The sequence below is a fragment of the Gossypium hirsutum genome, chromosome D13, assembly GCF_007990345.1.
Source record: "Gossypium hirsutum isolate 1008001.06 chromosome D13, Gossypium_hirsutum_v2.1, whole genome shotgun sequence".
In the NCBI taxonomy this organism is placed as follows: domain Eukaryota; kingdom Viridiplantae; phylum Streptophyta; class Magnoliopsida; order Malvales; family Malvaceae; genus Gossypium; species Gossypium hirsutum.
The window spans coordinates 23144886-23216974 of record NC_053449.1 but is presented as its reverse complement, the minus strand read 5'-3'; the positions used below and the strand labels follow the sequence as shown (position 1 = coordinate 23216974).

Sequence of the window (72089 nt, the reverse complement as noted above, 5' to 3'; positions counted from 1 at the left end):
GGATGCAATTCATTGGCATTAGAATTGTACCCGCATTGAATGTATCTAATGTTAATGTATTTTGATCAATTTTGTTATATGGTATTCTATAGCATAAACAGATATGCGTAGGGCGTTGGATCTTTCGAGAAATGAAGCAGCGTGTACAGAGCCAAAAAGCTTGACTTTTCCCCCACCACATAATGGCACTATGCCGCCAAGCAGAAGTGCCAATAAGCAACAATAAGCAATTCATGAAACCTACGAGGAGGATCATTAGAGATACATTATATACACAATATGTTAAACTTCAGCGGAAGTAAATTATTAAATGGAATTAAAGGAGGAAGAAGAAAATGGACATACTAGCATCAGTTAAATAGAAAGATTCAACAAAGGTTAAAAAGGGAACTAGTGGAACCATTGAAGCATAACTTGATGGGACGATCCGGTAGATGCAGGAAACAGGTCCGGTACTTCAAGAATTCGCAAGGACGAATGGGTTACTTTCACCATGTTATCCCCCAGATATGTTAAGGCTGACTCCCACTCATCAGGATGAGGGGGATAATCATGAGGAGGAAGGTGCTGCTCAAGAGTACCCTGGAACGGAGGATGAGTATGTAGCGGTATTTTAGCTGTAATATTTTACACCAAAAGGGCCTATCATGCAAAACCCAATTCACCAGATGCCTCCAATAGGTGGGACCTTTCACCAAATATATGTTAAGAGAAAGGGCAAAACCCCTATGTAGAAGAGATGCTATCATCCCCTCGATGATTCAAAGGAAGACTAAATGATTTTTTTACTTTAAAAAAAGACTTGTATTAATTTTTAGATAATTTTAATTTATATATTGTAGGAGTAGGATTAATAAGTAGATTTTAGTATGTTGCATTCTGTTAAAATTTTCAATGTAGGAACCCAACACAAAAGAGACACAAACATATTCAAACTTTACATGATCAAATGAGGAAGCACCCATCAGTAGTAGTTAAAACAATCACGATAAATTAGGTAACTTCTTTCATTATCATTTGATGGGGTACATATTGAGGACAATATGTCAACTAAAGTGTGGGGGGTAACATAGGTTGTTTTTAAATTTTAAATTTTTTTATATTTTGGTGTGCTTAAGCTTCTAGAAATACAAGTGATTGGTTAGGAGCATGTACATAGGTTGCTTGTGTTTATGAATAAATTTGGCATGATGATAAGTGACTTTAAATTTTTTATTATTAGATTATTTACACTGTAAATAGGTAAAAAAAATACAAGGAAATGAGCATGCTAGTATGAATGATAAATGATTGAATTTGTGTTTGTTTGGTTGATTAAATTTGTGCATGTTGAGATATTTAGGGATGACCTAAGGCATTGTTTGGAACACATCCAGAGCCAAAAAGCTGCCCGATTTATACTTCACCTTTAGTACCAATTTTGAGCCTTTTGACACTTCTTAATAAACTGCATTACAAACCTTGAGCTTGAAAATGTTAATTTTTATCTGCCCTTTTCTTTGTCTTGTACCACACGATTATAGACATCTAGATATACGTATTAAGGGTTAAGTAGATACATCACGGTAGTGTTTGTAAAATTAGAGTGAAGTAGGAAAGATTGGTGTGATATAGGAACTATAAGTTAGCCTAATGTGTAAAACAAAAAGAAAAATCCAAAAAGGGAACTAGTATGAGTAAAAGAAGTCTTAAACTAGCAAAAAAGCATTCATGAGTGAGATGTATTGAAATAGAGAAAAGTTGCAAAGTCACAAAAGAAACAAAAACTTGGTCATTAATGCACAAAAACTCGTAAGGCTAGCATAGTTACTATTCTATGCTAAGATTTCCTATATATATTGAGAGATAAGGAAGGTGAGAGAAGGAGAAATAAGGCGGTGAGCAGGTAAGGGTCACTAGGGTGGAAGAATAGGGATCAATATGATGTGCCAAACTATTTTAGTGTTTGTAACCCTTTTGATTCTTACTATTTTTGAATTTCATATCTACACTAAGCCTCAGAACATTACAAGACAAAAATTCCTTATGACCTAAATATCCTTATACATGAATGGACATCATACTAGGCAAACACATAAACAACTATTTGTATTTTTGCTCAAATAATCAAAGTGCTTGTATGATATGTTAATGGTTCCTATAGGTAAGAACCTTAATACTTGTATATTTTGTAACATACTGAACTTAGATGTTTGTGATTAAAAGGGGTAAATCAACAACTCATCATGTTGAAATTGTTAGTAAACATGAAAGGCCTAAGTCAAATGCTCCAAAATCAATACTTGTACCATACTTGCTCAAGGTTCATCATTTTTATTTGTCATCTTTGTTTATGATTGCTTGAGGAAAAGTTATGACTTAAGTGTAGGGGAGTTTGATTTGTCATAATTCGATGTAGCAGATTAAACTAGTTTTCACATTTAAGGAGCTTGAATACAAGCATCTTCGTTATGTTTTAAGTAAGTTTCTTTAGTTTTACTTACATCTAATAAAATGTGCACATTGAGTGTTTTATTAACTTTAAGGGCCGAATGAGCCTAAAGGAGAGCTAACGTACTTTCTGAGTGTACAGGAGACCATTACAAGGCATTTTAGACCAATACTGGATGCTATGTCACAACATGGGGGATCCGATGTCGAAACATAGAGAACATAATAGAAAAAGTAAGAAACTACCTTCAATGTCACAACGCAGGCTGAGGGTGTCACCACATACCCTTGAATATGGCTGCAAAGGAGCATACTGGTTGTTATGTCGCGACACGGGTCTCAGTGTGTCGCATCATCGACTCTGTGATGAGAATAAAACACGAAGTAGGGGCAGTTTGGTCTACATAATCAAATTTAAAGCTCTAGAACATTAGGTAACCTAGGGATCAAGATGATGGCTACCTGAAAGTTATAAATAGGCTCCTTTGGCACACATTATAGAGGATTCTGTTAGCTTAGATTCTCTCTTTAGGTTTAAGTTTTGTTTCCTTTCTTTTTTTAGGTTTTCATAGCTTTAGTTTATTTGTTCTTTATTTCTTTCAAGAGTTCTGATTTATAAAGGAGATCAACCATTGTGGATTCGTGCTTATGATCAATATTAATCAGACTTTTCTTAAACTCTATATTTCAATCCATTCCCTATGATTAATTTTTCCATCAATTCCATGTTGTTAATGAAAGCCATGAGAAACTAATCTTTCTATGGAGGATTAGCGAGTGGAAGGATAATCTCTTAACTATTTTGTAGAGTGACACAACAGATCAACTATTTGGGAAAGGAATATCATGAAACAAACCCTAGGCCTGACAACCCCGGGAAGTCATCAAAGTAGGAATTAACCCAAAATTGGTATTGCCCATTCTTGAACCCCTTTTACCCCAAGCCAGTATGGACTGTGAGGTCAAAAGATAAGTAGTCCTTGCTAATTCGTTATGTTAGTGGAAGATCAGAAGATCCTGCTAGGGTATTGACTAGTTGATTGACAAAAAACTCGAGACGATAGTTGATAGGGATTGTTGAAGTTAGCTAATCACCCATCTTCAATTTGATTCACGTTATCTTTATATCTCTTCTAATTCAATTCTTTTATGTTATTTTATTTTATTTAAGAAACCCTAAAAGTATCTCTTATTTTACTTTCATACTATAACTGATTTAAAAGTATTAATTAGATCTTTAAGTGTTTATGTTAAGATTGATTTAGTAATAGCCTCCCTTGGGTACGATCCTCAAAGTAATCACCTATTTGATTGTAAAATCTATAGTATAACTTAACCCGTATACTTGCGGACCGTCTCATAATTCTTTATTTTATTGTAGTATTTACACTCTGGACGTTGGTACGTCCGAAGGCGATCACCTTTCATTAAGCTATAATGTTTCCAGACGCTAAAATATGGATTCAATTTGTGTGCATGCGAATAGTACCTCCTTTAAATGTTTCTAATTTTAATACTTTTCGAGAAATTTTATTATATGCAATTTTATAGAAAAAGCAAGTGTGCATTGATAAATGGATCCACCAGAACATGAAGAGATGCATTAGTGGCCCGAATGTGGGAGTTTTCTTTCCCCATCTGGTGACGGCCTCATGCAAAATGGTAGGTGTACCTATGACATCCACTAAACAATTACTAAAATCGTCTCAAAGTATCATCAGGGACACCTTGTTCCAATAGTGCGTTGAGCTGCAAGCAAAACAAAGAAAAGATTGGAAGAAACGACAACAAGACGCGACAATTACACCAGCTTCATCGCAGAGGTTGACACAAGCTCAACAAGAAATTGGTGAACGTACTCATCCAATGTTAGATTGGATGATACAGGGAATGAAAGAATCGGGGCTGATTTTCTAAGAATTTGCTAGGAAATATAACATCTGAGTCCCCATTTATACGTCTGACATGTTCAGGCCAACAAATATGGAACAAAAAGAAGAGGTGCCTGAAAGCGAAGAGGAAAGAGAGGATGAGGAGGAGGATGGAAGTGAGGAGATAGACTTTGAGGAAGGAGATTGAACATTTTTATTTTTATTTATAAAAGACTTGTATTAATTTTTGAATTCAGACCTTGTAGGAGTAGGATTAATAGTAGATTTTTTATATTGCATTTTGTTTAAGTTTTTTATGTGGGAACCCAACATGAAGAAGACACAAATAATTCGATCTTTACTCGATCAAAGAAGGAAGCGCCTACCATTAGTAGTCGAGGTGACAACTATTAATCGAGTAACTTCTTTCCTTATCTTTTTATGGGTTGCACATTGAGGACAATGTGTCAACTAAAGTGTGGGGTAACATAGAAAATTTATTTTAGAATTTTTATGTTTTTCTTTGATTTTTCTTGTCTTTGGTGTGCTTGAGCTTGTAGGAATACAAATGATTGGTTTGGAGTATGTACATAGGTTGTTTATGTTACAAATAAATTTGGCATGATGATAAGTGAATTTAAATTTTGTATTATTAGACTACTGAGTTCTATATATTACACTGTAAATATGCATTAAGCAATCAACTATACCAAATTATATAGAAGACACAAGGAAATTAGCATGCTAGTATGAATGATAAATGGTTGAATTTTAGTTTGTTTGGTTTATTCAATTTGTGTATACTGAGATATTCAATGATGACCTAAGGCATTGTTTGGAACACATCCAGAGCAAAATACTGGGCATATTTGTATTTCACCTTTAGTACTGATTTTTGAGCCTAATGGCACTTCTTGATGAACCTCATTACAAACCCTGAGCCTAAAAATGTTAATTTGCATTTACCCTTTTTCATTGGCCCTGCATTGCACGACTATAGATGTCTAGCCAAACATATTTAGGGTTAAGTAAATACATCATGACAAATTTTGTAAAAATAAGAGTGAAATAAGAAAGATTGATGTGATATAGGAACTATAGGTTAGTATAATGTGCGAAACAAAGAGAAAAATCCAAAAAAAGTTTAGTAAGAGTAGAAAAAGTTTTGAAACAGAGAAATAGCATTCATAAGTAAGATGTATTGAAAAAGAGAAAATAAGAAAGTCAAAGTCATAAGAAAAACTCATTCATTAGTGCACAGAAACTCGTAGGTTAGTCGTAGTTACTATGTCATACTATGATTGTTGGAACGCTGGCACCTCTACGGTGCAGTGAAAAATTAAAACATTCGGCGATCCTAACCATGGATCCATGTGTGAGAAACGAATCAGGGTGAAATAAAGGTTTCAAAATTACCGAATCTTTATTCTGAGTAGACAGTAACACCTCAGCAACGAGTAGTCTGATCTACTATCGAACCAAGCCGCAACCTATCGTGACTTTGGCCTCTACGTAATCCACCCAGTTGACAATGAACGGAAGGAATCCCCAAAACTATTTTGGAAAAAAACCTTTGCTTTGATGGCTGCTAGACCCCAAGCAAAGAAAAAACGAGATTTTTATATCTATTTTTAAGGTTTCTAGAAATTAAATAAATATAACTATGTTTTAAACCGTCCATTTCAACTATAAGGTGTGACCCTGTAGGTTCTTGTAATGTTAGCAGTAAAACTAGAACGATTCCAATGTTACAAACAATGAGTGGCACCTAGGAATGCATCATTGCTATCTAAGTCACAATAAATCATGATTCAACATAACCTTTTTATGAATAACCTTTCATGCAATAATCCTTAAGTCTTTTATCTCTGGATTGGACACAAGTCATGGAATAGTCACACTTGCATAGTCCATTCCATGTTCCTTGATGTCTTAAGTAGACTATGATATACAAATAAGTATGACATCTCATATTAGCTTATTTGAGCATGGCCATGCATTTCTAGTCTCACTCAATCAAGTGGCCTAAGATATTACTCCCATTATGTAGGAGGGACTTATCCTATATCATCAACCATATCCCTCTACATAGATCGTGGTATATCCAACATCAGCCTTTATAGAATAACCAGTTACGGTGTACGTTTGACTGTATCAAAATATACTACTCACGATGTTGAGATTATGATGATCTCAAGTCTGAGGATAATATACATATTAATCACTATGAGTAATGTTGTGATAATTACATAATAATCCAAGAAACATACTCATAACGGGTCAGTCCAATATGTTGTTCTCTAACACACATATTTATGCATCAATTTTGACATTCCATATCAATGACAACTCTTTATCATCAATCAACTACATGTTAGTCTTAATGCATTATTGTTGCCCTATCCAACAATAATACTTGACTAAGGACCTTTTAAGAATAATCATATTACTCTCAGGACATTATTATAAAATAGTTTATTTATACACATAGAAAAGAAACTGAAATAATAATGGTAACGTCTTATATTAATAAACATGATAAATCAAGTATGTTATTACAACCATCTCATGATTGATCTTTGGGCATACTCTAACAATGATTTCCTATGTGAAGAGACAAGGATGGTGAAAGAAGAAGAAATAAGGCGGTGAGCGAGCAAAGGTCACTAAGGGAAGAATAGGGAACGATGCAATATGTCAAACTATTTACATTTTTGTAACCCTTTTGATGCTTTATGTTTTTGAATTTCATATCTTTCCTAAGCCTTAGAATGTTACAAGCCGAAAAGTCTTATGTGACCTAAATATCCTCATACATGAATGGGTATTATATTGAACAATCACATAAATGACTATTTGTATTCTTTTTGGATAATCAAAGTACTTGTATGATTTATTGATGAATCCCTATAGGTGAGACCCTTAATGTTTGTATGTTTTGTAATATACTGAACTTAGATGTTTGTAATCAAAAGTGATAAGTCAATTATTCATTTTGTTATTGAATATGAAATGCCTAAATCATGTGCTCTGAATTCAATACTTGTATTATATTTGCTCAAGGGTCGTTGTTTTTATTTTTTGTTTATGTTACTTAAGGACAAGCAATGACTTAAGTGTGGGGGGTTTTGATCTATCGTTATTTGGTGTAGCAAATTAAACTAATTCCACACTTTAGGAGCTTGAAAACAAGTATTTTCATTAGCATTAATTATGTTTTTGTAAGTTTCCATTAAGTTAATAAAATGTGCAAATGGAATCTTTTATTGACTTTAGGGGCGAATGAGGCCTAAGGGTAAGCTGATGAATTGTATAAGTGAACAGGAGACTACTAGAAGGAGTAATAGACATATATTGGTAGCTATATCGTAACACACAATGCTCGATGTCATAACATAGGAAGCAAAATGGAGAAATCATGAAACTATCTTTTATGTCATGCCAAAACCTATGGGAGTCATGACATCGACTTTGGAGGGATTTAAACACAAGATAAGGGCATTTTGGTACGCATAATCAAACTTTAAGCTCGAAAACATTAGCTAAACCTAGGGTTAAGGACGAGACCACTTGAGATTTATAAATAGGCTCATTTGTCACATGTAAAAGACACATTCACTTAGCCTAGAATTAGTCTTTTAATTTTAGCTCAGTTTTCTCTTTTCTTAGGTTAGATTTATTTTCATTTTTTTCTTGTTCTATTTTGAGAGATCTGTATTATGGAGACAATCAAACATTGTGGATTCATGATCAATCTTAATACAATCAGGCTTTTTCTTAAACTCTATATTGTCGATTTATTTAGCATGTTTTCTTTTTATATCTATTCTATATTGTCTATGGTAACAATGAGGAACTAATCCCTCTATGGGGGATTAGTGAGTGGAGGTATGATCACTTAACTATTTTGTAGGGATAATCAACGGATCAGCTATTTAGGAATGGAAGAATGTAAAACAAATCCTAAGCTTGACAACCCTGGGAAGTCATCAAGGTGGGAATTAACCAAAAATTTATATTGCCCATTCGTGAACACATTCACCCCAAATCGGTCTGGACTGTGAGGTTGGAAGATAAGTAGTTCTTGTCGACTCATTATTTGAGTGGAAGATTAGAAGATCTTGCTAGGATAGTCACTAGTTAATTGACAAGAAACCCGAAGTGACAGTTAAGGAGGATCACCGAAGCAAGCTAATCAGCTATAATCAGATTTGATTCTTTCTATTCTTTCAACCTCTCGAATTTTAGTTCTTTATGTTATTTTAGTTTTATTATTATAAAAACCCTAAAAACTCATTTTATTTAACTTTTGTACAATAGTTGAATTAGAGTACAATTAGACCTTTTAGTGTTTAGGTTATAACTATCTAGTACTCGCCTCCCTAGGGTACGATCCTCGGAGTACTCACCTACTCTGTTGTAACTATATTACAACTAAACCCGTATACTTGTGGATATCGCCTCATTTATATATCTTTTACTGTAGTATTCACACTTTGAACGTTAGTACCTCAGGGGGCAATCAGTCCCATGTCGCAACATCGAGGGCAGTATGCTCAGCTTCACAGTGTCCTCAAGGGTATGTCACGACACCCTCAAGTTGTGCCACGACATTGAAAGCAGTCTTGGGTTTCTTTAGCTCTGCTCCCTATGTTCTGACATGTAATGCACTGTGTTGCAACCTAGCAACCGATATTGAGTTATTATATCTTCTAATTGTCTCCTGCACACTCATAAAGTGTATTAGCTCACCCTTAGGCCTCTTTCAGCCCCTAAGGTCAATAAAAGACTCGAATAACACATTCCATTACACTTAACTAAACTTGCTGGAAAGTAATTAAAACATAACTAAAATGCTTATGTTCAAGCTCCGAAAGTGAGAAAACTAGTTTAATCTACTACTCCGAATTACGGCCAATAAAACTCCCCTACACTTAAGTCATTACTTGTCCTCAACACAAAAAAAAAACAATAAATGAAATGACAACCCTTGAGCAAGTATGGTACAATTGTTAGCTTTGAAGCACATGAATAGGAATTTCACACTCACATATAATCTTGGCATGATATATAACTAACTTACCACTTTTGATATCAAACATATAAGTTCAGAATATTACAAAGTATATAAGCATTAAGGGTCTCAAATGTATGAATCCATCAATAAATTATGCAAGTAATTTTATTATCCTAGCAAATTCAAATAGTTATAAATGCAATTATTTAATATGATTTTGAATTGCAAATACATTTACCTAAGTCACATAGGGCTTTTGGCTTGTAATGCTTTGAGGCTTAGGATAGGTATGGATTTCAAGAATAGTAAGCATCAAATAGTTTCAAGCACGAAAATAGTTTGGCACATGACCACCTCCGGACATACTAACGTCCAAAGTGTGAATACTGCAGTAGAATATATATCAATGACGCGGTATCCGTAAGTATACGGGTCTAGCTGTAATATAGTTACAATAGAGTAGGTGAGTACTCTGAGGATTGTACCCAAGGGAGGCTAGTGCTAGATCGATTTTACCCTGAACACTAAAAGATCTAATTAGTACTTTTATTCAATTATAGTACGGAAGTAAAATAAAATGAGCTTTTAAGATATTTTTATAATAATAAAATAATATAATATAAAGAAATGAATATTCAACAGATCGAATAATGGAATAAATCAAATCTGATTATGGATGATTAGCTCGTGTGGGTAATCTCCATCAACTGTCGCTTCTGGTTCTCTGTCAATCAACTAGTCATTATCCCAGCAAGATCTTTCGATTTTCCACTCAAATAACGAGTCAACAAGAACTACTTATCTTTGGACCTTACAGTTCAGACCAGTTTGGGGTGAAGGTTTTCATGGATAGGCCATACCAATTTTAGGTTCGTTCCCTCCTTGATAACTTCCTAGGGTTTTCAGGACTAGGGTTTTAAGTTATTCTTTTCCCAAAAAGCTGATCCGTTGAGTAACCCAATAAAATAGTTGATGGATCATACCTCCACTCGCTAATCCCCCATAGAAGGATTAGTTCATCATGACTTTCATAAACAATATGGAATTGATGTAAAGAGAGAACATGATAAATGAATTGAAGTGTAAAGTTTAAGAAAATGCTTGATTTGTATTTAAGATGAAAACAAATCCATAGAGTTTGACTGTCTCCACAAATTAGATCTCTTGATATCAAACAAAGAACAAACTAAAAATAAACCTAAAACCTACGAATAAAGAAAGCTAAACTACATTTAAAAGCAAAATTCTAAAATAAGTACTTGGTCCCTTTAACATGTGAAAAAGGAGTCTATTTATAGATTTCAGGTGGTCGTCATCCTTAACCTAGGTTAGCTGATACACACTAGGACCTGTGTCACAACATAGGAGTCAGTATACTCCTCTTAGGATATCTTTTGGGGTGTGTTGTGACATCCTTAGTCTATGTTGCGACATCGAAGGCAATTTCATTATTTCTTTATTCTGCTCCCTATGTTGCAACATTGATCATTCCGTGTTGCAACATAGTGACTGATATTTGTTTATTATGCCTTTTAATGGTCTCCTGCACACTTACAAAGTTCATTAGCTCACCTTTAGGCCTCATTCAACCCCTAAGGTCAATAAAAGACCCAATTTGCACATTTTATTAACTTCAAAGAAACTTAAGATAACATAATTAAAACTTAATGAAAACACTTATATTCAAGCTCCTAAAGTGTGAAAATTATTTTAATCAAATGCACCGAATTACAGCAGATCAAACTCCCCCACACTTAAATCATTGTTTGTCCTTAAGCACCACAAACAAAAACAAGAAATAAAAGCGATGTTCCTTTAGCAAATATCATACAAGTATTAACTTTGGAGCACATGACTAGGCATTTCATATTCACTAACAACTTTGACATGATGAATAATTGACTTACCACTTTTGACCACAAACATCCAAGTTCAGTATGTTACAAAGTATACAAACATTAAGGGTCTCACCTATAAGGATCCATCAATAAATCATACAAGTAATTTGATTATCCGAGAAAAATACAAATAGACGTTTATGCGATTTTTTAATGTAATATCCAGTATGCATAAGGATATTTTAAGTCATATAGAACTTTTGAGTTTGTAACGTTCTAAGGCTTAAGACAGGTATGGAGCTCAAGAATAGTAAACATCAAAAAGGTTACAAACACAAAAACAATTTGGCACATCGTATCGATCCTTATTCTTCCCCCTTAATGACCCTTACCCGCTCACCGCCTTATTTCTCCTTCTCTCACCTTCATTATTTCTCCACATAGGAAATCATAGCATGACATAGTAACTACGGCTAGCCTATGAGTTTTTGTGCACTAATGATCGAGTTTTTCTTATTCTTTTGACTTTGTCACTTCTCTTTTTCATTTTATCTCACTCATGAATGCTTTTTTTCTTTTCAAGAATTTTTTCTACTTGTATTGATTTTATTTTTGAATGTTTTCTTTTGTTCTACACTTTTTAGGCTAACCTATAGTTCCTATATCACACCAATCTTTCCTATTTCACTCTCCTTTTACAAAATAAGCCCTGATGTATCTACTTAACTCTCAATACATATGGAAATATATCTATAGTCGTGCAGTGTAGGACCAAAGAAAAAGGGAAAATACAAATTAGCGTTTCAAGCTTGGGTTTTGTAATAAGGTTCATTAATAAGTGTTAATAGACTCAAAATAAATACTAGAGGTGAATAAATATAGGTTAGCTTTTTGGCTCTGGATATGTTCCAAAAAATGCCTTAGGTCATCCCTTAAATATCTCAATATGCACAAATTTAATCAACCAAACAAACTCAAATTCGACGATTTATTATTCGTGCTAGAATGTTTGTTTCCTTATATTTTCTATATCATTCGGTACAGTTGATTGCTTAATACCTATTTATAGTGTAACATACATAATTTAATAGTCTAAAAGTAAAAAAAAAATTAAAATCATCGATCATCATGCCAAATTTATTTGTAAATACAAGCAACCTATGTACATTCTCCTAACCAATCACTTTTATTTCTACAAGCTCAAGCACATAAAATACATAAAAATCAAATAAAAACATAAAAATTTAAAACAAATTTTCTATGTTACCCCCCGCACTTTATTTAACACATGTCCTCAATGTGTGGCCTATAAAAAATCAAGGAAAAAATTACCCGATTGATTGTGGTTACTCTAACTACTAATGGTGAGTATTTCTTATTTTGTTCATTAATAGCTCAAATTGTTTCTGTCTCCTTTATGTTGGGTTCCTACATACAAAACTTTAAATAAAGTACAAAGCAAATAAAAGGTCTACTATTATTGCTATTTCCACTTACTCACAAATAAATCAAAAATCATCCATAAAAATTAGTACAATCTAGTTAAAAGTTTCAAAAAGAAATAAAGTTCAATCCTCCTCTGACTCATCTAGAGGAGGAGCACGCTTCTGCTCCATTGGTGCCTTGCCCTTACGTGAGCCGTATTGTTGATGGGTGTGACAGCCCAAAATTGACCCTAGTCGGGAAGTGGTTTCGGGACCACAAAACCGAGCCATAAAAATAATTGATTTCCATATTCTATGCTTATTATGTGTGTACATGAGTATGTGGAAGTTTCATTCTCCAATTTTGCCAATTGCATGAGAAATTATTAAATAGGGATTGATATGAGACATGGTGAAAATATGATAGGCTAATTTAAAATGGTCTATTAATGCATGTTGTGAAAATGATGGGTTTGCATGTCAAATTACCCAAAATTTGAGCTAGTGGTTGGCCATGCTATGGGTGGAAACATGTTGGGAACATGTTGGCCTAGTGAGGTATGTAGGAAAAAAATAAAATAAGGGGCATGGGCATAAAATAATGAAAAGGAGTATGATGAATACAAAAAAAAAATGTGTGTAGTTGTTTCCCCCCCATTGCCGTGAGCTAAAGAAAAGAAAGGAGAAAATTTTTGTTCATCCTTTCTCATCTTCATTTAGCCGAAACTAGAAAGAAAAAACAAAGAAAAAAAATGCTCATCCTTTGGTTCATCCTTGGCCAAAAATTTTAAGGAGGAAGGAAGAAGAAAGGTTGAAGAGGTTCGGCCATGCTTGTAGCTAGGCTAAGGTATGTTTGATGATGTTCCATGAGATGCATGCATGTTTTAGTTGTTAGCTTGAGTTCTACCTAGCCCATGGTCTAAATCTTGCTATGTGATGGAAATGACACTCGGCCATGGATGCATCATTCTTGGTTGATGTTTGATGTTGTGGTGATGAGGCATGAAGATGAGTTAAGATTCGGCCTAGGTGGAGTTTGTGTTAATGCCATTGCATGCTAAATATGAAGCTTGTTAATGATGCATGTGATGGTGGCTTGATGATTCTTGAACCTCCTTTTTAGCATTTTTGAGTGAGCACATATGTGCATTGGTTGCTAAATGGAGAAGAATCGGCTAGCAAGTTGTGTGCTAAGGCCGAATATAACTTTTGCATGTTAATGAGCAATGCATGTGTTAAATTGATGGAAAGGGAGAGGATGCTTTACTAGTGTGTATATGTGTGTATTAGCCAAGTTTTGAACTTGAAACAAAAGGGTGTTTAGTCAATACAAGTGACCATACTTGTAGAATGTATTAAGTGTTGAAATCGGCCCCAAAATAGACATGCATATTCGGCCAAGGGGGAAAAATTAGCTAAAATGTTGAGTTTGATTCATGATTCCGTACATATGTGACTTTAATGTCTAATGTATAAATATGGGCTAAGTGCCTTGTGTTCCTCTTTTCGATGCTCAAATGATTAAATCAATTTATTTGATTAATTAAGCTCAAGAGCAAAGGGGAACTAAATCCGATAAAGGGAAGGAAAAAGTGGTCGAATAGCTATCGGAATCGTTCGACAACACCCGAGGTAAGTTCTTGAGTAAGAGAGCTTAAATTAAGATTTGATTAGATCATGTTTTAAGCAAATCAAAATCATGCTCTTTGTGTGTGGCTATTGAGCCGAAATCACAAGAATGATAAGTGTCTTGTGTTTGAGTTTTGCTAACGAAAATGAAACACGAATGTGCTATGATTTATTGTTAAATGTGCATGGTTATTTGAATGATGTCCGGGCTAAGTCCCGAAGGCTTTGTGCTAAGTGACAATATCCGGACTAAGATCCGAAGGCATTTGTGCGAGATACAAATTCCGGGCTAAGCCCGAAGGCATTTGTGCGAGTTATTAAATCCGGGTTAAGTCCCGAAGGCATTTGTGCGAGTTACTATAACCGGGCTATGTCCCGAAGGCATTTGAACGAGGAGCTATATCCGGTTAAATTCCGAAGGTACGTGATTTGGGAATGAATGATCTTGCTGTAAAAATTTCAGCTAATACTCTAGAAACATCCCAACATTGAGGTATGTTTCGTATGTGCTTGAATTTAGTTGAGCCCTTACAAATAAGTATTCGCTCAGTTGATAAACGAGCTACCGGCCTTTGGCTGAGTTGATCTTTTGTGTATGTACATAAGGGTTGGTATGTGAAGCAAGTATGATATCGAAAATTTGTGCATATGAAATTATCCGTTTAGCTATATGAATGCTATACTTTTGTTGTGCTGGAATTCCTTGCTCAAAACTTACTAAGCATAAATTGCTTACTCCGTTTCATTGCTCCTCTGTTTTATAGATTGGTTCTCCAGCTATCGGACTCGGGATCTTGAAGTCGAAGTCGCCCACACTATCAAAGCCCCCTTTTGGTACAATTTTGGTTGAACTTCGAAATGGCATGTATAGGACTACCCGTTTGTTGTGGGTCGTGGACCCCTTTGGACTTGTATAATTTTGGATAGCCATGCGAAAATGGCTTATATGTGTTTGAGTATAATGTTATAATCATTCGGTGTGGATATGCTTGACAAGGATTAGCCATAGGAATGGTTAATCACTATCATAAATTGTGCTATTTATGCAAAAAGGGCTAGTTGAATCATGGAAACCATGAAATAGGTAAAGTCTACCTTAAAGGCAGATGCTGACAGCAGCAGTGATGTAGATTTGGAAAATCACTAAAAATAGTAGGAAGGGAATTAAATAGTGAATAAATTATGTAAACAAACCTTGATGAATCTACTTTCATAGGAAAGTAAAGAAACAATCATACGGACAGTATGTTAAGAGATATTCAGGTTCTCGTGAGACAGGGCCAGAACGGTTTCTGGATTCCCTGTTCCGAATTTGGAAATTCATTATAAATTAACCAAAGATAATTAGGAGTCATACCATATATGTATAGATTCCTCTCTGAGTCTAGTTTCTATAGAAACAAACGGCATCAGTATTGGAGCCCTGTACAAGGAGATATCCAAGTCGTAATGCGCAAAGGTCAGTGTAGTTGATCCCTGTAACATGGGAGACTTTGACTAATAAACTGTACTAATTGGCCCGACCAAAAATTCTAGAAAAAATTATGTAGATGGGCATATGAGTCTAGTTTCAGGGAAAAATCATGAAACTGATTTTTGAGTTGTGAAACTCAAGATATGATTTTTAAAGCGACTAGTATGCAGATTGGCAGTGTCTGGGAAATTTTTTTTTATAAGGGGTTTAAAGTCTGTTAACACCTCGTGTTCGACTCCGGTGTCGGTCTCGGGTTCGGGGTGTTACATTTGATTGGTATCAGAGCTACGGTTTAGTCGATTCTAGGACTACCGTAATGCGTTGGGTCTAGCTATACATGCCATTTTATGTGATTACTTGATAGTGTGGTGATTTCTGACAATTGCAAATGTGTTAATTTATAGTAATGGATCCCGATCCCGACCGAGAGGTAGCTGATGATCTTGAGAGTGTGGCGCCTGCTCCCGCACAAGGGACAGCGCCGGCGGACTCTCAACCTAATGCTAGTAACCCGAATGATGAAGCTAAACAAGCTTTCTATAGCGTGATGAATGATTGGTTCAACCAATACATTCGAACTAATACGGCTGTTCCACAACCTCCATTCCCGACTAATACCACCCCCGCACCTACAATACCTCCGGTAACTGACCAAATAAGGTCAAATAAGCCCCCAGTTGACAGAATCCGAAAACATGGGGCTACTGAATTTAAGGCTACGGATAGCGACGATGCTGAGCAAGCTGAATTTTGGTTGGACAACACTATCCGGGTACTCGATGAGCTATCTTGTACACCCGATGAATGCCTAGAGTGTACTATCTCCTTGCTACGTGATTCTGCCTACTATTGGTGGAGTACTCTGACTTCTGTTGTGCCCCGAGAGCAAGTAACTTGGGAGTTTTTCCAAACTGAGTTTCGGAAAAAGTATATCAGTCAGAGATTTGTTGATCAAAAACGGAAGGAATTTCTTGAGCTTAAGCAAGGTTCTATGTCAGTTATTGATTACGAGCGAAAATTTGTTAGACTTAGTAGATACGCTCGGGAATGTGTTTCGTCCGAGGCTATTATGTGTAAACGCTTCGAGGACGGGCTGAATGAAGATATAAAAATGTTCGTTGGCGTTCTTGCAATACGAGAGTTCGTAGTACTTGTCGAGCGAGCTTGTAAAGCCGAAGAGCTTAGAAAAGAAAAAAAAAGTTGATGAGGGAACTGGAGAGTTTCGTAAAAGATCCTCGGGAAAGTCTCTTCAACAGGCATCAAAGAAATTTCGAGATGATGCGGGCCAGTTTAGAGGCACTTCGGGCCTTTTTAGACGAGATCGTGATCGACCCCCTGTGGGTACACGAGGCACTTCGGTCGCCAGTGTTGGGAATGAACGTCGAGATAGAACGAAATGTCGATATTGCAAAAAGGGCTAGTTGAATCATGGAAACCATGAAATAGGTAAAGTCTACCTTAAAGGCAGATGCTGACAGCAGCAGTGATGTAGATTTGGAAAATCACTAAAAATAGTAGGAAGGGAATTAAATAGTGAATAAATTATGTAAACAAACCTTGATGAATCTACTTTCATAGGAAAGTAACGAAACAATCATACGAATAGTATGTTAAGAGATATTCAGGTTCTCGTGAGACAGGGCCAGAACGGTTTCTGGATTCCCTATTCCGACTTTGGAAATTCATTATAAATTAACCAGATATAATTAGGAGTCATACCATATTGGATAGATTCCTCTCTGAGTCTAGTTTCTATAGAAACAAACGGCATCAGTATTAGAGCCCTGTACAAGGAGATATCCAAGTCTTAATGCGCAAAGGTCAGTGTAGTCGATCCCTGTAACATGGGAGACTTTGACTAATAAACTGTACTAATTGGCCCGACCAAAAATTCTAGAAAAAATTATGTAGATGGGCATATGAGTCTAGTTTCAGGGAAAAATCACGAAACTGATTTTCGAGTTGTGAAACTCAAGATATGATTTTTAAATCGACTAGTACGCAGATTGGCAGTGTCTGGGAAATTTTTTTTATAAGGGGTTTAAAGTCTGTTAACACCTCGTGTTCGACTCCGGTGTCGGTCTCGGGTTCGGGGTGTTACAATGGGAGCTCCCAGCTTTGGAATATGTTTGTTGTTTCAGGCTGCGAATGACAAGTTGTTTTCGCATTGAATATTGCAGCTGGAATGTCAATTCATATTCATCTTCCATCCTGAGGTACCCTTGAGCAACACTTTCCTCCTCAGGATTAGCCCCCTCATCATGATAAGTCGGTTCTGAGCTAAACATATCTGGAGGATAATTTGGAGTTCATAACTTGTTAGTTTTTGTGAATTCTTGGAGCACTTGTCTTGTCTCTTCCATCCATCTAATCATCCCATCGAGTTTTGATTTTGTGCTTCCTTTGGCTCCTATTTTAGCCTTCGACTGATCTCATCATTTTAGTGATTCTGGAACATCCATCTTCTCCTTCCTCTTTTGGTTCCATTTAGTAATTTGCTTTTGTTGAAGCTCAACGTATTATGTATATACTATGTCTCCAATAATGCTTCTTGTTGGCTTCATGAATTGCTCATTCTCGCTCATTAGCACTTCTATCTTTCAGTATAGCGCTGCCACAAGATGAGGAAAGAAAAGCCCAGCCTTCTGGCTTTGTATGCATCATTTCATTTCTGAAAGATCCAACACCCTACACTTGTAACATCCCATTTTCAGTGGTGTCAAAAATAGTGTTTTCGGAACCACAATTCCATCGAGTGAATTACTATTTTGTTAATTATTTAATGTCTATGGGATTATATTAAGGTCCTATTAAAATTTTGTTAAGAAAATTTGATGTTTAAATAGTTAATTAAGTAAAAAAAACTAAATCGTAAAAGGTGCAAAAGTTGAATTCTACTAGTTAAAAGAGCTAAATAGCTATGGAAAGGAATGTTAATGGACTTGAATGGAAATTATACCATATTTTAAGCTCGTGGATTGTGATGGATAGGTTTTATGGTAGTTTAAATGATTTATTAAGGTTAATTAGTAAATTAGTAAATAAAATGAAAAATAAGTAAACAAAAGATAATAGGAAGAAGACATCTTCTTCATCTTTGTTTCAAAACCTAAAAATAACCATTGGAAGAGAAGAAGCATTCAGTCAAGCTTGTGTTGATGCATGTAAGTGAATTCAAGTCTCGTTTTTTTATGTTTTTTTATGTTTTCAAGTTTGTTTTAGCTTAATCTAGCTAGCCCGAGGGTCAATTTGCAAAATTATTAAAATTTGAGGGACTTACCATGGATTTTTTTGATAGGTTTTGATGTTAATTGATGAATTATTTATCTTTGTTGTAAAATAAGCATGTTTTGTTAAAAAATTTTAGATGAATTTTGAAATTAGGGATTAAATTGTTAGAAGTGTAAATCTATAGGTTTTGTTGTGAAATGTTGGTATTGATGAGTTAATTCAAGGTCTCTTGTAATATTAGTTAACATAGATTTAGGTTAAAATGGTTAGATTTTAAGTTATGAGCTTAAGGACTAAATTGTGAAAAGTTAAATTGTTAGGGGAAAATTCATAGTTTTGCATAAATATGAATTATGGATTAAATTGAATTCTAGAAGTACTTAATTCAATGAAATTATTTATTTAGATCAATATAAACCACAATCGGCTCTAAATCGAGGAGAAGCTAAAACTTTAGACTAGCTCGACTATACTTCTATGCCTTGATTTCGAGGTAAGTTCATATGAACTATGACCGTTTTAATCTTAGTTAAATTAACTATTTTCTATGTTGTTGTAATATAAATGAATTGGATAACAAATATATCAATGATATGATGATTTTACAGATAACGAGTCCTAGTTGAACCTTAAGAATTCTTAGGATACAAATGACATGTCATTAGGGATTTCATGTTTCGGGTGATGGTCTTGAATGTCCTACTGATGGCTGAGGTCCTACATTGGTTATGGATTCTCCACAGCTCATGTGGCTAGCATCGTGTAGCTTACATTCTAACCCACAGCTCGTGTGAGCATCGGTGTTACGATTATATGTAAAGGCATACTGTGTGAGCTTTCCAAAGTATCCGATGTAATTCTAGATGGTTCAACGGGTAAGAAAAGGAAAGAAAATGGTAAGTATGCAAAAGGATTGAATAATGACACTATGAAAAGGATTTATGAGCTAAATGATGTAATTATCTATGGATATTTACTTATTTTATGGTTGATTTCATTTGTGTCATGGACAAGTATACTAACTTGTAAGTTTGATGATGTTGTATAGACTTTTACTAAGCTTATGGCATTAGTATTGATTTATTGTTAAATCTATGAATTGTATTAATGACATGGCAAGTTAAGTTTATGTTTATACGAACTTACTAAGCACTCATTGCTTACGTAGTTGTTTTCCTTTGTTTTATAGATTACCAGAAGCTTGATCGATTGGAAGCTCGTTAGAGACCTATCACACTATCTAGCAACCTTTTCGGTAATCTTTGTGTATTTTGGCCAAGGTTAACAATGGCATGCATAGGATGTTTTGTAATGGTGACTTGATATGTTTATACTTTAAAGATTATGTTTGGTTTGGTGTACTTTAATGCTTCACCAAGTATTTTCATTTTCGTTACTTTCAAATGCTTGAATATAAGGTTTCTTTTTGGTATTTTATGATGACTTGAAAATGGTCATTTGTGATAAGTTTTGGTAAGTGTTTGAACTAGATTTTATGCATGAACTAAGGTAATGTTGGCTTTTTTTGGTATGTACTGTTTTGGTATATTTGTGGTGCTTTTGAATGGCATGATTATGTGTATTTGAATGATGCTTAAGTCCCTTGAAAGTGTGCACAAATGGATTAGTTAGTTATGCATGAATTGATTATGAAAGGGCTCAATTTTAGGTAAAATTTTGGGTTCACACGACTTGGGACATGGGCTGTCACATGGCTATGTGTCATTTGAGAATTTCTTAGTGTTTAAGTCAGTGAGTTACACGGCCTGGCACACGGGCGTGTGGGGTAATTCGGTGAGTTACATGGGTGAGGGCACTAGCTGGGACAAGGTCGTGTGTCCCTTGTTCAAAAGTTACACGGCTTGGGGTGATGTCACACGGCTGTGTGACCCCTGCTTTTCAAATTTTGCAACTTTTTCTTAAACTTTTTGATTTATTACAAATTGGTCCTGGATTGCTTCAAAGCTATTTTTAGGGCCTCAAATGCTCAATTTAGGGACAAAGCGTATATGATTGTATGGTTTATGATATGAATTTATTTTAGTTAAATTTATGGTGTTTCATGTTTTTGATTATTCAGTAATTCTCTATAACCCTAATCTGGCAATGGAGATGGGTTAGGGGTATTACAACACTGATCTGTTTACGCTGTAAAATACGATCTAGCAAAATAGCTCGAAAGACATTAACATTAGAAACATTTAATAGGGGTGCAATTCTGGTGCCGATGAATTGCATCCACATATTGGTGACAGGAAACATAATCCCCTGATTGAAATTTGTCGGTAGCCCTGTATCTAGCCTATAGTTCCAACTACCCCTACCCTGAGTCAAATATTTTATAACACCTTCCATATCAATCTTTTACAATTTATATAAGTCTACAACATTAACAAAGTCTTTTTTATAATACGGTATGTTATAAAACTCACAAATACCACTAGGGGATATTGGGACTTCCCCTCCTCACACTGTTACCTCATTTATGACTTCACCATACCTGCCCCTAATTATTTTACCATTCAGGGAGGCATAAAATTCATGAACTACGGGTTTGATTGCATTGCCGGTGGGAGTGACACAGAACTACTCCCATTGATGGTATCGCACTAACATCAAAATTTCTTTGCAATGGACCATGAAGGATTCGAACCCACATTATTGAATTAATGGTCTCTCTTGCAATTCTAGGAAATATTTTTCCATACTTCGATTATGGAACCAAGTTGGGTTCGAAACATTCGATATTTGCGAGACCGTTTTTCTTTTACTCTTACGTGGAGGCATTTTATAATTAAAGTTTCTAACAATGTAAATGAATAGTGATTGCCTCCGGACGTACTAACGTCTAGAGTGTGAATACTATAATAAAATATAGAAATACAAGGCGGTATTTGTAAGTATACGGGTTGAGTTGTAATATAGTTTTACAACAAAGTAGGTGAGTACTCCGAGGATCGTACCCAAGGGATGCGAGTGCTAGATCAATTCTAACCTAAACACTGAAAGATCTAATTAGTATTTTAAATCAATTATAGTACGAGAATAGAATAAAAGAGTTTTTTAGGATTTTTATAATGATAAAATAAAATAACATAAAAGAAATAAACTTTAAGAGATAGAAGGGTAGAGTGAATCGAAATCTTGATTATGGGTGATTAGCTCGCTTCGTTAATCCCAATCAACTATCGTCTCGGGTTTTTCGTCAATCAACTAGTCGCTACCCTAGTAGGATCTTCTGATCTTCCACTAACGTAACGAGTCAGTAAGGACTACTTATATTTCCACCTCACAGTCCAGACTAGTTTGGGTGAAGAAGTTCAAGGATGGGCAATACCAATTTTGGGTTAATTCCCACCTTGATGACTTCCTGGGGTTGTTAGGCCTAGGGTTTGTTTCACGTTCTTCATTTTCTAAACAATTGATCCGTTGAGTAACCCTACAAAACAATTAATAAATCATACCTCCACTTGCTAATCCACATAGGAGGATTAGTTCCTCATGGCTTTCATAAACAATACGAAATTGGTGTAAAGAGAGAACATGATAAATGGATTAAAGTGTAGCATTTAAGAAAAAGTTTGATTTATATTAAAGAAGAAAATGAATCCACAAAGTTTGACGATCTCCACAAATCAGATCTCTTGTAAATAAAGAATAACTGAAAATAAGGGTCCGTTTGATTGCCAGTAAAATGTTTTCCGTAAAATAATTTCTGGAAAATGTTTTACTTTTCTGTAAAATGATTTACTAGAAAATATTTTCTGGTGTTTGATTGAATCTGTGTAAAATATTTTCTGCTGTTTGGCAGATTTCCTGAAAATACTTTCCGAAAAAGTTGTTTTTACATATATTAATATATATTAATAAATTTTATATTTTAAATTTTTTTTACATATATTACAATGATTTATTTATAAATAAATAAATCAAATTAAATATATAATAATACTCAATTATTAAAATATAAAAGCATTGTAAACTACTTCTGAAATTTACTAATTAGTAGTGAATCAATTGTAGTGACCTCCTGATGAAATTACGCTTAGCATAAAAATAATTACGAGAAATGAATTCAATGCCAAGTACAAGATAAATGGAACCAGTAATTACTTGGTATGAGGTTAATGCTTGCAATAGAGGGATCAACACAATCAGTTGATAACTTTAAGAAATTGATTCGAGGTCAATTATTCTTCTGAATCATAAAATTGGAAAAAGAACAATAAAATTAATGACACTGAGACAATAAAAATTATAACAGATGATTGTTTATCTTGGTCTTCCAGATGTCGATGTTTGCAATAAAGATGCGGCAACTCTCATTAACAGCCCATTACCACACAATTATACACAAAAGTACCTGCCCGTGCCTTGACAGCAAGCACATTCCACTCTTGTCCATCCTTGTTTCCCTCATCTGGATTCCAAGAATGCAGAACAATAACTCCATCATCATGCCCTCCATGATCTCCAGCTCCTATTACTAGTAAACTGTTTTCGCATGCTTTAAATGCCAGCCCCCAACCGTAGGAAGAGTCCGCCCTCACAGGTGGTCTCTTCACAACACTCCATGAGTTATTAACCTTATCATATTTCTTAACCTTATCACAACACTTCATTATTTCTTCTCTCCTGGTCCAAGCTTCTAAATCTAGAGGTGTGGCAATGCTGAAACAGAACTTTATAGCTCTTAGTAAAACTGATCAAAACTTCCTGCAATTAGTACCTCAATCTAAATTGATTGCCTAGGCCAGCCGCATTATGCAGTAAAGAGTTAAGCCATAACAAAGTAAAATTTATAACAAACTTAGTTATCTGATGATACTTAGAGAAAGAGGGGTGATGAAATGTTGAACCAAAAACTAAATTAAGCAAATTGAGCTGTTTCAGAATTGAATGATGCGCATTTTGGTTCTGAAGCAATATAAAATATGTAACATCATCAAAAAGAAAATAAAAGAATGAAACTAGGAATCTTTAAGTTCCAGACAAATGGAAGAACTGCTATAGAACATACTCTAAGTAAGAGAGGAATATGCCAAATGTTGGGAACATAATGAATATTTAGGATGTTCGCAGCCTGTGAAGAACCAGAAGGGTAAACACAATCCTTAGTAAAGATGACCAAACTAACTCAAAAGAATACAAACCAAATTTTGCAATCAAATTTACCTCAACGTGACAAAATTGTGAAAGTTTCATCTTTGTATTATCCAATAATGGCTGTAAGTCACCAACCAAAAGGGTGTATTTACCATCAATTTAGGACAAAGCTCAGATCAAGAAAACAAAGAAATCAAAAGGATATCCAGTAAGATAGGAGAAAACACAAGCAAACCCAAGGGCTAAAGCTGAGAAAATGCAATTGTTCACAAAATATTTCTATGATATGAATGCTACAGATACAATGCCAAGTTTTATACAACAAGTTCAACAGCAGTTTGCAGCAAAACTTATGCAAGTAAAGCGCCAACATAATGTCGCACCCCACAAAGATGATAATGATTACATAGGTTCATGCCAACACATTTAAAAACTAATAAAAATGCTAAAAGTGCTACAATGAGCCAACACAATAATACTCCAGAAAGATAAAATACAATGATGCAATTCCCCAAACGATTCTAATGAAAAATCACCTACCACAAGAAGTACACAGGAGGCAGTGTACCCGAGCTAAGCGACATGTAAGCAGATCAGGAATTAGGCTGACATGAATGAGGCAGAAGTTATCTTTCCCTGAGGAAGAAAATGAAAATTATTATGACACATGAGGATTAATATCCAAATATACCAAATAGATTGATATAGTCTCTTTGAACCACTCCATAAATGTAGAATCAAATGTTCTAGATTGAGGTTTAACAGAATGGGAATGGCTACAAGACATTCCCACTAATCCCATTTGAACAAATAATGTGTGAACTTAAAGACTTTGAATTTTTTCTCATTAGTTGTGTCTCGGCCACCACCACCATTACCATATCTGAATTATTTCATTACCACCAACAAAAATCCAACTTGCACAGTTCAAGGAAGATGAAACGGTAAATAACAAAAACCATAAAAAATTAAAAAGAGGGATTAACCAGAAACCAATTGGGCCAAAACAACATGTTGCTTCTAAAAAACAACCACATATTTCTTCCTTTTCATTCATACCTTCGAGAGAGGAAGATGAACGCCATCATCGATTGGTGCAGTGTAGATTTCGACAACGAAAGGCGGAAAGGAGGAAAATCAAAGATGAATGCTGGCGGTTGGTGTTGGGAACCATTGCTGGCTGGCGGCAAGCACTAAATCAAGGTGGGAAGGAAGGGGGAAGGGGAAGGGGAAGAGGCTTTGGGTTACATTTACTGTTGAAGAGAAAAACTTTGGAAAATGTCTTACCAAATGATAAACGGTAAGACATTTTCCTAAAATGAAGAGTTCTTTTCCCGTGTTTTGGAAAAGCTTTTACAATGAGAGTTCATTTTCCACCAAACAAACAGTGGAAAAGGAGGAAAATATTTTTTGTAAAATGTTTTACAGGTAAACAAACACAGCCTAAATTCTAAAAACCTATGAAAAGAAGAAAACTAAACTAAATTTAAAAGAAACTATCTAGGATAATTGAATGATGTCCATAACATGTGCCAAAGGAGCCTATTTATACAGTTCAGGTGGCCATCGTCCTCAACCCTAGGTTAGCTGACGTTTCCGAGCTTTACGTTTGATTGTGCAAACTAAAATGCCTCTGTTTCATATTTTTTTCCGTCCTAGGGTTGATGTCGTGACACACCAAGACCTGTGTCGCGACATGGCAGTTAGTGTACTCCTCTTGAGATTTCTCCATTCTGTTCCCTATGTTGCCATATTGGTCATCCTATGTTGCGACATAACGATCAGTATCCATTTAGTATGCCTTCTAAAAGTCTCTTGCACACTCACAAAGTGCATTAGCTCACCCTTAGGCCTTATTCGACCCTTAAGGTTAATAAAAGACTCATTTTTCACATTTTACTAACTTAATAGAAACTTAAGAAAGCATAATCCAAACCTACTAAATATGCTTGTTTTCAAGCCCCTAAAGTGTGATAACTAGTTTAATTTTCTATACCGAATTACAACAGATCAAACTACCCCACACTTAAGTCATTGTTTGTCCTCAAGCAACATGAACAAAACAAGAAATAAAAATGACAACCCTTGAGCAAATATGATACAAACATGTTCCAATACATATTTTCTTCTTTTGGAGGATCCCATATGTTATGATGGCTTGAATTTGACTAATCTCAAGCATCTCTATTATCAGACATATTCTCGAACAAACAAATTTCATCCACATCTTGGCTATTGGTGTCATTAGCTCTTGATTAAATGTTTCAGGTATTACTGTTCTCGTTCGATATATCCACATCTCTTTCCCTTCTGTTAGAATTCTTAGTATTTCCTCCGTATCTATATTTCCAATTTGCTTCAAATCTGCTTTATAGAGATAATCGCGATAATAATATGGCACATAATAAATTTGGCAAATTCTCATCTCAATTACCGAAACATTAACCCCTCTAACTTTCACTAAAAAGCACATCTTGTAGAATGGTCTGACTACTTCCCTTTGATTTAATGCTAGATAAAATTCTTGCACCACAGAAATTATTATAGGTTCTTCGAATGGTAAACAAAATTTTGTCCATTCTCTTTCAGTTGCATTCTCCCATATTCCTTTCCAATTCCGCATTAGAGGGTCAAATCCCTATTCTTAAATAAAGGTATACAATTATAGTTGTTGCAAGCATTTATCCATGTCACCTTCTTGGAATTCAACAGCTGGGATTGAAGTGCTTACGTTGAAACTGGCCATTTGATAATTTGTTCTTGCTAATATCTATTATGCTTGCAATTTAATCTTTGTTAGTGATAAAAGAGGGTAGCAATGTGTCTTATTTATAAATTCGAAGGAAAGGATAAATTATTTAAGAGTTATAGTTTATTTCTACTAAATAAGAAGTTAAAGAACAGGAATCCTAATATAATTAAGCTACAAAAGCATCAATAGTTAAGGTTAGTTAGAAAAACAGAGTTACGCAGTGGTGTCGCAACATCCCTTAGTGATGTCAAACATCGACGGCAGGTTCCAGAATCAAAATTTTTTTCATTGTTGGAACACCCTAGAGTAGTGTCACGACATGTTGGCCAGATTTCTCTATGTTTTGTAAAATTAATACTTTGGTCACCTTCTTCATTATCAATCTTTATGTTTGTTGGTTTCCCATTGATTCCTTGGAAATCTCAAAGTGCACTACACTATAAGGTTTGTTCATCAACTACAGTTTTAATTGTTCCTCCAAAATAATGTTTTACTCTTTAGCTATTACTGAGAAAAGGTTGTCCCCCTTTTGTGATCAACTCTATTATTCCAGACGAGTTACCTGATGTATTATATACGGACCTGTCCATTTTGATTTAAGCTTTCCAGGAAATGATTTTAATCTTGAGTTGAACAACAGCACTTTCTATCCCAGTAAAAATTAACGCTTTCTGATCTTCGCATCATGTTGAAGTCTACTCCTCTCCTTATACATTTTAGTATTTTCGTAGGCCATAAAATGAAATTCTTCCAATTCATGGAGTTGAAATAATCTTTCTTTTTTAGCTAATTTTGGATTCAGATTTAACTTTTTGATCGCCCAGGATGCCTTCCTCTCCTATTCAATTGGTAAGTGACAGTTCTTACCGTAGACTAGCTTATATGGAGACATGCCTAGGGGAGTCTTATATGCTATTCTGTAAGCCCACAATGCATCATCTAGCTTGACTACCCAATCCTTTTGACTTGGGTTTACTATTTTCTCCAGAATTTTCTTTATTTCTCGATTAGATACTTCTGCTTGCCCATTATCCTATGGGTGATATGTCGTTGTTATTTTGTGTCTCGTGTTGTATTTAGCCAAAGCTACTTCAAACTTCTTGCTACATAAATGAGATCCTTCATCACTAACCAACGCTCGCAGTGTACCGAACCTGGCGAATATGTTTTTTCCTAGGAATCTCACTACTGATTTTGTATCATTAATAGATGGTAAGATAGCTTCAACCCATTTTGAAGCATAATCTATAGCCAAGAGGATGTACTAATTCCCAAAAGAACTCAAAAAATGTCCCATGAAATCAATCCCCTAAACATCAAACACTTCAACCTCAATTATACTTGTTTGCAACATTTCATCCCTTTTTGATATGCTACCAATTCTCTGACACCTATCACATCCTTCTATGAATTCATAAGAGTCTCTATTCATATTTGGCCGATAAAACCCCGATTATAGTACTTTATGGGTCGTCCTTTTTCCACCAAAATGCTCTCCACAAGGAGATGTGTGACAACCTTGTAAAATATTATGTATCTCTTCCTTTGCTACACATCACAGGACTAATTTATCCATGCATTGTTGAAACACTTATGGTTCCTCCCAAAAGTAATTTTTTTGTTCATGGAATATCCTTTTTTTCTGTTGCAAAGATGCACGTGCAGGGAAGCCCCCTTTTGCAATAAAATTGACAAAATTCACATACCATGGTGTTATATCCTTAACCGATCTAAGCTGATTAATGTATACTCTGAATAATTGCTCATTTGCAAGGGTCTCCTTAATTTCCTCAATATCTTTTCTTTTAAATTGTTCTCAATTCTAGAAAAATGATCTGCAATTTGATTTTCAGTCCCCTTCCTTTACATTATCGATAAATCAAATTCTTGAAGTAATAAAAGTCATCTCATTAGTTTGGCTTTTGTTTCTTTTTTTATTCATGATGTATTTTAACACAAAGTGATCAGTATACATATATACTTGATTCGCCATTAAATAGGGTTGAAATTTTAGCAAGCGGACACTACTGCCAACATCTCTTTTCCAATCGTAGTATAGTTGCATTGTGCTAGATTTAGCGTTTTGCAAGCATAATGAATAGCCCCAAATAGATTATCCCTATTTTATCCCAGAATTGCACCTACTACATAGTCACTAGCATCACACATAATAATAAAAGGTTTCGACCAATTCGGGGTGATGATTTTAAGAGCATATATGAGTTTTTCTTTTATTACCTCAAAGGCTTTGATGCACTTTTGGTCAAATATGAAAGGTGCCTTTTTCTGGAGGATTTGATTTAGAGGTTTAGAGATATGAGCAAAATCTTTTATAAACCTCCAGTAAAATCCTGTTTGGCCTAAAAATTTCAAACAATTGTAACATATTTCAGATTTGGCAGATGTTTTATAACTTCAACTTTGGCTTTATCTACTTCCATACCTTTTCCCGATATCTAATGCCCTAAGCCAATCCTTTTTTCACTATGAAATGGCATTTTTTTCCAGTTAATCACTAGATTAGTCTCCTCGTATCTTTTTAACACTTTTTCGAGGTTACCCAAGCATTCTTGAAAAGAGTTTTCATATACCAAAAATTCGTCCATGAATACATCGAATCCCTCTTCTAACATATCAACGAAGATAGAAATCATGCATCTCATGAAGGTTGCAAGAGCATTACATAGGCCAAAAGGCATTCTTTTAAAGGCATACATACCAAAGGGGCATGTGAAAGTGGTTTTCTCTTGGTTATTATGATGAATTGGGATTTGATGGTACCCTAAATACCCATCAAGGAAACAATAATAATCTTTTCCTATTAAATGGTCGAGCATTTGATCACTAAAAGGCAATAGAAAGTGGTATTTTTTGTTACATTGTTCAGTTTCAAGTAATCGATGCATACTCTCCAACCAGTAACTGTTCATGCTGGAATTAACTCATTGTTATCATTTTTTACTACAGTTAGAGCTCCCTTCTTTGAAACCCGCTGGGTCGAGGTAACCCATTCACTATCAGAGATGGTATAAACAATACTTGCATCTAACCATTTAAGCAATTCCTTTTTTATCACGTCCTTCCTAGTTAGATTAAGTCTACACTAAGCATCCACCATAGGTATTTTCCCTTCTTCTAATCTAATCTTGTGCTGATATAACCCATGATTGATCCTTTAATGTCAGCAATTGTCCATCCTATCGTTTTTATGCATTTTCAGGACATTTAATAGAGCTTCCTCCTATTTTGCGTCTAAGCTTACAGCAATAATTATGGTAAAGTATTTTGTTTCCCCAGATATCCATATTTTAAGTGGTTGGGTAATGGCTTTAGTTCTAATTCTGGGGGTTTGATAATAAAGGGCACCATTTTTACTGAGTTTGGGATAATTTGCTCTAGTTGTTCCTTATTTTGTCTCCACCAGTCCAATTGGGTTACCATGTAATTGTTCTCTTATTCTGCACTGTCCCCTTCTTCTTCTATTTTGCAGCCCGTTGATTCTTTCGTACTAAACTCTAATTGGTTACATTCTTACTCTTTACGACCTACAGGCTCCGATTCCTGACTTTTTCTTTCAGGACATTCTTTTTAGGTTGATTCATTAATGCTGAATTTTTCCAATATTTTAATTACCTCCTTCTAGGTTTTTTCTCCAAATACTTGTCTGCATCATGATATCAAATTTTCATCTATTTTGGCTATCCAACCCGTAGTAAAAATGTTGTATTTGAAATGAGAAATGTATGCCTCCACCTAATATAAATCTAAGGATTGTCTTGAACATTTCCCACGCTTGTCCCAAAGTTTCAGTGATACTTTGTTGAAAATAAAATAATTACGTGTAACTACTTCGTACCTTAGTCATAAGCAACACTCAACGAAGGAATAGCTGCATGAAATCAGTCCACGTAGTGATGGTGTCTGGAGGAAGTGTCTCTAACCACTTTTTTGCTTTTCCCTCTAACGCAAATGGAATTAATAATAATTTGATAGTCTTCGATGGAATTCTTGCGTAGCTAACAGTGCTGTATATATGGTCAAATTTTCGCAAGAACAGTATGGGATCTTCATTTATATGGTTGACGAATCTGACATTATTAAAGATCGATGTTAATAAAGCATGATTTAATTCAAAATGTGAGCTATGGATAATAGGTCGAGAAATGCTAGACCTTAACCAGTTTACATCAAATAATGTCCTTAAAACCTACATATTATTAGTGATTTATATACGAATCATATCTATAACTTAAACAAATTCCTAATTATTCTTATTATAGTGCGAAAATTAAAATTATTCTAGAAATGTTGCCTCCCCAGCAATGGCGCCAACAATTTGACTACCTCCGAACGTATTAACATCCAGAGTGTGAATACTGCAATAAAATATAGAAATACGAGGCGATATCTGCAAGTATATGGGTCGAGTTTTAATATAGTTTTACAATGAAGTAGGTGAGTACTCCGAGGATCGTACCTAAGGTAGGTGAGTACTAGATCAATTTTAACCTAAACACTAAAAGATCTAATCAGTACTTTAAATCAGTTATAGTACGAGAACAGAATAACAGGGTTTTTTAGGGTTTTTATAATGATAAAATAAAATAACATAAAAGAAATAAAGTTTAAAAGATAGAAGAGTAGAGTGAATCAAATCTTGATTATGAGTGATTAGCTCGCTTTAGTAATCCCAATCAATTGTCGTCTAAGGTTCATCGTCAATCAACTAGTCGCTACCCTAGCAAGATCTTCCGATCTTCCACTAACATAATGACTCGGAAAGGACTACTTATCTTTCGACCTCATAGTCCAGACTGGTTTGGGGTGAAGGTTTTCACAGATGGGCAATACCAATTTTGGGTTGATTCTCACCCTGATGACTTCCCTAGGGTTTTCAGACCTAGAGTTTGTTACACGTTCTTCCTTTCCTAAACAGTTGATCCGTTGAGTAACTTTACAAAACAATTAATAATTCATACCTTCACTCTCTAATCCCCCATATGAAGATTAGTTCCTCATGGCTTTCATAAACAATATGGAATTAGTGTAAGAGAGAACATGATAAATGGATTAAATGTAGAGTTTAAGAAAATGTCTGATTTGCATTAAATATGAAAACGAATCCTGTAACCCCTTAAATCGAGACTAGACATTACAGCCCAATATGAGTAATTACATGGGCCATGAAGATGGCCAAAACATTTCCACAAGAAGAATTCATTTGTCCTCGAAACATGTTATTTTGAAAACATCATGTTCTTTTCAATAAAAACTTTATTTCTTCCTTCTTATTTAAAAATACTTGTATTATAACTTAGTTTTTAAAACACAATTACAGTGGCTAATAATTTTCTTAAGACGTTTAACGATCATTTAAAAATCTGATATAAACAACCCATGCAATTTTTTTCCAAAATATCAAAATATAAATTTCCTATGCCACAGTCCAATTTTTAAAATAACGTCCCAAAAATTTATTAAAACAAACCCAAATTAAAGTCCATAATAAAATCCATAAAAATCATAAAGTCCATAAAATTCCCAAATTGTCTTAAAAATCCATAACCATAAAACCATTTTTTCGAGAGCCTCTCCAATGACCGAATCCGAGTCCTAACCATGAGAATTATCTAAAACGCACAAGAAATGTGGGTGAGCTTTAAAAGGCTCAATGTGAGACCAATACTTAAAATATATATAACATGTCTTTCACACACATAAAGTAAACACATCCAATTCCATATATGTAAACCATTTTTACAAAAATATCATATCATCATTAACACATATACATGAATCTATCGAGACATGCTTATGAAAAAATGCACATTTTGAAGAATTTCTTAGAACTTGTCCATCCAATAACACACCATTTGTGGAAAGGCCACTGCATAAATACCGATTAATGACCACATAACACATTGTGGACAAGCCACCACATAATTGCTAATACCGGCCACATAATTGCAAATAAACTGCCACATAACTTCCACCTTTCACAAAACCCACCCCATGCATGTGATATGGTCATTTTCAAATTTAACACATATAATCACTTTTCGCATTTCTCATGTATTCATGCTTATAGTTGCATATTTCTCAATTTTACAAATTTGCATGTAAACATGCTCACATTTTCATTTATCACATAAAATTCACTTTTTATTCACTTCAGTAAATATATTTTCATATTAAATCATGGATCTCATCACACACATATGTATAACACATATTTAGATCATCACATATCAATGAAGCCATGTATCACATAACATAGAGATGATATTTGCACACATATCATCATCACATACACCAATACATCACAAATCATAGTTTTCATGAGCTAATAATTTTAGGAACTTGGAATTTCCCTATGATGAGGTTTTCAACTTCGCTTTCAGTACTCAGTGGACTCTCAAATAATTATTTAATAGCAATTTATTAAAAATAAAAGTAGCATATTATACTTATGTAACGACCCTATAGTTAGGGGTGTCGAAAAGTGTATTTTCGTGACTCTGTTCTCGTAAATTAGACTCTTAAATATTTTTAATAGATATTTACAAAGTTAGTTTTGTAGTTAATTATATTTTGATTAAGTGAATTTAGTGAAATTAAAAGTTATTAAGTATAAGTACTAAATCGCGTATAAGGTAGAAGTTGAATTATGATTTAAAAAATAAAGGGACTAAAGAAGCAATTATACCTTTGTTTCTCTAAATGGACGACATTAATGATGATTTTATATATTTTTATATGTTAACTAATTATATATATATGTTATATGTTTTAATTAAATAAAATAAAATTTATATGTATAAGTTATAAAATAATAATAGTTATAATAATAGAAAAGTAAGTGGAAGCATGCAAATTTAAGAGAAAAAGAAGAAATAAAAAAATTAAGGAATTAAGGAAGGAGAACGCACGACCACAAAGGGATCAAAACTGTTCAAGTTCAATTGGTTAGTCAATTTAGTCCCTTTTCTTATAATGTTTATATTTTTGGAATCTCGGTGTTAAGAACTATCTGACCCATGTTGAAATTTTAGCATTGATTAAGATTTTAAATGTTGTTAATGTTGAATAGTTTTAGTATTAGAGATTAAATTGATAGATTTTTAAGCTAGAAATGGAAAAGGACTAAATTGTAGAACAAATTGTAAATTTTGAGTAATAGGGACTAAATTATGAAAAAATTGAAATTTAGGGGTTTAATTGAAAATAAGGAGCTAAATTTAGCTTAAAGTGAAATTAGTATAAAAATAGAGGATAAAATGTGAAGAATAAAAATTAGTCTCGATTTAAGGACTAAATTGGAATTTAAGCAAATATTGAGTAAAAATTGAAATATTCAATGTGAAATTGAAATGTGTTGTATTAATGTATTTTAATTGTTTTAATTTTATAGCTAACATCGTACCGGAATCCTCGACTAAAAGTGGGAAGGATAAAATTGACGTCGAATAGCTCAGAATCCACGGTTTGTATTTATATACCGAACCTAGTTGTTAATTGTTGTATTTTGATTTAATGCATATGGTAAGTGGTTGAGGTGAGTATTTTGGCACTTTGATAGTGCATTGAAATTATAGTTGATTGAAATGGATTGAATTGGTATATACATTATGAATGTATTGATTATTTGAATTGAAATGAATATATGTGTAAATGTGATAATGTGCAAATATGAGAATTGGATATTAGTTGTTTTTGAAAGTGAAATGAAACTCTATTAACTATATCAGGCTGAGTCGGTTTAATCGATGAGAGACTAGATGTCAATTTATATAGCGCTGGATGTAATTATTAATTCGGATTTATCTAATAAGGCATTGGGTGCCAAACTGGTGTGTTGGTTGGATCTGTGTATCCATCCAAGTCTGAGTCGTGTTAATAGGGGTAAATAAATAATAAAGTTTTATATTTGATTTTGAAATGGCATGGTATGTGAAATGGAAATGAGATAGTGGATTGAAAATGAAATGTGAAATATGTTGTGAACAAATGGAATATATGAGTTATGTACTCATGAATTTAATATGGAATGGATAATGTCATTGTTTAAATGAAATGTGGATTGATATGTGAAAAGCTATTTATATAGCAAGTGATGTGAATTGAGATATTTGTTAAACAAATCAAATATGATAGCTACGAAATTTGAATAAGGTATGAAATGATATGGTAATGTATGGAAATTGAAATGATGGTATATGGAAATTGTAAGCTTAAACAATAGTATGTTCGTATAATTCAAATTATGAATTCTTGTACCATTATGTCTTTAATTGTTCGGATTATAGAAATATCACTGATTTTTACTTAGCGTTGGGTTTTTTTTTCGTGCGCAGGTTAGGTACTTCTGTTTTGATCGTCGACTCAACATCTAACAACGATCCTGATCTCAAATATGGTGAAGTTTGCCTTTTGTGATGGCATGTACCTAGGAGGTCTTAGTTAATAGTTATTTTGTGAATGGATTATAATGGAGTTATAATTATAATGTTGGTTTGAACCAAGACTTGTTAGGTGTTTATGAATTTAAGTTTGATGATTTAGGTAGATATAAGCTAGGCCAAATTGATTGATTTTGGCATGTTTAAAACTTGATTTCAATGATGTATGGATGATATGTTTTGATGATATAACTTGTGGTACCAATGAGGGTACATTGGTTAGGCACCTAGGATGATCATTTTAGCTTGTTTTGAGTATGTTTGATCTTGTTTCGAATAGGTTAAAGAAATGGTTTTTGTGTTGCTTAATGCCCAAGCAAGTAGGAAATGGTAAACTTGTTGTTTAAGGTGAATTTTAGGTCTACACGACCAGACACATGGGCGTGTGACTTGGCCGTGTGAAGCACATGGCTAGGCGACATGGCCGTGTGAGGCACACAACTGGGCGACACGGCCGTGTGTCATATGTGAGGTGCTTGGGAAGTAAGTCAGCTAGTATACTGCCTGGCACACAGGTACAGACACGGGCTAGGACACAGCCGTGTGTCCCTATTTCGAAAGTTACACTACCATGTGACCCCTACAGTTGAATTTTTCTAACCTTTTCCTCAAAATTTCAAATGTTCCCAATTTAGTTCCGAATCGTTTCTAATGTGATTTAAGGCCTTGAGGGTTTGAATAAGGGATGATATACATGCTTAATGATGGATTATGTTGTCATTATTGAAATGTTTTGAAATGAATAATTTAGGTAACGTTGATTTGGTAATGCTTTGAAACCCTATTCCAACGACGAATACGGGTTAGGGGTGTTACATTTAGAATTGTAACAACTCGATAGTCAGGGGTGTCGAAAAACATATTTTTGGGACTCCATTTTCATAAACCGAACCCATAAATATTTTTAATAAATATTACGAGGCTAGCTTAGTAGCTAATTAAGTTCTGGAATAGTGAATTTTACGAAATTAGGAGTTATTAAGGTATAAGGCCTAAATTGCGTAAGAATTAAAAATTGAATTATATTAAAATAAAATAAAGGGGCTAAAGTAGCAATTTTTCCACTTAATTAATAAAAATGGGAACAACCAAAGACGAATAACGTCATCAATGTCCCCACTATATTTGAAGACATTACAAAGCTAGATGAACTGTTTTAAATGCTAACTCAGATCCTTTGTCATTGTTCCGTGGAACTGCAAATTATTTTGGGTCATGGCTGGCTTAATCTAAAAAATTATAGGCCATGATAGCAGGTTTCATTATGCTGCCTTGAACCATATCCAGATTTTGTAACGCATACTCTCTTAGAGTCTTCTCATTACGAGCCATGTTTAAATTTGCAGGTAGTTGTGGTAGTGGTGGTGGCAAGTTTGGTGGGTTAGTGTTGGCTTTGTGGAATAGCAGATTTTTACGAGGTACATTTCCCATAGTAGGTGGTGGGTTCTACATCTGTTACTGTCAATAATTCCTTTGGATAATTCTTTCTAGATCTGTGGCTGGCTCTATAGGTGTTCTCGTATTACGATTCATACACTAAAACTAAAAAAATAATATTAGAACAAAATAAGAAAATTAAATTCATAACTATAACCTAAAATTTTCCTAATTATTATATTATTATGCGGAAATTAAAACTAATATAGTGACGTAGCCTCCCCGGCAACAGCGCCAACAACTTGACCGCCTCCGGATGTACCAATGTCTAGAGTAGAAATCCTACACAAAAGATGTGGAAAAATGGTATCTATAAGTATACGGGTTAGGTTGTAATATAGTTACAATGAAATAGGTGAGTACTTGGAGGATCGTACCTAAGGGAGGGTAGCACTAAATTAATTCTAACTTACACATAAATAGATCTAATTAATAATTTAGTTAGATTATAGTACGGAAGATTAAAATAAGAGTTTTTGGATAAATGATAATAAAATAATAAGAAAAGAATAACCGAAAATAAATAAGAAGCAAGAAATCAAATAAGAGAATATATATATCAAATCTAAGCATGGGTGATTAGTTCACTTTGGTAATTGTTATCAATTGTCGTCTTGGGTTTTCTCGTTGAACCAACTAGTTAATACCGTAGTAGGATCTTCCGATACATCCACTAAAATACTAAGTCAGCAAGAAATACTTATCTTCCGACCTTACAGTCCAGATCGATTTAGGGTTAAGGTGTTCATGGATAGGTCATACCAATTTTGGGTTAATTCCTACCTTGATGACTTCCTAGGGTTATCAGGCCTAGGGTTTAGGTTCTTCCTTTGTTGAATAGTTGATTCATTGAGAAATCCCTACAAAAAACTTAATTATTCGTACCTCCACTTACTAATCCCCTATAGGAGGATTAGTTCCTCATAGATCTAGTAAGCGTTATAATCTTGAATGAAAGAATGAACATGAAGAACAATTTCAAGAGTAACAGTTTAGAAGAAGCCTAATTGTATTGAATTTAAATGCATAATCCTCATAGAGTTTGAGAATAATTTTAGAATCTAATTTCTTCTTGAAAGCAAATAACAAGAATGGAAATAAAGTCTGAACCCTAAAAGAAAAGAAAAACTAAAGTCTAAAACTAAAGAGAAAATTATAAAAAGGAAAAAGGTGTCCACAACATGTGTTAGCTGAGCCTATTTATAGACTTAGGATGGTTGTCATCCTTAACCATAGGTCAGCTAACGTTCTCAAGTTTAAAGTTAGATTGTTGGGAACACGGAAATTTACACATTTTTACATACCTTTTTTAACTTAAAATCATACAGTTTCGATAAAATTATTGTCGAAAAATAATTAATTTTTAAAAAATAATTAAAGTGCACTTAAAATATGAACATGTTGAATTTTAGTTAATTTTATAATTAATTTTGATGAATTTTGGTTATTTTCAACAGATTTGCACAAAGGGCGAAAAATGGCTTGGTAGACACTACTAGAAGCGCAAAATCGAGAAGCAATTTGAAGTATCGAGGCAAACTAAATTTCAGCCTAAGACGGTCCAAAATTATATGTATTAATTCATAATATAATTAATTTTAATTTATATCCAATTTAATTTGGGTTAATAAATTATTATTAATTAATTATGAAAAAGTGGTCCAGTTGAACTGAACCGAGTGAATCGAACCGACCAAGAAATGGACAGCCCAAAAATCATCCCAAGAGCTAACCCATATCAACTTATTAGCTGATTATTTAAGCTTGCAAAGAGGCCCTTGAAGACTTGTTCAAGTTGCATTCAAACCCCTCCATAATTGGTGGCTTTATAGATTTGCCCCAAGCCTAAACTAGCAAAGTTGAAACTATCAACCTTGCCACATGTGTGACCGGCCAAGGGAGGGCTCTTTGGCTGATAATTTTAGCTATTTTTAGCAGCCCTCCTCAGCTATGAAAACCCTCTTAGGCTAGTCATTTTGAAAACACACCTAAAGCATTCACATCTTTCATCTCTTCTCTCCACTTTCTCTCTTCTTTTCCATTCCAAAATCCCCTTGCTCTCTTGCTGATTTCTCCTCTTGGGAAAGGGGCATTCATCAGCTATTTGGAGCAGCAATTAAGTGTTCATAGCAACCTTGGTCGACGAGGACAACAGAGAAGGAAGAACGGAGCAACTAGTCAAGCCACGGAAAAACACCGGAGATTCTTGTTCCCTATCTTTTTAATTTTTGTTGTTGTTATGCTGAACATATCTATGAATATTTATGTTGATGGACTGGTTAATTTAATCAATTTAGCTTGAATTTAATTCGTGTTAGGTTGATTGCATTTCGTTTGTTAAAATTATTAAAATTGTGTTATGTTGTTATAGGCCTCGGTAAGATGCTTGATTAAGTAAAATCATGAGTAAGTTATTCTTGAATTACAATTGTTAGGTAACTAACGAATTAATTATTTAAACGAATGGAAATTGTAATTAATAGACACAGTACTTAATCAGTACATGTTTAATCATCTAAGGTAGCTGGGGGTTAGATTTGCAACGGTATTTGACGATACATTTGCCTTGCATAACTTGCAAGATTATTGTGATTAAACTGTTTCAAGGTAAGGATACTTTGTTACCTCACATAGTCTTTTATGTGCTTATTAAATAGAGTTAATTGTTTGAATTGACATAGGGATATGTACAAAAGATTATTTCGATTTAATAAGTATGTATGTGCAATAACATATTTGCCTATTAAGATTTGCTTAATCGGTTGAATTGACATAGCGATATAGTTAAGAGATAAATGGATTTTGGTAGGTGAGTATGTTCATAAGTTAGCAAATTACTGAGTTGCTGTGAACTTATTCGTAACAATATAAACATGAGTTTAATAATTCTAAGTTAAGAAATGTAATTAATCTAACACAATTATGTCATCTTGATTAAAATCGTATTTTGAAATCATGCATTTTAGATTTATTTATTTAGTTCACTTAGTTTAAAATCTTAGTTTTCAATCACCCCTTTCAAACAAAATATTTTTCTTCACTAAAGTGTATTAAATAGCATTCATAAACAACTCTTTTCATAGTCCCTGTGGGTACGATAACTCGACATTTACTTGTCACTTTATTACTTGTTGCGATTGTGTACACTTGCACATTTCCATCGTTTCAATTGTGCGAACCAAAATGCCTATAGCTCGTATCAATTTCTTGTATGGAGGCGATGTCGAGACACACTAGGTCCTGTGTCGTGACATCAAGGGCATTATGCTCAGCTTCAGGGTGTCTTCAGGGGTATGTCATGACATTCTCAGGCTGTGTCACGACATTGAAGGCAGTCTTGGGTTTCTTCAGCTCTGCTCCCTATGTTGCGACATCTAATGCTCCGTGTTGCAACCTAGCAACCAATATTGAGTTATTATGCCTTCTAATGGTCTCCTGCACACTTACAAAGTGTATTAGCTTACCCTTAAGCCTCTTTCGGCCTCTAAGGTCAATAAAAGACTTAAATAACACATTTTATTACACTTAACTAAACTTGCTGAAAAGTAATTAAAACATAACTAAAATGCTTATGTTCAAGCTCCTAAAGTGTGAAAACTAGTTTAATTTGCTACACCGAATTATGACAGATCAAATATTAATGAGTACAATCGACTTAGCGAATTTTTGTGCAAAAATGAGAATTTTTTTTCTTTTTATTCAAAATTTTCTATTTAACTCTCATTTCACTCACTTTACTTTTATTCGTTCTATGTTTTTATAACTCTCGCTTTACTTTTAACCCTCGCAACGCTTTTGTTCACTTTATAATTTCGTTAAGGCACAAGTTTGCAAGAATCATGCAGTCATTACACTATATGGTTCTTTAGTTTTCACTCACAATTTTTCTTATTTTGAAACATCAATGGCCCAACGTCTAAATTCGTTCTAGGACCAAAAAAAGAAGGGATCAAGAGATTATATATTAGGCTCACGATTTCATTCGAGGTTTATCAAGAAAATGATTTAGGCCCAAAATAAGGTATTAGGAAATTTGTAAAAGCCCGTTTTTGGTGGTATCGAAAATGGTGGTTGCAAAACCTTATTTTCTGATGATCGAGTCAGTAAATATTTACTAGTCTACAATAGAGTTATATCCAATTGTGGTCTAGTAATTTTGTTGTTTGAGTGGTCGATTAAGGCACAAGTACTAAATCATAAGAATCGTAAAACTTAATTACTATTGATTTTTATTAACTAAAATGCTTATTCAATAATTATTTAAGGTCTAAAGTGGCAATTTATCACCTTTTGAATGTCTTGTACGGTTAATGCTTGTTTTATTTAATTATTTTATGTTAAATTAAGTTAAAATAATAATATTAAAATATGAAAACATTAAAAAACACTTATCTTCTTCATTTTTTCTTCCTTACAACCCAAACCACCATTTTTGAAGGGTTTAGAATCGACTAAGCTCATTTTTCTTACATGTAAGTCCTAAACAAATTGTTTTTTTCGTAATTTTTATATTTTTGAGATCGTTGTAACTTAATGTAGTTAGCTCAAGGACTATTTCATAAAATTTTTAAAATTTTTAAAAGTGATTTATGGAAGTTTTTGATGTTTAATGGTAGATTTTAAAGCTTGAATGTTAAATAAGAGTAATTTGTAAATTGATTATTGTTAGTTTTGAGTTTAGGGACTAAAATAAAAATATGTCAATATTAGCATGAAATCTCTGTAAATTTAAATGCATGAGAACTGTATAAGGATGAGAATGTAATCAAACTGAAATTTGGGGTGTAATTGTGAAAGTTATGAAGGTTTCAGTTTTATGAACTAAATTGAATAAAATGTAAAGTTTAGGGAAATTTTATAAAATGAAATTAATAGGCAATATGCATGAATTTGAGTGTTATAAGGTATATGAAATTGATATTTTTAACTTAATTATTATTTAGATAAAAAAATTGGAACAATCGGTTGATAAACGTGGAAGGGGAAAAATTACAGAATAGTCCCTACAGTCCAACTTGCTAGTTGGTTACTAGGTAAGTTCATAGGGTATAATTAAGATTATATATATGAAATGTGGATGGTTAATAATTATATATAATGTTAAATTGAAATTCCATAATGTTTACAATTTAGTATGAAAGGTAAAAAATGAAGTAAGGATCTAATTGTAAACTTTGCATACTTGATAAATAAGGTTCATGTGGATTGTTGAATGAATATGACTCGGTTATGGTATGTAACCTGAAAATATGGAAGTATTCTTGTATTGAAAAGGTTCGAATTTTGTATAAATGCCTGTTTGAATGTAGTAAATGATTAGGATACGATTAGCATACCAATAGGGTTAGTTGCGTGCTTATACTGGTTGCACTTCAGTGCCTTTATTTGCACTTCAGTATCCCTATAAGCACATTTGTGCCTCTGTTCAGCACTACGGTGCTTCTTGAGATATTTACCCGAGTGTCCGAGTACTTTTGCTATAGTTCATCGGACTATCCAAACTGTGAATAAAGGGAATAATGACGTTTTGATATTTGATGATGATATGTGGTTGAAATAGCTTGAATAACATGATTGATGGTATTACTCAGTGAATTTGTGTTTGACGAACTCACTTGATTTCTTGTGAATTATTATGTTAGATTAGATAATCATGTTATTTATTTTATTGCATATATGTGATTTAAGGTAAGTTTACAAGTAAAATTAATCCTGTGAATTTACTAAGCTATTTAAAACTTACTCTATTTTATTTCCTATTTTCTGTAATTGATAATTTACGTTACAAAACTGTTGGATCAACTCTAAAGCTCATAATATCAAACTTCAGTCTCAATAGATTTTGATTAAATGACCAAAATAATAACTTATTAATAATGTAATAACTAATATTATAAATTATCTTAAATAAAATAAATTATTTTATTTAAATTCAAGTGGAAGCAAATCATGAAAAAAAACCTCCTTAACAAATACCAGCTCAAACCGGATCAGGCGGGGGCGGACTACAGATATACTTGGTATCGTTAAGGTAAAAAAAAGCAAAAAAAAAGCACATGTGTGTGTTTTAATACCTTAAGGTCCTTTCAAAAAAAAATAAAGGAAATACCTTAAGGTCTAATCTTGATTCAACAATAATTACTTCCCCCATATGTAATGTTATTTAAAAAATTTAGTCTTTTCTTCTTTCTTATTACAAAATCTAAAAGAGTGCTACCCTTCTCTCTCTTATTAATTCTAAACTTCTTCCTATGTGTCTTCAGTTTATCTACGCCTGTTCGCGATAGGACTTGCTAGTCAAACTCGGTCACTTCTCAATTCCTTTTCCCCTACTCAATTATTCAGCTGTAGTTTCCCACTAAACACCGTCGTCCCGTCCAAGACTAGGGTTTCGACCCGAAGTTAAGTCGGGATTTACTTATCGGATTCTTAATGTATGATATTTTGAAGTTCTACCGAGTGACGGCTCTGTAAATTAAGCGGAAATGGAGCCCCTTCGTTGGATTACGGAGTTTTGGGAGGATTTCGGAGGTTGTCTGATGGATGGGGACTGATTAGGGTTTCGTTGTTTCTATTCGTTTTTGGGATATTTTCAACTTAATGTGTTTACTCCCGTAGCTGGAAGTGTAAATTTTAAGGGTTCTATTGGGGAATTAGAAATTTAGGGTTCCTCTCGTGAGCCCTGTGTGTTTGTTGATTTTGTAGTGAAAACTTAAAATTTGAATAGGATCAGAATTTGTAAGCTTTAATAATAAGGTTTTGTCACATTTAGAAGTAGGGAAGTTGTATAAAAAAATAGGGATTATATTGGGAGAGAAATGTTTTATTCACAGTTCATATTGGCCAAGAAAGGTCCGTTGGGGACAATATGGATTGCAGCACATCTGGAGAGGAAGCTCCGAAAGAATCAGGTGGCCGATACTGATATCGGTGTCTCTGTTGGTTAGTACTTCTTAGTTTCCACTTGTTAGCTTGATATCCGTGAATTTAAATTTCTAGTAAGCTTACTTGTATTAATCTATTCATTTCCCCTTATTGATGCAATATCTAAATCTTCTTAATTTTAATAGTTCAGTTCACGCTAGGATGTTTTGGACATACTCCCGTTCATTTATTCTTCCGTTTATATTGTGTATCGTTATTTATTTAGATATTATTTGGTTGTTTCATAATTGGTATTTTATCTTAGTCATTGTTTCGTTTTAGATTAATTATGATTTTAGCTGTTACCCTTTCACTTTTTAACAACTTCATACGGAAGTAAATAACAAGAAGTAATTAGTAAGCCCTTATAATGGCCAAAAAAAAAAAAAAATAGTAAACCCTTATTTATTTGTCCTTGTTCAATTCATTTTCTCTAAACTCCCTTCCCCTCTCTCCCCCCTCAAAAGAAAAAAAAAAAACCCTAATGATTTTAAATTTCATATTCAAACCAACCATTAAGAGTTACGCTTATGCATATATAGGTTTAAGTTTATTGAGTAGTTCTAATGGCTTGATGAAATCAAAACAGCTTCATCCCATTTATTAGTAAAAGTGGTGTTTTGGAGTTCAAATTCATACCAGATTAGCTTGAAAATCAGCATACTTGATGGCATGATCATACCATTAAACCTGATAGTCAATTTGGTAAAACATGCACTCTCCAGAAACTTATGGAGCAGTTTGCATTTAGTTTGCTCCATCAATTCTTGAAGCAGAAAATTTGATTCCCATGTGCCATTTAATTTTTATCATGTGATGATTTTTGAAAGCTCATAAGCATCCTTTTTCTCCCCATTCTTAGTGATGCTTGAAGTAATCTTTTTTATGTCCTTTTATGTATCTTCGCTTTTTGGGCATATTTGGAGGGGTTTCTGGAAATTCTATTGGTTTCTTTGGAAATCTCTGATTGTGTAGGAGTGATATACCTCTGGAACATGGTAACTATCCATGTGGTTGATGGCATATTCTTAAACTATGTGGTTTGCTTGGTTACTCGTCTGAGGAATTTCCCTTCAAGCTTGTTCGGCCCTTTTGTTGCTCATGGCATATTTCTACACTAATAGAATTAGATGAAGCTATCCAGTGGTGGTGATGTGGGTGTTATTTTTAACATTCTAATATCTAATTTCTTTCAGTTTATGGGCAACTTCGTGACTTAGGATATGTTGCCTAGATCTAATTTTTTGGAATTTCTTTTTTGCTTTGTTTATATGGCATTTGAGCAGACTCTATTCTATTTCCTGAAGTACCGATTGCACTACGATTGTCCAGTCATCTTCTTCTTGGAGTAGTGAGGATATATTCCCGAAAGGTGAATTACCTTTTTGATGATTGCAGCGAAGCGTTGCTTAAGATAAAGCAGGCATTTCGCTCCACTGCAGTTGATTTACCACCAGAAGAATCGACTGCGCCCTACCATTCAATCACTTTGCCCGAGACTTTTGATCTTGATGACTTTGAGCTGCCCGACAATGAGATTTTTCAGGGGTTAGATTCTGATGCTTTTACCTTTAAGGTTGCCTTCCCTGATGTGGTACCATGAGATACACATCAAATATTTTCATAAGGTATCTATGGAAGTATTGTATGTTAATTAACTCAACTTTCTTGGCAGTAACTATGTTGATAATCACATTAGCTCAAGAGAGCAGATTACACTTCAAGATACCATGGGCGACGTGGTTTACTCTACATCACAATTTGGATTGGATGGTTAGTGCATGCTTTTGACTCTGCAATGCTAATTTTAGCTACATTTAGTTAGCAAATTTAGTAAAATCTAAATTTTTGCTTTTTAAATACTTTCAGAGCGGTTTGGTGAGGGTGACACTTCTCAGATTGGTCTGCTTGATGAGGTAATGTTGTCATTCTTGTGTCCTGATAATTGGTGATTGCTTTGGAAGTAGTCTCTAGTCAGCAGGAGGCTTACCAAAGTAGGATCTGGAAATTTCAGAAATGATGGTTATATAGCAAGCAAGAAATTCTGGTTTGGGGCTTACATGGATGTGAAAATATGATTTGTTTTGAACTATTTGATTGTTGATTTAGGATAGGAGGATAAGTTTAAAGTCTGCCAAAAAAAATGACCATGTTGGTTTGGGTGTTGTTTACATCTGTGAATGGCACCAATGAATAGTATTTCTGATTTAGAGTTGAAATGTGATGTTAAGTTGTTTAAGATTTGATTGATGGTTGAGGAATAAGAAGATGAAGTTCTAGGCTTTGCAGCAGTATTTCCTACAACTATTGTGCAGGTTGCCAATTTCCTTATACAACTAACCAGAGGCATGACAGCTATTGAAATTGCCCTAAACCCCCCCCCCCCCCCCCAGAAAAAAAAAAGGAAAAAGAAAAAAGAAAAGGGAAGTAATTATGTTTGTATTTCTCCAGTTAAAGGAATTCTGTCCTTTTGAAGGAGGTCAGATCCAAGATAGGAACTATCAGAAATTGATTAGTATGATAAAACCTAATAAGATAACATGATCCTAAAAATGAAAATCAAGACGCTCAGACCCTAAATCTAAAGTAGAGATGAAAATTTTGAGTAGTCTTCCACTTCAACTCATTATCATTCAATTATTAAAAAAAAAAAAGAATAAAGAGAAAGGTTTTTACTCTATACACTGTAGTTGGAATTAAAAGTCCACAAGTGATTTAAGAATGTTGCCGCATTCCCATGTATGAAATTTTCTTAATTATACCCTAATGGAATATGTAACAACTCTCTAACATTACTTGGGGTTTAAAAACTTCACCACTAGTGTATACGTCCATTTTCTAAAGTTAAAGCTGAAGAAAACAGAAAATACAGTGTATTTGATAACGTTCTTACTAAAGAATTTTAAAAAAGGACTTAATAATACCAGTTGTACATTAATTTAGTTACTTTTTTTTTAATATATATATAAATTCAATTTTCATGGTTTAGTGTCTATTGTTGAATACATTGTCATTTATTCCATAATTTTATCTAATTTACTTATGCTTTAAACGGTAGACTTAGATAGTCTTAATACTGGATAAAAAAATGGCCTATCTGTGTTTAAAGCTCCTAGCCAAGAAAGACATGCTCTCCAAGACAACTAAGATGTAGAGGTCATACCTACAAAAACAAGATGATCAAAACTAACCAACTATAAAAAGAAAATCTAATAATAAAATGAGTGTGCTTGTTGCAAAGTAGTTGTGACCATGGTGGTGTGGCTTGTTACTTGTTAGAGATGGACAGCATTAATACGATGCTCAAATAAGGAAGAGCAGCAAAAGAGCAAATGTTTTTGTTTGAACTAACAGTCTTGGGAGAACAGAAGATGCAATAATATATTCAGAACATAGCATAAATGTATCTACTGCTTCTGGCCTTTTAGGGATGTGGGCATGAAGTGGGTCATTTACTGAAACTACTTCATAGGTGGTTTGAACATTAAAACCTTCATGGCTTGATTCTTAAAGTTGAAAAATATTCTTCCAGGGATTCTGTGGTCAGCTGAACCTTTAAATTGTTGAATGGATGGTTTTATTACGGCCCTTCAAAGTTTGATATCTTGGGGTTTCAGTATTAAACTTGTCTTCTTTATGAATTGACTGACCTTTTTTCACTTTTTATTAGTGCTCTTTTTCCCTTAAGTTAATCATCTTAAAATTCTTGACTTGGATTGATCTTGAGCAGGAACTAGTCCTAGATCGGGTTGCAGTGCCAGGATCTGTTGAAGTTTCTGAGTAAGCTTATATCTATATATATGTCATATATCATATGTTCATCCACAGTTCTACTGGATTTTCCCTTTAACCATTTTTGGATAGTGTAGTCATTTGACTTCCTAATGTGTAGGACTGCAAAACACTGCCAATTGTTAAGTCATCTTAATTTCACTGGTTACTTTATGCAAGCGTTATGATAATTTTGAATTTCTTGCTCACCTTATTTTCTGTTATTTCAGGTATGATCTTCAGGGCTCAGATGTACCACAGAAAGCGAGTAATTTAGAAGCTGTGCCTATGGTTTGCAGTGGGGATCAGGTTTTTGTTATTCAACATAATAGAAATCTCAATTTCCTTTTAATTTGATTTTATGTAGAAATAATTATATTTTAGTGATTTTTTTACGTAACCCGCCTTTGATTACTATGATTTTTTTGTTAGGATGAAGATCTAGCTACAATTTCTGAATTTGTCGAGAACGATCAAGATGTTGGTACTCCTGGATTAATGGAATTGCCTAATTTGTCTGGTGATCACAAGGTATTGGCTGATCATATGGAATCAGAACATCACAATCTTACGGAATTGGGCAATGAGTGTGTAGAAAATGCTTCTAATAAATCAAATTCTCTCGATGGGGATACTGGTCCAGTGGATCAGTCTTTGCACAATGATGTAGATCATGATGCTGTGCCTCCTAAAAATGGTTGCCATTTTGGTGACATGGAGAAAGAACAAACTAAACCACCAGGAAATTCTGTCCATGATGCCTTGTGTGTTGAGTACACATCTGCTGTTGGTAATGTCAGAGGATCTGATGGCTTGGATAGGGTGGAAGATATGCAGAATGGTGTTATGCACTCAATTGATAGAACTGAGGGAGAATGTGCAGAATCTCCTAGCTGCTCCAATATCACCTTTGACTTGGAGGATCCTTCTCGAAGAACATGTTTAAGTAGCATCTGTGTGCCCACATCAGATGGCTGTTTGGAGAATGGCCAAGCATCGCATAAATCTGAAAATGGAAATGATGCTGAAACCACTGATAATTTGGAAGAGCCATTCTCTCCTGCCAAAGCAATAGCTTCAAATCCTTCCTGTCCCCTGGAGTTGCCCAGTAGACCAACAGTTATTGATGGTGAAGCTCAAGCTTCTCTGGAACCAAATGATTCTGAAAATCCTGAAACACCTATTGTTCATGAAAATCTGTCATCTGTTCAAGTTCTTGGAAGTGATAGTCTGGCTGCTGCAGAGCAAAACTTGGTGGATTTGTCCAGAAGGGAGGAGGAAGTTCATGCTTCTGGAGCTTCAATTGAGGTGCAAGGTTTGTTTTACAAGTTTTATGAATGTGGTCTTATATATATTTAATGATGCTTTCATGCTGTATTGTTCCTAATTTGCTACCATCTTTGCAGTTGAAGCCTGCCAAACTCAGAGTTTGGAACCTGCTTTATGTGATGATCAGTTGGAAAATTCAAATAATTGTGCTATGTGTGATTTGCCTGCACCTGAAAAGTTACTCTCTGCACCCGAAGGACCTCTTGATAAACCAAGTGATTTGCTGGGAGAGTCTACCCCAGACAAAGAAGTCCTAGCAGAGAATGATGATATTGATAGTGGAACCAAGCTCATTTCAGGAAAAAAACGAAGTATAGCTGAAAGTACATTAACCATAGAGAGTATGAATTCAGTTGAATCATTTGGAAGGCCTAGATCCATGAGAACTGCAGAATCGGTTCCTGATGATGATGACTTATTGTCTTCTATTTTAGGTAGCAGCACTTTTAACCCTAAAAGAAACTATTACTTGCCATTTAAGAATTTACTACAATAGCATGCATTGTTGTTCTTCATAAAGAAAATTTTTTTGAAATAGTTTTTCATTGCTTCAGTTGGAAGAAGATCTTCTGTTTTCAAAATGAAACCAACACCTCCTCTTGAAGTAGCATCCATGAAACGTGCACGATCTGCACCAAGATCTAGTACCATCAAGAGAAAAGTGCTTATGGATGATACCATGGTTTTACATGGCGAGTATGTTATCAATATGTTCTTATTGCTCCTTACTCTTTTTGAAATCTCACTAATTTATGTTCTGCTGGTTGTTCTTTTCTCAAATATATTTGAATTTTGATAATTTTCGCGATTATTCTTCTTGCATGGTCAATATAACATGTCTTATTGGGGCTCACTACTTTCTTTGAGTTTATAAATTAAAATTTGCTCATGGAATTCATGCACTTGGAAACTATGTACATGTTTCTCCTTCTCTGAAGCACCTTTTTGTATTTGTCTGTTGTCAACAAGTATTACAATATTGACTTTTGTTGATGCTGTTAAACTCTTGATTACTTGCTGAGTGTATAATATAACAATCTATTCGTAGTATTGCATACATTTTCTATTGGTTTTTTTCTTTTTTTACTTTACCCGTTTACAATTTTGGCTCCTGTACCCAAGTACTGATTTGCTCTTATTTTTTTCCCTATCAAGTACAATACGGGAGCAGTTGGTTAATACTGAAGACATACGTCGCATACGCAAGAAAGCCCCTTGCACTCGCCCTGAAATTTCATTGATTCAGGGAAAATTCTTGGAAGATGAGATCTTTAGTGAACCTATATTTACTGGTGAGATCAAAGTGCTGAAATCTGCATGCTTTTGTTGCATCAAATTGGAATGAAGAATTTCAACTTGTCAATTAATTATGGTGGGCCTGAATTCGTGATATAATTTGGATGTTTTAAGAAACAAGTAGGAAAAAAGGGGTAATGATGAGTGGCAGTATGTAAACTGCATCTATAAGCTACCGCGCCACAAGGAGGAAAAAATTATAGATACAACCGTATATATCTCCTGAAGGCCCTGGTCAAATTGGATTTGCTTTCATAGAGCAAAGTTTTAGTTATTGTAGATGTTTGTCTAATGTAGGACATCCTCAGATCTTAGTTACAAGATCCTACTTCTACATATGTTTTTTTCCTATTAGCTTGTCACTATTGCCTCATTTCTGTGAACATAACAATTTCTTTTTAAGTGTGTAGTTCTCTTTTGTGGTACTGAGGTCGTATGCATGAATGAATGATCACTCAAGTTCTAAAATTGCATGGATCTGTGATCTATCCTAATATTTCTACATATGTGTCTTGATTCTTGAAATTATTCTACCTCTGCTAATGGAGGACTTTCTAACATATTGACCAACCGTAACTTTGGTACTTTATAATTTTGCTAATTGATGATGTGCCTTTCAGGTATCTCAGGTGACTTGGCATGTTTGCACAGTAAACCATATGATCTAAGCAGTGTCAGGATTTCTGAAGGTGAGGAATTCCATGCATCATCTGAACTAGCTAAGAATTTGGAGTGTTCTGTCAGACCTCGTATTGGTGAAGCTGGAATCGAAGGAAGCTCTGTGCCCGTGATTCATGGGAATGATGAGCAAACACAATCTGCTGCTATTCCTAATCAGGCTGATACTCAGCAGGGTGAATACAGTGATCTTAATGCTCAGCAGGATAGATATGCTATTGATGATGTACCTCAACTTTTGCAACATGAACCTTTGAATGGGATCACTGAAATGGAAATTGACAAAGATAATGTTGAAGTTGCTACTCTAGCAAATTGTTCTGTTCTGAATGAGTTAGGGGTATCATCACATGCTGATCTTGATACTGGAGGTACTAGTAACAAGACAGTTGAGGAGGTAACCAACGCCATTGATGGCTCCATGTTAAACATTGCAACATGCCTTCCACCTGATCAAAAAATGACTACTCAACCTGGAGAGGATGCTTCTGAATTGGATTTGAGAAATGACAAAGGAACGAATCCAACTGAAGTTTTAGAACACGATGTTGAAAGTATCATTGCAGCTGAAACTGAATCAAAAGCAGCTGATGAGTTGTTAGAAGAAAGTAAAGCCAATACTTCAGTTGAGGTCAGTGTAGCAGACTGCCCTGAACCAATTGAAAATGGATATGATTCTCTTGCAGCTATACACACTGGTGAGTTTGTGAATGGCGCTCAAAATGCCTATGAAACTGGATACGGTAAGATTGATGTAGCAGATGAGGCTCAAGTTGAGGGTTCTTTCTTGGATAATGAACACAAAGACAATATCTTCAAGGGTAGCGAAGAAAGTAAACTGGATTCTACATATTCAGAGAAGGTTGATATGGCTCTGAAAAATGCTTCGTTAATTGACGGAGAAACTCCAATCTTTCTGGAAGTTGATGCAGTCAATGAAGAAATGATCTCTCTTGCAGATAATCGTACTGTAAGTTGCTTAACATATGTAAAACTTTCTCTTGACCTAAAAATATTAACGGGTTCTGATTTTTTCTGAACTGATGGTGATTGTATCCTTGTATGGATTCAATTAATGCTATAACGTTATAGCAGAAAGCCAACTGTAATTAAGATAGCGTATATTCATGCATAATGCTTTAATTTGGGTTTTTTTCCCTTAAGCAAAAACTTAATTTTTGAAATATATTTTAATAGCTGTTGAATATTAGTTCTATTCCAGCAAGCATGGTGAATATTTGAAAGTTCTCATAACTATTTCATTTCTTAACTTCATATTCATGTTTTGCGGCTGTGCTATTTTGTAGATTAATTTATTATGCTGCCATGAAAATTGTTTCTGCTTTGGCTGTTCATATCTTATTGAGGCATTAAGAATCACCTAAATGACTATTTGGCCCTGTGGGTTGCAGGCATACGAGGATGTTGCTGTTGCAAATGACACAGGTTTAATCTTATTTCTGTCTGTTTTGTTTCTACTTCTGACTGTTGATGGGTATTTTTGAAAATCATATTTATTTAGGTTTTTTTTTTTGGTAAAAACACCTCTATGGTTCCTCTCAATTTCGATATTGAGCAAATTGCTCTATCCCAAAAAAATTGGAGCAATTGGATATGTCAATTTCAAAAGTAAGCAACTAAGGACAATTAATCACGGCATTAATGTTTTTTTGTCAATTGTTCATAATTTTGATTGATTTAATAACAAATTTGGCCCTCAATGTTTATATATTCTGCGTAAATGTTGCAAATTAAATTTGTTGAATCAGGACCAAAGAGACAGAATGTGTAAATGTTGGGGTCTAAATTTGATAAATCAAGACCAAATTAACGGGATATATAAACTTTGAGAGCTAAATTCTTTATCATACCAATAAAAGTTTGTACCATTGACGAAAAACATTAATGTTGTAATTAATTGCCCTTAGTTTCTCACTTTTGAAATTGATAAGAACTAAATTGCTCTGATATTTTTGAGAGGGACTAATTTGCTTAATATCAAAATTGAGAGGGACTAGAGAGGTCTTTTTACTTTTTTTTTTGGGGGGGGGGGGGTTAGGGGGACATGACTTGAGGTTTTGACTGAATGAATTATACATGAGATGTAATCTGTGAACTTGGTAGTTAGGGTGGACCATAGTTAGGACCACAGGGAGCTATGGCCTCCCAAAAGTTTTCCCTAAAAGGAAAATGTTAATATATATTTTTTAAAAGTCTGTCTTTTATATACTTCATTTTATACCTTAATCAATCTTGATGCTGCTATTTGTTTGCTAAATTTTTATTTCCTTATCTTTCCTTTCAGAATTTCTGAATGTAGATGATAACGAGCTAGGTGGTGATGAAGATGATGAAGGCATGCCTTGTGGCAATGAAAGTCGTCTTCTTGAAAACAGTGGATGGTCTTCTCGTACCAGGTTTATAAGCTCACTCTAGTTGATTATTTTACTGTGGTTCACTTCTTCCCTTAACTTTCAACTTTCATTTAGCATTATTTGTCAAATTATTTCTTGTAGCTGAATAACTGGAATGAGGCTAGCTCATCTATTGATGTTTGGTCGTACCTTCTCTTTCAGGGCTGTTGCCAAGTATCTCCAGAATTTATTTGAGGACGAAGTTATACATGGACATAAGGTACTTTTAATGGACAGTCTATTGGCTCGTAAAACACAAAAAGAAGCATCGAGGATGTTTTTTGAAACACTGGTATGTCCACTAAAGCTTCTCTCTAATAACTCTTAAAGTTTGTAACACTATCATCTACTCGTTAACGAGGAACAAAATATTTGCAAGTAAGGGTACATAGCATACAAAACCTTCCATGTAAATAAAAGTAAAAGAACTCCATTTTATCTCCCTTTTCATGTATGACAAGGCATTACTTGTTTTCAGAAAATGAGACATGGGCTTCTAAGAAATCCCTCATTGTAATCCTGTCTTGTATTTAAGTAAAAGAACTTTTGCACTAGTACTAATACACGAAAATCTTCTCATACAAACACAAGTTTTTGAAAGTTTTTAAGACAGTACAATAAAATTGTTCTAATTTTATTAAGCAAAAAACTGAATATAAATAGAGAAAAGTCTCATAACATAACTGGGAAAGTAATTCCCTTATTCAAGTAAACTGTTAAAAGATAAAATAAAATATTACTAAAAAATCTTAATTGATTATTCTAGGATTTATCTACCTAAATAATTTTTAAAAATATCTCAAAATATATGGGGCTTCAACATTTATTTCAATACCTCCCTCAAGTTGGTGCATATATATCAATCATACCCAACTTGCTTACGAGAAAATCGAAACTTCTCTTAGAGAGCCCTTTGGTGAGTACATCAACAATCTGTTGTTCTGAAGGAGCAAACGGTGTGCACACATGGTCTTTCTTCATTCTTCTCCTTGATAAAGTGTCTATCAATCTCAACATGTTTAGTTTTGTCATGCTAGACTGGGTTGTGAATCTAAAACATTGCTTCTTCATGTTCCTCCCTTGGGGAGTGCATAAATTGACTTGATAAGCTTACTACAAAAGCTATGTCTGGCCTTATATGTGATAAGTAGATTAACTTACCAACTAATCTCTAGTATTGCCCTTTATCAATTGGTTTCCTTATTCAAGTAAACTGTTAAAAGATAAAATAAAATATTACTAAAAAATCTTAATTGATTATTCTAGGATTTATCTACCTAAATAATTTTTAAAAATATCTCAAAATATATGGGGCTTCAACATTTATTTCAATACCTCCCTCAAGTTGGTGCATATATATCAATCATACCCAACTTGCTTACGAGAAAATCGAAACTTCTCTTAGAGAGCCCTTTGGTGAGTACATCAACAATCTGTTGTTCTGAAGGAGCAAACGGTGTGCACACATGGTCTTTCTTCATTCTTCTCCTTGATAAAGTGTCTATCAATCTCAACATGTTTAGTTTTGTCATGCTAGACTGGGTTGTGAATCTAAAACATTGCTTCTTCATGTTCCTCCCTTGGGGAGTGCATAAATTGACTTGATAAGCTTACTACAAAAGCTATGTCTGGCCTTATATGTGATAAGTAGATTAACTTACCAACTAATCTCTAGTATTGCCCTTTATCAATTGGTTTTCCTTTGTTTTCGAATTTTACATTTGGATCAATCACATATATTTTCTGAGAGACCACTAGACCCTTATTTGATCGAGCAACTTCCATTCTAAGGAAGTATCTTAAAGGACCCAAGTCCTTGATCTTAAACTCCAATGCTAGATACTCCTTGAGACGTCTTATTTTATCCACATCATCTCTTGTAAGAATGATATCATCAACTTAAACTATAATAACTGTTATTCTATCTCTTTGTGAGTGTCGGTAGAACATTGTGTGATCAGCTTGCCTTTGTGAGTAACCTTGTTTTTTTAACAACCTGAGAGAACCGTTCGAACCAAGCTCGAGGAGACTGCTTTAGACCATACAAAGATTTTCTGAGCTTACATATTTGGGTTCCAAATTTTTCTTCAAAACCTAGAGGAGGATCTATGTAAACTTTTTCTTCAAGTTTCCCATTTAGAAAAGCATTCTTCACATCTAGTTGCTGTAAAGGCCAATCAAGATTAACAACAATGGACAAAAGAACTCTAATAGTATTTAACTTAGCCACTGAAGCAAATGTCTCAAGATAGTCTATCTTGTATGTTTGAGTGTAACCCTTTAGCCACTAGCTGAGCTCTGTATCTGTCTAAAGATCCATCTTGTTTGAATTTGGTTGTGAACACCCATTTACAACCTACTGTTTTTTTTTTCCTACAGGTAATTCCATTGTTTCTCAAGTACTTGTTTTTTCAAGAGCACGCATCTCCTCTAAAACAGTCTCCTTTTATTCAGGAACCTGTAAAGCATCTTTCACATTTTTGGATAGATTACAAGATTTACTTGGACTTTTGACAAGATCTTGCGGGTCGGATTCTTGGTGATGAATCTGGTGGATTCCACTTTCTTTATTTCGGCTTCTTCTTGAGTAAACCAGCAACTCCTTTGTTTGTTCTCTATTCTTATGATTAGACCCTACACATTCATACTCCATTTTATTATCAACATTAACATCATTCAAGTCATTTTTATTAACAATATTAACATCATTAATCCTTGTGTTAATCATAAATTCGCCTTCCCCATTATTAAAATCCCTATGTTGCATATTCCTAATCTTTTCTTGATCAATTATTGAATCTTCCTTACTATAATTCCTTCCTTGAAGATTATAATAAAAGTAAGATTGAGTTTCAACAAATGTAACATCCATGGTAACAATAATCTTCCTATCAATCGGATTATAATATTTGTAACCCTTTTGATTAGCATACCCAACAAAGACACTTTTTTTTTTTTTGCTTTAGGATCTAGTTTACCCTGATTGTGAAGATGAACAAAAACACTACACCCAAAAATTCGGAGAGGTAAATTTGTGATCAATTTAGAGTTAGGAAAGCTATCTTTAAAAAGACTGAAAGGAGTTCTATAGTTTAGAACTTTATTGACATCTCCCCAAAGATAACGTGGTACCTGACTAGTGAATATCAAAGCTCTAGTTATTTCCAAAAGATAACGTGGTACCTGACTATTCCATGTTTGGTTAAGAAAACACCTAATTGGTCACTAAAAAAGTTTCCCACCATTATCACTTCGAAATATTTTTCTTTTCACACCAAATCTTGTTTTCACCACAGCAGAAAAAGTCTGAAACACATCTTTAACTTTAGACTTATCTTCTAATTAAAACACCCATCAAATGCGAGTATGAACATCAATAAATGTGACAAACCATCGTTTTCCTGAAAAGGTTTAGACTTGAAGGCCCCCAACATCACTATGAATTAACGAAAAATGTTTGGAAGCTTTACATTTTTGAGGTGGAAAAAAATGACCGATGCCATTCACAAAATTCACAGTGATATGAAGGACTATTTTTAAATAGATCAGGTAACAAATGCCTTAAATAGTAAAAATTAGGATGTTCAAGCCTATAATGCCAAATCATAACCTTGTCAAAATCAGAAACAGAGTTCAAACATAGAGGAGTTGTTGGTCGACTTAGATAGTCGTCATCAAGAAAGTAAATTATAATTATATTAAACACAAAGTTTTGGATACCTTTTGGCATGCAATTGAAGGATAGTTTGACAATATTGTGAAATAGAATGATTAATAATTATATGTTAAGGAACAAATAATAAAATCGAATCCTTGAAGAAGAGATGAAAGTAGGAAGCAAAAATGTTTTCATGATCTTCTCTTGTAATCTTTGATGTTGTCCTAGTTTGTTTGTTGCTCCCATGTGGAAGAATGTTAACATCTCTTTGTTTGTCGGTGTTCATTTTGCCAATCTGCAGGTTCTTAAGACAAGAGATTACATCCATGTAGAACAGGGAAAACCCTTTGACAATATCTATATAATGCCTAGAGCAAAGCTCATGAAATCAGATTTCTGATCCTTTTTTACGTAGGAAAAGCTGATTCAGGGAAAATTGCCTTATTGTAGTTCTAGTTCTGATGCTCAGGCTCAACCTACACATGGGTAAGTATTTTGTTTCAAAATGTTTTTTTTTAATTCTATTTTTATTTTTGAAATTTATTTGTTTAGCTCATGTAATAGGTAGCTTAACAGTGGGAAGGGATGGAACACGTCCTCATGTTGATTGTATGAAGGTGGATAATAATTTGTATGTGTATATATATATATCTGTGAAATATATCTCAATTTGCAGTTGAAGATGCTCATTTCTTTGTTTAGACTGCAATTTGCCCGTTCCTTAAGATTCATATCATTTGCCTAAGTAAAAGGATTTTGTTTACCCTCGTTTGAGTCTGAATCATGAACGCTCACATCACAGTTTTGAGTTGAGCTGATTAATTTGTGGCTGTCTGTGGGGCAACGAAGTATCTTGTGTTTCTTCATTTTACTGATGTTGTAAGCTTGTAGTGTTGTCTGAATCTTCCATGGTACTAGGAGAGTTGAATTTTGCAATAAAAAAAATACAAAATAATGCCATATAGCTCTGAAAATATTATATTTAGGAGGCATTTGGTTCATAGGAGGTGAAAAATATTAATTTTGGGAGGTATTTAGTTCACGGTAGATTGTAAGATTATTTAGTAGATTAAATCCGGTCAGACATTATAAATCGTCCCTATATGATATGATGGTTACAAGTTTAGCCCTTTACTCCAATTTAGATGGGTTGCAAATTTAATCCTTCACTGCAATTTCGTTAAATGTAGTCTTTGCATTTTTTGAATTTTAAAATTTTGGTTCCCTCACTAATATTAAACGTGAGTGCTGTTAAATAATATTATGAGGCATTTTCTTTGCATTATTCTAGTACTTGCTTGATGCATTTTAGATATAAAGGTTGCTCTTATATTCGAACTATTGCATTAAGACTTACATCAGCTCTCTTAGTACTTGGTGCTCAACGTCCTAATTAGGTCAATTAATTAGGGTTGACTCATTTTTTTTAAAATTAGATTGTACTTATCGTTATCAAACTTAACTAGCATTAAGATTACCTATTTAACAAATTAAATCACCTAACATATCATTTATCATATGGCAATTTAGCTAGTAATGCAGCAACCTACTCAATCCAACCATAATTGGAAATATTAGAGTAAGGCTAAGAAACACTGAATTATAATGGAAGAGATCTAGGTAGCTGAAGCCCGTGCTTCATTTCAGTTTTTTCCCCCTCCAATCTCCAGCTTCTTTGAGATCAGCTAATGAAAATTGCAAAAACAATGACAGCTAACTAAATTTGTATTGCAAAATATCGAAGTTTAACGAATTAATTATCAAAAATTGAAAATACAAAATAAATGTAATTACAAACCCAAATACTCTGAAAAAAGCTGAAAAAGAGTATTCACACAGGTTTTTGGGTCATGGAAAATTCAAGTTTGACGCTAAAGAAGGTGCAAAATTTGCTGGACTGTCGTGACGTGTAACCTCCCTATTCAGACGAACATTAGTTCTGGATTAAAGATGTTACATTTGATGCTTGAAGGTATCTTTCATCATTTCAATATGGTATTGGATCTCATTAGATTCAATTCAAATCCAATAATTCACTTAATGCAATTCCAAAGTGAAACATTACTATGATCGTCACTTAATTAAACAAAAAAATGATGTACCGCCAAATGACTTTTTAGTCATAAATCAGATTCCACGCTACGCTCCCCATTTTATTAATTTTCATTTTACTTGCAATGGAAACATTTACTTAGTAATCTCCTATCAATTTACATGTATCAATGTGTCGAATCTTCATTCAAGTGCAATATATTTATTTCCTATAGGATTTCATTACCATGACACATCCAATTCAATATACAATACATGATACGATCTCGTCCAAGGATTCTACCAAGTCAGCTTTCCAACCAATCGAGTTGCCAACGGGATCAATCACTCGTGTCCGAGCCAAGAGATTCAAAGAAGCTATCTCGGGCCTCGTCGATCAAGTTTGGGGAGAAGCTTTGACCGGATTGATCGATCGAGCTTGGGAATGTTCGACATGGAGCCCATGCAACCTTCTTCAAACCTACTTCAATATTAGCTAGCTAATTCAACTACTAGAATAAGATTTAAACTCTTTTTATTGTTATTAATTATGTTCTATTTTGTACCGCATTATTACATGTCTAAGTATCTTAATATGTTTTGAGTCTATAATTGTGTCTTAGATTGTACAACATTAATACATGTCTTAAGTCAGACATCTTAATTATGTCTTAGCTTTGTACAAATTAAATTGTGTTTTTAGATTGTCTTAATGATGTATTTGACCGAGTTTTAATTTTTCTTACAGGTTATTCAAATAGTGCCGATGGTGCTCGAGGCTCCCGCACATCCAAGCATCAAGGTTACCGATGGTGTCTGAGGCTACCGCACATCTGAGCCGGCTGGACATTCATGCATTATTTCACATTCATTGTAACTCATTTATGAGGGAACACTGCACCCGATTGTTCATGAATCCTAGAGTTGCTGGTTGCATTTTTCCAAGTGACCATTCGTGAAAAGATATGCCAATAATTCAACTTCATTTGAGCTGAACAGCCAGCTGCCTTTGTTCACACTCAAAGGACCATTCAAATCCGAGTGTTCACACCAAAGACCCTTCAGGCGTCTCAAGTTGCATTCATTAGCTACTAATACATTCGGTGCACTAAGGAAACATTAATTTAGGCTCATAAACAACATTGACTGATCAAGTTAATGATTCTTTCAGCTCAACTATGAAGCCCACCTCAATGGTTGTTCGGGAACTCCAATTGACAAAGCTCCAATGATTGTTCGGGAACTCCTATTTTTAAAGCTGATTAATTAAGCTCTTCAAGAATCAATCAGCTGAAATAAATTGAACTCCAGTTTTCTTTAGTTGTAATTATCTTGTGTTTATTCGGCTGGTACTTAACAGCCTATAAATAGTTTGTTTGTAACCTGTTTTGAGAACTTTTGATCTTTGAATAAATTTTTACATCTTTGTGAGTTGTTCAACTCTCTTAGTTCTTTGTGACTCAAATTGACTTATCTAGCTTGCTAGTGGCATCAATTTGTTTCTTTTGAACTTATCACTCCAACGAGTGTGGCGTTCACCCTTATACCGATTGGTTCCTATCTTCGATAGATAAAGGGTCACGGTCCTATTCTTCATCCATCCATCACCTTGATAGCACCTTAAGAATTGGGTCTCTATTTTCTAATAATGCTTCATTCTTCCGCTGTTAAGTCCAATATCCATCCAGCCATCCACTATATTAACTTATCATCTGTTTTTATTTTCTTTGTTTAAACTTAGCTATGTTTGAAAAATAGCCCATTTGTTTAACGAACTATTTGCTACTTAATTTTACGATCGAGAAACAAGTGACTCGATTCAACCATCGAATATGAGATCGCATCATTTGGTATCATAGCTAGTTAAAATTAAGTATCGCGATTTTTCTTACTCTAGGGTTGAAAAAAATATTAAAAAAATTGAGTATATAAAAAAATAAAATACAAATCTGTTGCAAAATCAAACGTGAAAGTACAAAAAGGGAGTTTCGATTTTGTGCAAGATCAACCAAAAGAAAAGCTAACTTGAAAAGCGTATTCCTCCCAAATTCCAAATTTTCTTTTCCAAAATCGTTTTTTCAAGCCTACCTGTACCCAACGTCATATCCAATCTTTTGCACCTATTTTGAAGTCGACTCTACATAGACTTGCTGCTAAGTCTAAAGCAGTTCTAAAGAACTTCAAGAAACGAACAAGAGTGGTAAAAGGCAAGAGAGGTGACTATCAAAGAGATAAAAACCAATCTTGAGTGTAAGCACGAGTGGAGTGCTCAATTTTATTTCTTTTTGAGAGATTTGGTGAAGTTTGTAGTGAGGATTAAAAAGAATTATGTCACGTGGTCTTGAAAGGAATGTCGCTGGTGGAGGCGCATCAAATGCTGCCAATGGTAGTGGTATGCGTCCTGTGAGAAACATAACTGGTGGAGGTGTGCCTAACTTGGCATACCAAACACTTCTTCAAGATGACCTGTTTGCTACAATAGCAATTAGAGCCACTTCAAGAACGGATGGATAAACTCGAATAAAGAAATCAACAGGAACGTACTCCTCCAAACCCAAGAAGAGAGCGAGGCTGACCGTGGCAACCTCAAAATGATCTTTATGAACCAAGTGACGTGGAGAGTGACCAAGCCTCCAACAGAAGTGAAAGACATCGAGGCTAAAGGAATTGAGGGCCAAGGGCCAAGGGAGTGAGAACGCGTAGATGATTACCTTAAGAACATCAAGATGGCCATTCCACCATTCCAAGGGAAAACCGGTCCTGAGGCATACTTGGAGTGGAGAAAAAGATCGAACTTGTGTTCGAATGCCACGATTATTCCGAAGGAAAATAGGTCAAGCTCGCCGCAATAGAGTTCTCTGATTATGCCATTATTTGGTGGGATCAACTCACCATGAGCCGATGGAGGAACGGTGAACATCCGGTATCAACTTGGGCTGAAATGAAGTCCATCATGAGAAAGCGGTTCATCCCAGCTTATTATCACTGAGAGTTATACCAAAAATTGTAAAACCTTACTCAAGGAAATCGAAGTGTAGAAGACTACTACAAAGAGATGGAGGTAGCCATGATTCGAGCTGATGTGGAGGAAGATTGAGAGGCTACTATGGCAAGGTTTCTTGCTGGACTGAACTGTGATATCGCCAATGTGGTGGAATTGCAACACTATGTCGAAATCATTGACATGGTCCATATGACAATCAAGGTGGAGAAGCAATTGAAGCAAAAGGGCGCCATATGAGCCTTTTCTAATGCCATTTCTACTACAAGATGGGGACAAAGAGTTAGCAAAAAAGATGCCCTAAACTGATCTAAAGAACCTGTTGGAGCCACCAAGCTTAATAAGCCAAGTGGTGAAACGAGCAAAGGGAAGATGGAGGCTGTACCAAATCGAACTCGAGACATCAAGTGTTTTAGGTATCTTGGAAGAGGTCACATAGCCAGTCAATGTCCCAACCGAAGTGCCATGTTCATAAGGGACGATGGAGAGATCGAGTCCGAAGGTGAACAAGAGGGAGAAACCAATGAACCAACCGATAAAAAAAAGACTTGGAATATGCTGTTGATGGTGAAGTCTTGGTCATCAAGAGGAGTTTAAACCTCCAAAGCACAGAGAATGAGCAGCAGCGTGAAAATATATTTCACACCCGTTGCCATGTCCAAGGCAAAGTTTGTAGCGTTATCATTGTTGGTAGAAGCTGCACGAATGTGGCCAGCACTATGATGGTGGAAAACTTGGTTTAATCACTACCAAGCTTCCGCATCTCTACAAATTGCAATGGATCAATGACGGAGGGGAACTCAAAATAACCAAGCAAGTTATCATTGCCTTCTCCATTGGCAAGTACAACAACGAGGTTGTGTGCGATGTGGTGCCAATGCACGCAGGTGATCTACTATTGGAAAGACCATGACAATTCGACCGAAGGGTTATTCATGATGGTTATACCAATAGGTATACGTTTAATCACTTAGGAAAAAATGTAACCTTAGCACCCCTTACACCGAAACAAGTATATGAAGACCAACTTAGATTGAAAGCATCTGTTGAAAAATCGAGAGAAAATGATCAAGGGAAAAAATGGAAAAGAAAAAGAAAAGAAATCAAAAAAAAAAGAAAGGAAAAAATAATTTAGAATGAGTGAGAAAAAAGAGAATGAATTGCAAAAACAAGAAGAAAAAGAAAGAAAAGAGATAGTGAAACCTGAAAGTGGAATTTCTAAGCGAGAGAAAATGAGATTTGAAAATATTTCTTGTTGAAACAACCCATGTTTGTACTTATGTACAAAGAAAGCTTGATGGGAGCTAACGAGCTAATTGATACCCTACCTTCTTCTATCATGACTTTGTTTTAGGAATTCAATGATGTATTTTCGGAGGATATACCCTGTCGTTTGCCACCAATATGAGGAATCGAGCATCAAATCGACTCTGTGCCCAGAGCCGCCATTCCAAATAGACTAGCCTATTGAAGTAATCCTGAGGAAACTATGGAGCTTCAAAGGCAAGTGACTGAATTGTTGGAAAAAAGATATGTGCGAGAAAGTCTAAGTCCGTGTGCTGTGCCAGTACTCTTGGTGCCCAAGAAAGATGGTTCGTGGCGCATGTGTGGACTACTGAGCCATCAACAAGATCACCATTAAATATCGGCATCCGATTCCACGATTGGATGGCATGCTGGACTAGCTAAGTGGAGCTTAGCTATTCTCCAAGATAGACCTCAAAAGTGGCTATCATCAGATTCAGATGAGAGAGGGAGATGAATGGAAGACATCATTCAAAACCAAACGTGGTTTATACGAATGGTTGGTTATGCCTTTCGGCCTAACTAATGCACCAAGTACTTTCATGCTAATTATGAATCATATCCTTCGATCTTTTATTGGTAAATTTTGTGTAGTTTACTTTGATGATATCTTAATCTATAGCAAATCGTTGGAAGAACATGTGCAACACTTGAAATCTGTTTTGGAACTGTTACGTAAGGAAACTTTGTTTGAAAATCTTAAGAAGTGTTCGTTCTGTACTACAAAGTTGTTTTCTTAGGTTTTGTTGTTAGTTTTGAAGGTCTTGAAGTTGATCAAGACAAGGTAAAGGCAATTCAAGAGTGGCCACGACCGACAAGCATTAGTCAAGTAAGAAGTTTCCATGGCTTAGCTAGGTTTTATAGAAGGTTCGTACCTAATTTCAGCACCTTGGCTGCTCGTTTGACGGGGATAATTAAGAAAAACTCCAATTTTCAATAGGGTGATGAAAAAGAAAAAGCCTTCATAATGATTAAGGATCATTTAACTAATGCTTCTTTGCCATCTTTACCTGACTTTAAAAAGACTTTTAAGATAGAATGTGATGCTTCAGGGATAGGAATCGGAGCGGTGTTAACTCAAAATGGGCGTCCTATTCCCTACTTCAGTGAGAAACTCAACGGCGCTGCCCTTAACTATCCGACATATGACAATGAGATGTATGCTTTGATTCAAGCATTAGAAACTTGGCAGCACTAGTTGTGGCCCAAGGAGTTCATTATTCACACCGAACATGAAGCTTTAAATCATCTTAAGGGACAACATAAGCTGAACAAAAGGCATGCTAAGTGGGTCGAGTATCTTGAGACCTTTCCCTATGTGATCAAATACAAGAAAGGTAAGGAAAACATAGTAGCTGTTGCGTTGTCGAGAAGGTATGCGTTACTTAATAGTTTAGATTCTAAACTGCTTGGGTTTGCATATCTTAAAGAATTATATGAAACTGATGTTGATTTTGGTGAAGTATTCAAAGCTTGCGAAAATGGAGCCTTTGAAAAATTTTATAGGCACGATGGATATCTGCTTTGTGAAGGCAAGCTATGCATACCTTAAGGATCCGTCTGAGACATCTTAGTGAATGAGGTGCATAGTGGAGGTCTCATGGGTCATTTTGGAGTGACCAAAACCATGGTCGAATTCTTCAAGAGCATTTCTTCTGGCCAAAAATGAAGCGAGATGTGGAAAGACTTTGTGAACGTTGCATTGCTTGTAGGAGGCTAAGTCGCGCATCAAGCCCCATGGTTTGTATAAACCTCTGCCCATTCCTGAAGCACCTTGGATTGATATATCCATGGATTTTGTGTTAGGACTCCCTAGGATTAGGAATGGAAAAGATTCAATCTTTGTTGGTGTTGACCGATTCTCGAAAATGGCTCATTTTATCACTTTCCATAAAATTGACGATGCTGTAAATGTAGCAAATTTATTTTTTAGGGAAGTAGTTCGGTTACATGGCGTGCCAAGAACTAATGTGTCTGATCCAGACGTCAAGTTTCTTAGTCATTTTTGGAGAACCTTGTGGGGAAGACTTGGCACTAAGCTACTGTTCTTTACAACGTGCCACCCCTAAACAGACAGTCAAACCAAAGTGGTGAACTTAGTGTTATCAATGTTGTTGATAGCAATCATTCGAAAAAATTTAAAGACATGGGAGGATTGCTTGCCTCACATCGAGTTCGCTTATAACCGCTTAGTTCACTCAGCCACAAAACACTCTCCATTTGAAGTTGTATACGATTTTAACCCATTGACTCCTCTTGACTTAATTCCTTTGTCTTCTAACTAGTTTGTGAATTTATATGGTAAATGAAAAGCTGAGTATGTGAAGAAATTGCATCAAAAGGTGAAGGAAAATATAGAAAAGAGAACCGAGAAGTATGTGCGTAAAGCAAACAAGGGACGAAAACGAGTGGTTTTTGAGCCTTGAGATTGGGTCTGGATCCATATGTAAAAAGAAAGGTTTCCTATGCAAAGGCGATCTAAGTTACTACCTCGAGGCGATGGTCCTTTCCAAGTGCTGGAACGAATCAATGATAACTCATATAAGTTGGACCTACCAGTTGAGTATAATGTGAGTGCAAGTTTTAACGTGTCTGATCTTTCTCCTTATGATGTAGGTGACAATTTGGGGACAAATCTCCTTGAAGAGAGGGGGATGATACGATCTCGTTCAAGGACTCTACAAAGTCAGCTTTCAAACCAATCGAGTTGCCAACGGGACCAATCACTCGTGCTCGAGCTAAGAGATTCAAAGAAGCTATCTCGGGCCTCGTTGATCATGTTTGGGGAGAAGCTCTGACCGGATTCATTGATCGAGCTTGAGAGTGTTCGACATGTGCTTCATGCAACATTCTTTAAACCGACTTCAATATTAGGTAGCTAATTCAGCTGCTAGAATAAGATTTAAACTCTTTTAATTGTTATTAATTATGTTTTATTTTGTACAACATTATTACATGTCTGAGTATCTTAATATCTTTTAAGTCTATTAATTGTGTCTTAGATTGTACAACATTAAAACATGTCTTAAGTCAGACATCTTAATTATGTCTTAGCTTTCTACAAATTAAATTCTGTTCTTAGATTATCTTAATGATGTATTTGACCGAGTTTTAATTTGTCTTACAGGTTATTCAAATAGTCGGCTGGACATTCACACATTATTTTAGATTCATTGGAACTCATTTATTAGGGAACATTGCACCCGATTGTTCATGAATCCTAGAGTTGCTAGTTCCATTTTTCCAAGTGACCATTCGTGAAAAGATATGCTAATAATTCAACTTCATTTGAGTTGAACAGCTAGCTGCCTTTGTTCACACTCAAAAGACTATTTAAATCAGAGTGTTCACACCAAAAACCCTTCAAGCACCTCAAGTTGCATTCATTAGTTGCTAATACATTCGGTGCACTAAGGATGCTTTAACTTAGGCTCATAAACAACATAGACCGATCAAGTTAATGATTCTTTCAGCTCAACTATTAAGTCTACCTCAATGGCTGTTCGGGAACTCCAATTGACAAAGCTCCAATGACTATTCGGGAACTCCAATTGTCAAAGCTGATTAATTAAGCTCTTTAAGAATCAATCAGCCGAATTAAATTGAACTCCAGTTTTCTTTAGTTGTAATTATCTTTTGTCTATTCGGCTGGTACTTATCTGCCTATAGATAGTTTGCTTGTAACCTGTTTTGAGAACTTTTGATCATTGAATGAATTTTTACATCTTTGTGAGTTGTTCAACTCTCTTAGTTCTTTGTGACTCAAATTGACTTATCTAGCTTGCTAGTGGCATCAATTTGTTTCTTTCGAACTTATCGCTCCAACGAGTGTGGCATTCACCCTTATACCGATTGGTTCCTATCTTCGATAGATTGAGGGTCACAGTTCTATCCTTCATCCATCACCTTGATAGAACCTTAAGAATTGGGTCTCTATTTCCTAATAGTGGTTCATTCTTCCACTGTTAAGTTCAATATCCGTCCAACCATCCACTATATTAAGTTATCATCTGTTTTTATTTTCTTTGTTTAAACTTAGCTATGTTTGAAAAACAGCCCATTTGTTAAACGAACTATTTGCTACTTAATTTTACGATCGGGAAACAAGGGACTTGATTCAACCATCGAATACGAGATCGTATCAATACATTTAGTAATTCTTCATCGAATTATTTAGCTTCCTCCTAGTATACGTAGTATCATTCAATACTAATTATGCTATTAATCGAGTTTCACAATAATATATAATACTTAAGATAACTGTTCAATTATTCCTTTGTTAATTCCATTTCTAATTAATTATTTAGTTTGTAAATGGCATATCAAGTCATGTAACAAATTATTAATCACATTATGTCGTTTATGAGAGTTTCCATTTACCATTTCATTTACGATTTTTATTTCAATCGCATCTGCAGTCTTTTAATAAACCATGTAAAAATTTTAGAATGAAATATTTAGGATTTAGGCCACATGGTGTCGATAAACACGTATATGTCACAACAGGGCTTAGATAGATTCGTATGGCACAATAGGCTATCAAATGACACATATGCCACAATGGGGTGTTGATATGCGCTCGACATTTTCTATTACAGGGTTAATTGACTAGTGTTTTTGTAACACCTCTAACTTGGGTAAAAAGTTTAGAGGAAACAACTTGGGAATACACTCTAAAATTTTCTTTTAAAGCTTCCAATAGCAAAGTTGAATATGAATCTTTGATCATTGGTCTAGGACTCGCCTTAGAAATATGAATCTACAAACTAGAAGTCTTTAATGATTCCAAATTGGTAGCAAATCAAACCAATGGAAATTACACCATGAATGGAGTATGGATGACCAAATAACACCAAAGGACCCAAGCATTGAAGTTTGGAAGAATAGAGGTAACCAAGATTCCAAGATCAAAGAATGCACTACCAGACTCTCTCTCTCTCTCTCTCTCTTATTTTAGCTTTTTCTCCCAAAAAGAGGAGTACACACAATCTTGATCGAAACTTCGAAAGAAAGAAACACCATAGAGGTCGAATAGGAGAAAAGAATGGAAGCTCCCACACTTAGTTGGAAGGATCTGATATGTGCCTATCTTTATGACAAAACTTTACATGAGGATAAAGGGCGGTCTAAAAGCATCAAGAAAAAAAATCTTCCAAGTACCTCATCGTTAACAATAAACTCTACAAAAGGGCATTGAACACCAACTACTTGAGATGCATACATCCTAAAGATGTTGAGATTATCCTAGGAGAAGTTCACAAAAGAGTTTGTGTAACACCCCAGTTCTAGTATATCTAAAGCTCTGGGCGTATAGCAGTAAACAATTTGTCTGGCATGGTGTTATCCACCCAAATGATTATTTTGGGACATGCGCGTGGGCATATAGTAATCACCACTTGAGTTAGCAAGAATTTGATTTCATGATTTTTTATTATGTTAAGAGAGATGTTCGTGTTAAGAGATAAAAGGGAAATATGGGGTGAGTATTGGCCAAAGGTATAGTATGTCTGATTTGTATGGAATACTATGCTAGTTAGACTTTAAGTAACCTGTTTAGAAACCAACTATATAGTTTAGCCTGATAAGTTTGATGAAGTAAAGTTTTTTATATTTTTCTCGAAAATTGTAGGCCAATAGGAAAGCAAGTTTTGATACGTATGACACTTCTTAAATTCCATTAAGCAAGATGAGTCATATTTATATGTGAGAATGTGTTCTGAAAGTGGTTTTTCTTTCTTATTCTTCCTCTTTCTTAAGAGGTATATATTGAAGCCTTCCTTAAATTCAAATGTATCCTACCTCGATGATCTAGAGGCTAAGGTTCTTTTATGATTAGTAGTTACTTCATTAGTGTAAGTATTTCAGCTTTACATGTTTAGTAATGAATGAGTAAATTTGTATTTGGTAATTGAACAGCGAGAGTGTAAGTATAAAGTTTATGCATGAGTTTGTCAGCGATTGAAATGATAAGTAATTTGTATATACAAGAGTATTAATGGTGAAATTAAGGTTTTTAAGCAGTGATTACTATTGGTTTGTGAGGTATATCTGAATATAGAGTTGGAACTACTATAAGAGAGAACCAGGTGAGTTCTATGCTAACTCCTGCATGTATATTATTTATATTGTGAGTCATCTATAAGAAATTGATTGAACTTTGGATCCGAAGTCATGAAAAGTATAGTCTGTGATGATTGGTGTATGAGTATTGAAACATTGGAGTATGACTGAGTATGTATATGTCTGAAATGTATGTCATGAGATGTGTGTTATGATTGGGTGTATGCCAGTGAAGTAAAATGTTGAAGTTAGATTATGTCAACACATGAAGAATCTGTCAAGAGAGTCTGTACCTGTTCAACGTGGTGGTGTTGGAGGGAGTCCATCGAGACTGAAAAAATGAACTCTAAAGGGAAAGTCCATGGCCATGACACATTTTGAAAGGAACTAAGGAATGGTGATTACCCAATGGAGTTCTCTGCGAGTCCTAGGACGATGATGGGAAAACTTCACACAGTGTGCGTTTAGGCAAATCCATTTTGTAAACATGAAAACTATGAATAGCCTTTGTGGTGAACTTTGAATGGGATGCCTTTGTGGCAAATTTTGAATGGATCGCCTTAGTGGCGTGCTTTATCTGATTGCTTGTATTGTGTATTCTACTAAGTCTATGGGGCACGAACTATCAGTAATATCTGATAAGCTATGAATCTGAATGTCTGTCTCTATGGTAAGATATGAGTAAGTTCTAGTAGTTCTGTAATAAGTATAACCAATATAAGGTATTGATATGCTCTGGAATTAGAGCTGAATAATGTCTTAAGGGTTTTCAATGAAAAAAAGATGTGTATCTGTATGTTAAGAAGGGTATCTTGTGACAGCCCAAAATTGACCCTAGTCGGGAAGTGGTTTCGGGACCACAAAACCGAGTCATAAAAATAATTGATTTCCATATTCTATGCTTATTATCTGTGTACATGAGTATATGGAAGTTTCATTCTCCAATTTTGCCAATTGCATGAGAAATTATTAAATAGGGATTGATATGAGACATGGTGAAAATATGATAGGCTAATTTAAAATGGTCTATTAATGCATGTTGTGAAAATGATGGGTTTGCATGTCAAATTACCCAAAATTTGAGCTAGTGGTTGGCCATGCTATGGGTGGAAACATGTTGGGAACATGTTGGCCTAGTGAGGTATGTAGGAAAAAAATAAAATAAGGGGCATGGGCATAAAATAATGAAAAGGAGTATGATGAATACAAAAAAAATGTGTGTAGTTGTTTCCCCCCCCATTGCCGTGAGCTAAAGAAAAGAAAGGAGAAAATTTTTGTTCATCCTTTCTCATCTTCATTTAGCCAAAACTAGAAAGAAAAAAACAAAGAAAAAAAAATGCTCATCCTTTGGTTCATCCTTGGCCAAAAATTTTAAGGAGGAAGGAAGAAGAAAGGTTGAAGAGGTTTGGCCATGCATGTAGCTAGGCTAAGGTATGTTTGATGATGTTCCATGAGATGCATGCATGTTTTAGTTGTTAGCTTGAGTTCTACCTAGCCCATGGTCTAAATCTTGCTATGTGATGGAAATGACACTCGGCCATGGATGCATCATTCTTGGTTGATGTTTGATGTTGTGGTGATGAGGCATGAGGATGAGTTAAGATTCGGCCTAGGTGGAGTTTGTGTTAATGCCATTGCATGCTAAATATGAAGCTTGTTAATGATGCATGTGTTGGTGGCTTGATGATTCTTGAACCTCCTTTTTAGCATTTTTGAGTGAGCACATATGTGCATTGGTTGCTAAATGGAGAAGAATCGGCTAGCAAGTTGTGTGCTAAGGCCGAATATAACTTTTGCATGTTAATGAGCAATGCATGTGTTAAATTGATGGAAAGGGAGAGGATGCTTTACTAGTGTGTATATGTGTGTATTAGCCAAGTTTTGAACTTGAAACAAAAGGGTGTTTAGTCAATACAAGTGACCATACTTGTAGAATGTATTAAGTGTTGAAATCGGCCCCAAAATAGACATGCATATTCGGCCAAGGGGGAAAAATTAGCTAAAATGTTGAGTTTGATTTATGATTCCGTACATATGTGACTTTAATGTCTAATGTATAAATATGGGCTAAGTGCCTTGTGTTCCTCTTTTCGATGCTCAAATGATTAAATCAATTTATTTGTTTAATTAAGCTCAAGAGCAAAGGGGAACTAAATCTGATAAAGGGAAGGAAAAAGTGGTCGAATAGCTATCGGAATCGTTCGACAACACCCGAGGTAAGTTCTTGAGTAAAAGAGCTTAAATTATGATGTGATTAGATCATGTGTTGAGCAAATTAAAATCATGCTCTTTGTGTGGCTATTGAGCCGAATTTGCAAGAATGATAAATGTCTTGTGTTTGAGTTTTGCTAACGAAAATGAAATACGAATGGGCCATGATTTATTGTTAAATGTGCATGGTTATTTGAATGCTGTCCGGGCTAAGTCCCGAAGGCTTGTGCTAAGTAACAATATCCGGACTAAGATCCGAAGGCATTTGTGCGAGTTACTAAATCCGGGTTAAGTCCCGAAGGCATTTGTGCGAGTTACTAAATTCGGGTTAAGTCCCGAAGGCATTTGTGCGAGTTACTAAATCCGGGTTAAGTCCCGAAGGCATTTGTGCGAGTTACTAAATCCGGGTTAAGTCCCGAAGTCATTTGTGCGAATTACTATAACCGGGCTATGTCCCGAAGGCATTTGAACGAGGAGCTATATCCGGTTAAATTCCGAAGGTACGTGATTTGGGAATGAATGAACTTGCTGTAAAATTCCAGTTAATACTCTCGAAACATCCCAACATTGAGGTATGTTTCGTATGTGCTTGAATTTAGTTGAGCCCTTACAAATAAGTATTCGCTCAGTTGATAAATGAGCTACCGGCCTTTGGCTGAGTTGATCTTTTGTGTATGTACATAAGGGTTGATAATGTGAAGCAAGTAGGATATCGTAAATTTGTGCATATGAAATTATCCATT

At 34.7% G+C, this 72089-nt stretch overlaps 2 protein-coding genes across 7 annotated transcripts; one reads left to right on the top strand and one right to left on the bottom strand.

Annotated features, from left to right (window-relative positions):
* Positions 1-23023: 23023 nt before the first annotated feature.
* On the bottom strand, positions 23024-24457 carry LOC107937533 (F-box/kelch-repeat protein At5g60570). Its single transcript, XM_041108913.1, has 3 exons — positions 24090-24457; positions 23935-23997; positions 23024-23585 (listed from the first exon to the last, which is right to left on the bottom strand). Exons 2-3 carry the CDS (start codon positions 23970-23972, stop codon positions 23240-23242), a joined length of 384 nt encoding a protein of 127 aa, XP_040964847.1. The 5' UTR covers positions 23973-23997; positions 24090-24457; the 3' UTR covers positions 23024-23239.
* Positions 24458-42822: 18365 nt separating this feature from the next.
* Positions 42823-60197, top strand: LOC107920049 (sister chromatid cohesion 1 protein 4). Of its 6 annotated transcripts, none has more exons than XR_005922863.1 (17): positions 42823-43610; positions 44879-45140; positions 45268-45365; positions 45462-45508; positions 47323-47372; positions 47594-47672; positions 47796-48678; positions 48770-49126; positions 49247-49388; positions 49848-49984; positions 50609-51636; positions 52079-52112; positions 52972-53083; positions 53243-53372; positions 55460-55667; positions 57040-57224; positions 57303-57334. XR_005922863.1 is itself a non-coding variant. In XM_041108912.1 (15 exons), exons 1-15 carry the CDS (start codon positions 43487-43489, stop codon positions 57136-57138), a joined length of 3582 nt encoding a protein of 1193 aa, XP_040964846.1. In that variant the 5' UTR covers positions 42826-43486; the 3' UTR covers positions 57139-57501. The 6 variants fall into 6 exon arrangements, 1 of the variants encoding a protein (XP_040964846.1); XR_005922867.1 differs by having other exon boundaries at positions 42824-43610; positions 55535-55667; XR_005922866.1 differs by lacking the exons at positions 55460-55667; positions 57303-57334 and adding an exon at positions 59006-60197 and having other exon boundaries at positions 42826-43610.
* Positions 60198-72089: the final 11892 nt, after the last annotated feature.

What these genes read in the sequence shown, in the direction of transcription:
- LOC107937533 (XM_041108913.1), bottom strand. Translation starts at nt 23,972, where the DNA reads ATGTTCCCAACATTTGGCATATTCCTCTCTTACTTAGA. An exon ending in ATATTCCTCTCTTACTTAGA is followed by an intron (nt 23,586 to 23,934) that starts GTATGTTCTATA and finishes GTTCTGTTTCAG; the next exon opens with CATTGCCACACCTCTAGATT.
- LOC107920049 (XM_041108912.1), top strand. Translation starts at nt 43,487, where the DNA reads ATGTTTTATTCACAGTTCATATTGGCCAAGAAAGGTCCGTTGGGGACA. An exon ending in GACAATGAGATTTTTCAGGG is followed by an intron (nt 45,141 to 45,267) that starts GTTAGATTCTGA and finishes CTTTCTTGGCAG; the next exon opens with TAACTATGTTGATAATCACA. An exon ending in AGCTTCAATTGAGGTGCAAG is followed by an intron (nt 48,679 to 48,769) that starts GTTTGTTTTACA and finishes CCATCTTTGCAG; the next exon opens with TTGAAGCCTGCCAAACTCAG.